Consider the following 71,149-nt stretch of genomic DNA (forward strand, 5'->3'; position numbering starts at 1 on the left):
CGTCTACACAGCCTTGTAATGTAAGCTTTATGGGCCTCTCTGCTCACAAGTCCATCGGGCAGATGTGGGTGACTGGGAAAAGAGGTTGACTGCTGACTATGAGTGACATTTTGTACACCAGAGTGTTGAGACACCCCCCCCCCCTCTGCATGAGGTGTTCTTATGCCTACACAAGTGAGCATTCGAGGAGAGACGATAGCCTTCTCTTTCTGTTCTGAGAGATCCAGCTCCCTGCTGTCAGGAAACCCTGTTGCTAAGGTTGAAGTCTGACATTACCAGAAAGCCCTGAGCTTAATGCAAAATGGCAAACTCCCTTTGTCACTGGGGCTTCCTCTTCTCTATCCCGAGGAACATCTCAGCCTGAGATTCCTAGAGAGTGCCCCCCTATGCCATTGAGGCAGCTCAGTGCCCTAAGCCTTCAGCCAATGACCTTTGACCTCCCTGGTTATTCTCACCCCCTTCCCCAAAACTACATAACCCTTGGTTGATCCCGAATAAAGTGTATGCATACAGGATCACCCTGAATAGAGGTGTGCACACAAGCTAAGGTTGTCTCAGAGAACTGTTTCATTGAAGATCATCGGAGAAAGGCTTCACCTAAAAGAGCTGTGACACTAAGATCCTCGGAGAAGTGTCCCCCTCTACCCCATTCGCAGATGAACTGGGTTCCCCCACCCGTTCCCAACTCTGCGTCATTCCAGCCTGGTGTGCAGCCACATCTGGACACTCTGAGAGGAAAGAAGCAGAAGACGCAGAACCGTACCCCCGTTCTTGATTGTCATCCATTTTCAGATCCTGATGCTGGATCTTCTTGAGTCCCTGATCATCCAGAAACGTGATTCTCTGTAGATTTTGGTTTCCTGCCAGGTTTTGATGTAGATCAAGCTGCAGTGAAGTTCACTCACTTCTGCCCCAGGGTGAGCTGTCTTGCATCGCTGTCCCACACGGTCGCCCTGAGTGGAATTGGCTATGGTAGTATAGCTGGTTACTTCCGCTGTATGGAGCAGACCCATCAGTTAAGCCATTTCAAGTGTTTTCTTCCTCAGCCAACTGGTCCAGGGGAATTTGGAGGTGGATATGACAAAATGCATTGTGAACAGCTATGAAATTCGCAAGGTCTAGATTTTAAATAATTTTTAAAAAGTCACACGTTGAAGTGTGATGGTGGTATGAGAAAGTAGAGCCTTGGTGGGGGCAATCGTGATGCCTTAGAAATGGTATTAGCACCCTCATGAAAGCTGAAAGGCTGTGTGCCTTTCATCATACGAAGACACAGCCAGGAAAAACTGTCTATGAACCAAGAAGAAGGCCCTCGTCACAGAGCCACTCTGCTGGGACTTTGATCTTGGACTGTAATCTTCAGGACTGTGAGAGATAAGTTAGTTTCTCACAAGCTACTGAATCTATGGGGTTTTGTTGTAGAAGACCAATAGCCTAGGATGTGGACTATGCCGCAAGCCATAAATAATATTAAATGAAGAGAATCACTTAGTATATGTCTCATAGGAAGAATACAAAGAATCAATGGAAAAGACCTAATATGTCATCCTCAAATCCCTGGAAAGATAGATAGATAGATAGATAGATAGATAGATAGATAGATAGATAGATAGATATAGATAGATAGATAGATAGATAGATAAATGTATTGGTCACTGTGATAAAATGCCATGACCAGAAGGAACTTAAATAAGAAAGGCTTCATATTGGTTTGTATCTCCAGAGGAAGAAAGCCCTCTCGTTGGCATAGCGGCAGAAACAGGAAGCTAGCTGATCACATGTTCAGCCTGGAACAGAGCAAGTTTAGGTCCAAGCACAGTGGGAGTGGTGATCTCAGAATGAAGTCTTGCCCAGATATGCCTATTGTTTGTGTTTCCAAGTCAAACAGCTTTCCAAGATAAAGGTCTCTCTACAGAGCAAGTTCCCCCGACAGCCAAGCTCAGGCAGTGAAAGAGATGGAAAACAGAAAGCTAACTTTCTCACATAAAAGTAGCCTCTGTGTCTAGATTTGGTAACCACAAGCACTGTGACCAGCAAACCACCTAGGACTTGCTATGTTAAAAAATGTCCTTGCTGGGCTGGAGAGATGGCTCAGAGGTTAAGAGCACTGACTGCTCTTCCGAGGTCCTGAGTTCAATTCCCAGCAACTACATGGTGGCTCACAACCATCCATATTGAGATCTGATGCCCTCTTCTGGTCTGCAGGCATACATGCAGGCAGAAAGCTGTATGATGTATACATAATAAATAAATATTCAAAAAAAGAGAAAATTTTAAAAATGTCCTTGCTGTCTTTGTCTAAGAATCAAGGGTCTAAGATTATAAAATGTTGGTTCCTGGTATAATCAATGGAGAATGGGGGTAAATGACTGAATTGATATGCAAGTAAGAGACTGGGCTTTGGTCTGCAAGAGCTGAGCTGTCTAGAGAGCTAACACAGCTTTTAGAATTTTGTCTGGCAGGTTTTCTGACTTCGGTCGGAAAACCTATGAGCTGTGTAGAGAGCTGCCTAGAGAACTATCTTGAGCCGACCACAGAGCTGTCAGCTTGCACCCTGTCACTGACTTTGAGTCATCCTTTCACTTCTCCCAGACATCCCAACCAAGTTGTACTAAATATCTTTATAGATATAGCATGATTTATATATAATGGATTATACATAAATATAAATAAAGAAAGTAAAACTGTTGCATGGAAACCTTTTGAGAAGGCAGGAGCCAGGAAAGATGGTTCAGCAGTTGAGAGGGTACTTTTGTTGCCAAGGATCTAGGTTTGATTACCAACATCTACACCCACGTCAGGCAGCTCTCTGCTGCCTGTAACTTCAGCTTCAGGGAGACCTGAGTTCTCTGGTCTACATCGGCACGTGCACTCTGTAACACACACACACACACACACACACACACACACACACACACACAAATAAAAATAAATCTTCAAAAATTTATTATGGGAACATCTTTTGTAATGCATAGGAGTGCAGAAAATTTCTATAAGTGATTATCAGGCTGGAAATTAATGAACTAAGTGCCTGTCTCACAAGTTAGACCACAACAGTCAGGTAATGGCAAAGAGATTCAGAAAGCGAAGGTTAGAGAAGAGTAACTGTTAAAGAAATAGGCATTAACTATTTTTTAATACAAGCAGGCGATGATACAAACAGAAGGGAGTCTTTTCTTCTATGATATATTAAAGTTGAAAATGTTTTAGTGAGCCTGGGGAGAATTAAGTCAAAGAAGAAGACATGAATCACTCATGTCAGGAATGAAAATATTTCTGACATCTTTGCAGACATAGAACATCTAAAAATGGATCATGAGTCTGTTTCAAGAGTTGTGCAAATAATTTGATAGGAAATGAGAAAGGTCTTAGAAAAGTCCAATGAAAGGTTAGGTTTGAGAAGAAACAGAAGAGGGTTGGGGATTTAGCTCAGTGGTAGAGCGCTTGCCTAGCAAGCACAAGGCCCTGGGTTCGATCCCCAGCTCCGGGAAAAAAGAAAGAAAGAAAGAAAGAAAGAAAGAAAGAAAGAAAGAAAGAAAGAAAGAAAGAAAGAAAGAAAACAAGAGAAAAAACAGAAGGTCTGGGAACTCCAAGACAGTCAGAGCTGCATAGTGAGACCCTGTCTAGAAAAGAAAAGAAAACAAGCAAATATCTGTTCTCTTAGCAAATTTCAAGTACATAATATAGTGTGGTCTGCTTTAGTTTAGATCCAGGTTAGTCCACACCGTCTTGGTGAAGTGTTTGTGATCGTGTGGAGAGGTCTGAATGAGAATGCCCCCCCATAGTAGGTCATTTCGACATTGGCTCCCTGTTGGTGGCTGTTTGAGGAAGGTTGTTGGGAGGTGCGGCCTTGCTGGAGTAAGTACTGGGGTGATATCGGAGAGTTCATAGCCCAATTCCACTTTTAGTAGGCTTTATGTTTGTTTTCGAAGATGCGATCCACCAGCCTCCTACTCCTGCTTAAGTGAAGACTGAAGTTAGATTTTTCAGTTTAAATTACTGTGCTTAAGAGATCTATAAACAAAAACGCCTCTAACCTGTAAGTCCCACTTACCAAAGGACGGATAACTTTCCGGAGCGTGGGGGCGGTTGCTCCTGTTAGATAACAAGCCATGTGTTTTCACTGTGCTTGATCACGCTTGCCCCCTACTGGAAGAAGGTAGGAAGTGCACAACCTTATGGGGTTTGTCTTTATAAGCACCAGACTAACATTATAGGTGGCCACTCTCTGGGAATTCGGGTATAAATCTTGCCAGTGTCCATTGTCCTGGCCAGTATTTTTTTTTAATTCTTTTTTTTTCGGAGCTGGGGACCGAACCCAGGGCCTTGCGCTTCCTAGGCAAGCGCTCTACCACTGAGCTAAATCCCCAACCCCGCTGGCCAGTATTTAATAAAGCCTGCTTCGAATTTGGCTCAAAAAATTGTGCCAGTGTTCTTATTCTTGCCTGGTGAGATTTAACACTACCATATCTGCTGATTGCTGCTATACCTCTTCGCCATGATGAGCTCTAGTCCCTCTGGGACTGTAAGCTAAAATAAACCCTCTCTTCTATACATTTCTTCCGATCATGGTGTTTATTGCAGCAATGGGAAAGTAAGTGATTTAGTTCATTTAACTTGTTCTTGTAAATAGAGAGTAGCGGTGTGTGCTTCTGGTATTCCAATTTTGAAATAAAGCATACACTTGTAATTTATGCATTGTAAGTGTAAAGCTTCCTATCAGTCAGTGCTGCTGCCCCCGTAGTGTAGGTGTATTCTGAATATTCTAGGATAACCAGTTGCTACGGCATCTCCCTTCTGCCTCAAATGCCACTCCGTGAGCTGAGACGTTCACATCTGAGAGCGACTTGAGATGCTGTCCGGTCCTACAAGACAGGACAGCTTAAGTGCTGTTGCAAAGGCATTTCCAGATTAACTTCTGAGTGTCGGCCCAAACTTCAAATAGACTCATTCAGTTTTGTTCAACCTACTCCCTTGTGTTTTATTCATTCCCCTATAATACAATTCCTTTACTCATCTTTCAAAGGATCAAGACGGCCATAGAAATGAAGTTCATGTTGTCAGGATTGGGAGCAAATGCCCTTATACTGGTACTGGTGTGTGTGTGTGTGTGTGTGTGTGTGTGTGTGTGTGTGTGTGTGTGTGTGTGTGTGTGTTGGGGGAGGGTTGCAAATTTTCCAGCTGGCTTTGAACTCACTGTGTATCGAAGAATGATCTGGAACTTCTGATCCTCCTACCTTCGCCCCCAGTGCTAGAAATGGGTGTGTGCCCGTCATGGCTTCTTGTGAAGCTAAGGATAGGACTCAAGGCTTTCAGCCTGCTAGGCAACCATTCTAGTGAGTGAGTTACATCCCAACTTTGCTTCTTCATATCCTTGTCAGAGATTATTTTTCTGATTCATAAAGGCTCATGGAGGCCCTTCATTTTGTGTTCCTCTCTCACATATTTTAGGTCATTTATAGGGTTAGTTTGGATTTGAAATATGAAATATTTTTATTTCTACCCTCACTGTTTAGGGATGATCAGATTTAAGACTATGTTCAAATTTCAAGAGGGAAAAATTCTTAGGGATTCCTCTGTAAGGAGGTCTTTTGCCTTGCAGTTCCCTGGTGCAGGATATCTGATCACATTATGAACCCCAAGATCGTGAACCCCAAAAAAACCCTTGTTTTGGTGTGGCTTAGCCCTAGCATACACCTTCAACCCAAGAGCTAAATAAAATCTACTCTAGGTCACAGGGCGGAGCAAGCAACCAGGTGACAAGGAGTGAACAGAAATAAACAGAAAGGGGGGTCTCGAGTGGAAGGGTATTTAAGACACTGTGGAAAAGGAGGGGCCTTTTCCTTCTGGGGTGTCTGTGGAGTAGGAAGGTCAGCTGGGTGATTTCTCTGCCTCTCTGAGCTGGCAGGCTTTCACCACGGCGAGTGGCTCCTGAGACATCATTGGCAAAATCAGATGGTTGGGATTTTTTAAAACAAAAAACCCCCTACAGTTTCACATGGTGCCAAGAGCAGAAGTACAAAGTGTCTTCAGAGCAGGATCCTTCCCTCTTCTGGAACCTCAGCCCCCCGTTGCTCTGAGGGAGGAGAGATGAGTAAGGAGCAAAGAGAGGAACTGTGGGCATCTAGTCTGCTGGGATGAGAAGTTGTGTGGGACAGAGAAAGGCGTCTTCATGGCTGGTGTGCAGGGCTGTCGGTGCCAACGGTGTCCCGGAATTCCGAGGCTTGATGCATTTGGGACCAGCTCATTCCTGGGGTGTATTCCTCGTTCGGATGTAGTTTTGTGAAGTTTTGTGTGAGAATACTAATTAAGGTCGAAGTCCACCGTGACTGAATAGCCTCTGAGTCCAGCACAAAACGGAGGACTCCCTTCATTAGTGGGGGGTGGGGAGGTGGGGGGCTTCTTCTCTGACCTTGTCTATTGAATTCTAAGCTCTCACACTTGCCTCTTGCCTGAAGGCTATCACTTAGCCTTAGTTTGATTATGAGATCAATTTCCTTTCTCTTGATAAAACCTGTTCGGCTAGCACCCGAGGCTCCTTAAAGCTTTTCCAAGCTAAGGAGTCATTTCGATGCCCTGAAAGTCCTCAGCCAATCACTTCTGCCCATCCTGGATGTGTCTGCCCTCAGTCCCTCAAAACTTTATAAGCCTTGAAACATCCTACGTAAAGCTGACCTGCCTCCCGATAGCTGGTCCCCGCGTGTTGTTCACCGCATGCACTCACAGGGCTTCCTAACGCCGCGTGTCATCTCTGCTCCCACCGCCCGCGGTCTGTATCGGCCAACCACCCACGAGAGGGGAAGACCCACACCGATGTCGAATTACCATCCTGAAAAACAGCTGGCCCATATTTATCCTCCCCATCCAAGAAATACCAGGGTGAAGGAGCGATATCCGGAGAAGACAGGATACCTCCTTAAAGTGGGGTGTGTGTGAGCGCACAGCACAAAAATAGGGGGAACTGTCTAGATTCTGAAGACCAATGTCAAGCTCTGACCCTCCCTTCCCCCCTGGGATCATCGGCTGATATCGTTCCACGAGGGCAAGTGGATCGGGGCAGCAGCGGTGGAGTTCAGAAGCCCCGTGAGTACGGATGGAAATGACTCTGCAGGATCAGCTTTGGGGAGACAGATCGACTTTATCTGGGGTGAATCAAGGGTTATAGAGTTTTGGGGGAAGGGGGTAGGAATATCCAGGGTGGGGAAAGGTCATTGGCTGGGAGCTAAGACACTGAAGTGCCTTGTTAGCGTGGGGAGGCATGCTGAGAATATCAGGTACTTGCTGAATGGGTTTCTTATGGGGGGATTTGTGGACCTGTACTTTCCTAAGGGGTACTCGATGCTCCTCAGGTAGGCAGTGTGGGGTCAGGGATCTCCCAAGTAGAGAAGAGGAAGTCCTGCTGACTAAGGGAGTCCACCATCTTGCACCAAGCTCAGGGCTTTTCCTGTAATGGCAGCCTTTGACCTCAGCAGAGGGGTTTTCTGGCAGCAAGCTAGAGATAAATTTCCTCAAGGAAGGTATATGCAGGAGGGTCTAGATGAGGCCCAAGACCTGTCAGTGGGGTGTGGCGCGTGAGATGAGGAGCTGTCCATTCTGTTGCTGTGCACACTGAAATGACCTCAGCTCAGAGCCAGGTGCTCTGTCAAGATGATACACTACAGCGTGTTTGCGTCAAATACCCCAATCATGGCTGGCTGGTATTGGTCTGACTAAAAATGAAAGGGTCCAGTCAGCAAAGCGTTGAGCATTGCATGTGTGTATGGTAAAGCCTCTTGTCCCCAAGACTGAAGACCTGAGTTAATCCCTGGGTCTGAGGTGATGTGAGGAGAGAACCAGCTCCTGCAAGTTTTCTTCTGACTTCCACATATGCACGGTGGCATACGCACACAATGAATACATGTAATACAAAGGGAACGCACTGAGAAGCTATGCTTGCCCTGCCCCTGTGAGTCAGAAAGCATGATAGGCCTAGGAAGACGTCGCACAGGTGAGAAGCAAGTTGGCACTGTCTGCCTAGAGGGCATGCTTCCCTTTCTCATTTTATGAAGGGAAGAAAGGAGCTGAGGTGGCTGAATGTTTAAATCCACACCAGAGAAAAACCCTCCCGAGCAGGGTTGAGGAAACATCTTCGGAGCAGAGGGAACTCAGAGCTTAGAGCTGGGTTTGTTCTCACTTCCTCCTGTGCTTGAGCCACTGTGCAAAGTGGCTGTGCTTCTTCGGCAACATCCATAGAAACCAGCCTTGGCCTGGTGCTTGGAGCACAGTGAACAGCTACGTACCGGCTGGTTTCATGTCAACCTGACACAAACTAGAGCCATCCCAGAGGAAGGAGCCTCTGCTGAGGAAAGGCCTCCATGAGATCCAGCTGTAAGGCATTTTCTCAGTTAGTGATCCATGGGATAGGGCCTAGCTCATGGTGGGTGGTGCCATCCCTGGGCTGATGGTCTTAGGTTCTATAAGAGAGCAAGCTGAGGGGGTTGGGGATTTAGCTCAGTGGTAGAGCGCTTGCCTAGCAAGCGCAAGGCCCTGAGTTCGGTCCTCAGCTCTAAAAAGAAAAAAAGAAAAGAGAGCAAACTGAGCAAGCCAGGGGAAGTGTCCTAGTCAGGGTTTCTATTCCTGCACAAAACATCAGAGCCAAGAAGCACGTTGTGGAGGAAAGGGTTTATTCAGCTTACACTTCCACACTGCTGTTCATCACCAAAGGAAGTCAGGACTGGAACTCAAGCAGGTCAGGAAGCAGGAGCTGACGCAGAGGCCATGGAGGGATGCTACTTACTGTCTTGCTTCCCCTGGCTTGCTCAGCTTGCTCTCTTATAGAACCCAAGACCACCAGTCCAGGGATGGGGATGGCACCACCCACAATGGACTGGGTCCTCCCCCTCTTGATCACTAATTGAGACAATGCCTTACAGCTGGATCTCATGGCGGTGTTTCCTCAAGGGAGGCTCCTTTCTCTGTGACAACTCCACCTTGTGTCAAGTTGACACACAAAACCATCCAGTACAGGAAGCAAGCCAGTAAGCAACCCCCTTCCCCGGTCTCTTCATCAGCCCTTGCATCCGACTTCCTTCCCTGTTTGAATTCCTGTCCTGACTTCTTCCAGTGATGGACTATGATCCGAAAGTGTAACCCAAATGAATCCTTTCCTCCCCAACTTGCTTTTTGGTCACGGTGTTTTGTTTCAGCAATAGTAACCCTAGCTGAGTCACCCAAGGAGGTTGTGTGGCTAGACTTGGTGAAGCATGTGATTAGGGACTTCTGAGAACTGACTACTGACATCATAAGCCAAGGGCACTGGAGCTATGTCTGTGGGCTGTTGGTACCAGATGACGGTCTGTACTGCCCTGGTTGCTGCACAGGACACAGTGATTGTCTGCAAGATAGAAAGACTAAGGGAGGTGACATCAAGGCGTCCCTCGCCCATGACTGTGAGAAGATGGAAACGAATGCTCAAAGAGTCGGGTTAGGCCCAGTTGAACCTGAGTGCCAGGCAGCAAAGCAACAGTCAGCTGTCCGCATGCCCTCTCGGAGGCAGTTAAGGCAGAATGAGTCCAGTCATAGCTGAGGTGCTCCTGACAACACTGGGCCTGGCTTCGCAAGACCTCTCTTATCCCCTGCTCTGCCTCAGAGAAGGAATGGGGGCCTCTATGCAAACTGGCTTAATGTGTCTGCCTCTCCTCAGTCCTTACTGACCTGCCTGGACTCTAGACACTTCCACATGCCTGGACAGCAAGCCTCCGCTGAGGGGTGGAAATTATCTTAATTTATTTTTAGAGTCAGATTACACAGAGCCACTGACAGAGGTCAGGAAGTGGTGACAGCTCAGAGATGCCCCCATTTTCCCTTTTGAGGCGCTCCCAGTGGTTCACACTGATATCCCAGGACTTCCCCTGCCCTCGTTAGGGGATGATGAAGTTGAGCCCTTTCCTCAAGCCCTCCTAAGGTGGGCTTGTGTTCGGTCACCAGCTGTTCACAAAAGAATGGAAATAAACACTGAAATTATTTCCTGACTTTTCTGCAAAAAGGAGTTTGTCAGAGTTCCTGCCCTGCTGCTGTGAAGACCAGGACTCGGGCAACGTATACAAGAAGCATTTAACTGGAGGTTTGCTTACCGCTTCTGAGGGGGAGTCTGACCATCATGGCAGACGTAACAGCGGGCAGGCAGGCAGGCATGGAAAATAGCAGTAGAGCTTATATCTTGTTAGCAAGATGGAGGCAGAAAGGGAGAGGGAGAGGGAGAGGGAGGAGGGGAGAGAGAGAGAGAGGGAGAGAGAGAGAGAGAGAGAGAGAGAGAGCGAGCATGAGGCTAGACCTGTTGTAGCTTTTGAAACCTCAAAGTCTACCCCAGTGACATACCTCTTCCAACAAGGCCACACCTCCTCATCCTTCCTAAATAGTTCATCAACCGGGTACCAAATATTCAAATATATGAGCCCACAGGGGGCCTTTCTCACCAAACCACCACAGAGCTCTTCTCACACTTAGAAACGGTTGAAGGGAGCGGGCAAACAGCCACAACACATGGGCAGAGTTGTGGTTTGATGTCTTTGTGATTGGGCAGTGAAAAAGAAAGGTGGGGGCAGGGTTTTTGTAAGGCGGGAGAGATGAGAAGGAAGAAGAACCAAGATGGGGGCAGAGGACGACCCAGATCCGTGTGGCTTTAAATGGCCACAGGTAGCTATGAATGTTTTTATAGGACAATTTGTCTAATCTAGGCAGGCAGTTTATATCATTTTTAATAGGCTCCGAGTTTATTGTATGGACGTTTTGCGAAGTGAGAATTTACTGGTATAAATCTGATTGATACATTACAAGCTTCTAGAGTTTTGATTTTACCAGGATCCTGGGAATTGTGACAATAACCACAGGGGGCGGATGCTGGGAATGTGAGCAGAGTTTGCAGTAGAGTTGCAAGAGGGCAGCCACTGCTGCGGCCAGAGAGTAGCCAGCACCAACATGGGGCTAGCCATGGAAGCAGAGAGACCACCAGAGACAGACAGTAACAGGAGGTAGCATGCCATGGTGAGTGGTGCCCCGAATCATAGTTTTAATATTTACCATACACACACAGAGTAATCTGAAAGAAGAGTGGACCCTAGTCTAAAGATAGGCAGTTTTGTATTTCCTCTTCTTCTTCTTCTTTTTCTTCTTCTTCTTCTTCTTCTTCTTCTTCTTCTTCTTCTTCTTCTTCTTCTTCTTCTTCTTCTTCTTCTTCTCCTCCTCCTCCTCCTCCTCCTCCTCCTCCTCCTCCTTCTCCTCCTCCTTCTCCTCCTCCTCCTCCTTCTCCTCTTCCTCCTCTTCCCCCTCTTCTTCCTCCTCCTCCTTCTCCTCCTCCTCCTTCTCCTCTTCCTCCTCTTCCCCCTCTTCTTCCTCCTCCTCCTTCTCCAACTTCCCCCCTCCGCTTCTTCCTCCTCCTTCTCCTCCTCCTTCTCCTCCTCCTCCTCCTTCTCCTCTTCCTCCTCTTCCCCCTCTTCTTCCTCCTCCTCCTTCTCCAACTTCCCCCCTCCGCTTCTTCCTCCTCCTTCTCCTCCTCCTTCTCCTCCTCCTCCTCCTTCTCCTCTTCCTCCTCTTCCCCCTCTTCTTCCTCCTCCTCCTTCTCCAACTTCCCCCCTCCGCTTCTTCCTCCTCCTTCTCCAACTCTCCCCCCTCCGCTTCTTCCTCCTCTTTTCTTCCCCTCCCCCTCCTTCTCCTCCTTCCTTCTTCCCCCTCTTCCCCTTCTTTTCCCTCCTCCACATCCTCCTCCTTCAAAATTCAGGTAAAGTCTTACTGTTGTGACGAATACAAGTTTTCAGCTTGTCAACAGAGACAGACAGATCATCTTTTTTTTTCTTTTTTCTTTTTTCTTTTTTTCGGAGCTGGGGACCGAACCCAGGGCCTTGCGCTTGCTAGGCAAGCGCTCTACCACTGAGCTAAATCCCCAACCCCCAGATCATCATTTTTACTGGAGATGCTTCCCCTCCCTCGTTTTATCTTTCCGTATCTTTGGTGGCAAAAATGAAATCTGGGTGCACCATTTGACTTGTGTTTGAGTCTAGGTTTGTGACATGGTAATAATAGCATGAACTCTCCACATGCTCTGCTTTAAAACAGCAGCCCATGGTCCCAGGAAGATGGACCAGACAGGAAAGTGTTCACCATTCAAACATGAAGACCTGAGTTTGGGGTCCCAGGACCCAAGTAAGAAGCTGGGCATAGCAGTAACTCCAGCACTGGGGGGCTTGCTGGTTGGTTTGTCCAACCAAATAAATGAGATCCAGCTTCAGTGAAAGGCAGTGTCTCAAAGGATTAGGTTGGGGGGTGGGGGCAGGGGCCAGAGAGATGGCTCAGTTGTTAACAGCGCTTGCTGCTCTTCCTCAGGACCAGAGTTCATTCACGGCACTCATATCCAATGAACTCACAGTTACCTGTATCTCCAACTCCAGCGGAGTCAATGCTGGTTTCTGGCTTCCATGGGTCCCCACACGTACTTGGCAAACACACACACATGCACATACATTTAAAGCAAAATGAACCTTTTAAAAAATTAAGCTGAGGCCAGCTGGATGGTTCAGCTGGTAAGGATGCGTGCTACCAAGCCTGATGACCTAAGTTTGATCCCCACTACCCACACCATAAATGAAGAGAACAAATTCCCAGACGGTATCTTCTGACATCCTCATGTTCACCCACACAAGTAGTTAAATACTAAAAAATAAGAGAGGTAAAATAGAGGAAGATAGTGTATGCATATATACAAATACATATATACCAGTTCACACACTAGTACACAATACAAGAGAGACAGAGAGACAGAGACAGACAGAGACAGACAGAGGAGAAAGGAAAAGACAAACACCATCCCATCAAACTCAGACATTGCATTGAGAGTTGCATTAGGCAACTTGAGAAGTGGAAACTATTTTAATCCATATATCTGAGAATTTAGGACACAATAAAAGCTTTTCCAGAAGTGTTTATATGTCTTATTATCAGAAACACAATGAGACATTTTTAACATTTGCAACAAAATTGTTCCGAGGTATAACAAGACATAAATAAAATTGTAAAGTAGATTGGTACCCATGGAAGGGGAACCTCTTTTCTGAGAAGGGGAAGGGGGGTGGGGGAAGGGGTGGGAGGGTGTGGCTGGGAGGATGGGGAGCTTCAATCAGGATGTACAGTGAATTTTAAAAATTGGGGAGTTGGAGAGATGTCTCAGCGGCTAAAAGCACCGACTACTCTTTTAGAGGTCCTGAGTTCAATTCCCAGCAACCACGTGATGACTCACAGCCATTTGTAATGGGATCTGATGCCCTCTTCTGGTGTGTCTGAAGACAGCTGCAGGGTACTCACATACAATAAATAAATCTTTTTAAAAAACAACATTTTTCTTTAAAATGAAACGTGTATCACTTTGGGACTGCCGGATGGCTCAGCAGGTAAGGGTTCTTATCAGCTGACTTCGAAATCCTGAAAAAAGTTCTAAGGCTGAGACCAGCCCAGCTTCCTGGAAGAGGCTCAGATCACCTGAGCCACCAGGAGAAGACGCTCTCCAACCCGCTGAGCTGTCTGCAGGCTGTAGGGTGTGCTCCAGTTTCCCAGCTTCTGGGAGCTGTCACCCATGCTGGGGTGGGCTTTGGTGACGCAACTGTCTTTGAATAATTTTTGCTCCTGTAAGCGACCCTTCACCCATATTCCTGTGAATGACCCCAAGAAAGCTCATTCACCAGGTTAGACTTCAGCAGTGCCCACAACTCTGTTCTGTCTTCAATTCCCTATCTGGGGTGAGTAGACGTTTGTTCATGCCTCTGCAGGAATAGAGTCATACAACAGATAAATTCTCAGGAAATCACTTAGAGGAACTTATTAGCATGCCGATTTCAAAATGCCTGATTAAGGCTGGGTGCTTAAGAGATTGCGGTTGGCAAGAAGGGAGGGGAATCTTCAACATTATAACCATCTTCATTGTTTAGCTCAAGAATGCTGGAGAAGTTCTTTTGTAGCTGCAAACCTGATTTGCCTCCAGTCCTTTGATCCCCAGCAGGAGGCCTGCAGAGGCTGCACCAGCAAACTCAGAGAAGTTATGAAGAGTGCCTGTCAGTTATATTTCGTGTACATCATGGCTGGCTTTCACTTCTCCTTGCTGAATCCATGATTCCTGTTGCAGTGCTTCATGAGAAAGAAATGAGCATGGTAAGGGCCTGCTTCCTGCTGAGTAAGCTTTTGAAAAGGAATCTATGAGGATGTGAATATGAACTTTATGGAAAATGGTGACCCACGATTTTTTTAATGCAGCTAAAGATCTCAGGGATGATTCTGGAAAGGAGCCTTCTGGACTTGGGAAGTGGAACTGATACACTCACTCTTCCCATCAACTAATATCAGCCACGAGGCCTAGAAAGGCAGATATAGACATTACATCATCAGCTTGTTGCTGGGGAAACCAAACAGCAGAGGTTTTTTTCTTGCCCTGACTCATCTGACTCCACAGGACAGCTGCCAGCTTAACTTCTTCATTGAGCGTGAAAAAAAAAACAAAAAACAAAAAACAAAAAACTAAAGTCAGTAAATAAACAAATAACAGTTCAAACTTAATGTGTCCAGAATTAAAGTTATTTTGTGTATGTACACGTGTGTGGGGCTGTACAAACATGTAAGCATATGGCTGTATAAACAGCCATGTGGCTGTACATGTATGCAGATGTATACAGACACCTCAGGTGTTGTTCCTCAGGAAGCTGTAATGCCTGTTATTGAGAAGGGGTTTCTTGTTAATGTGGAACTCACCAAGTAGGCTAGTAGCCTTTCTCTCAGACCTAGGGATCATCCTATCTCTACCCAAGGTTCTGGGATTATGAAGGTTCACCATCATTCCTAGCCATGTGTGTGTTTGTGTGTGTGTGTGTGTGTGTGTGTGTGTGTGTGTGTGTGTGTGTATTTGTCTTAACCCCACTTCTGGTTTTTTTTATGTGGGTCCTGTGATCAAATTCAAGCTTATATGGCAAGCACTTAATATTGACTGAGCTATCTCCCCAGACCCCCAAATAAATGTTTCTGTTTTAATCTTCATTCTGATGTCTCTGTCTCAGTTTCTTCCTTTGCTGTGTGAGACCAAGGCCGGAACAAATACCTCACAGGTCGGAATAAGATCAAAACAGAAAACATACCTTGCAGGATGAGAGTTCTGTTTATAATTGAAACAGTTTGCTTGGTGCTAAAATTTAGCACCAAGATTTTAAGAGATAAGAGATAAGTCCGCATGTCCTGTGTCAAGTCCCTGATAACTAAGGCCTCGATTTGCAACCAAGAGTAAGTTCCTGGTTAGATGCAGACTGCTTGTAACCCCCACTCACTGATGTGTATCTTTGTGACAGCTTGTAACCCAATTCATTTGATACATGTCCTTGCCTTTGTTCCTCCCCTGTTCATTGTATCTGTTTAACAATGAATAATTGGCAACCCTCTCATCCCCTGTGAACACCTTATCTCCCCTATAAAAAGAACTTCAAGAAGGTAGGGTCACTCACCTCCCCGCTCCCCACCTCCCCCCTTCCCCAACACACACATTTAGGGAGACAGCCGGCTGGCCAGCCTAGAATGCATTCAAATACAGCTTGCTTTAATGTCGACAATCCTGGATTTGGTTCTTTTTGGGGGGGATGTCCTAGGATTAACAGTTATTCTGCGCTCTGGGTCACCTCTTTAACATGTTGCTTGAGTCTAAGTCCTTGCTTTAGACTCTGTATTTGAAAAAAAAAAAAAAACAGTTGCGATGAAAAGAAAGTTTCCTCCTCCTCCTCCTCCTCCTCCTCCTCCTCCTCCTCCTCCTCCTCCTCCTCCTCCTCCTCCTTTCTTAGTTTTATTCTGAGACAGATCAGGTAGCCCAGGTTGCCTTTAAACTTATGAAACAGCCAAGGATAATCTTGAACTTCTGGTCCTTACGCCTTGACTTCTCAAGTGCTGGGATTACAAGTGTGCTCTACTATGCTGACTCTACACATGTGAGGTCTCAAGAAAAAGACCACTGAAAGGGTTGTGCCATGATTTGGGGAAAAGGTTTTTATTGTAGATGAGAGAGAGAGGGAGGGAGGGGGAGAGAGAGAGAGAGAGAGAGAGAGAGAGAGAGAGAGAGAGAGAGAGAGAACAGATATCTGAAAGAGACCAGAGAGATGAGAAAAGGAAACAGACTGGAAGTGGTCAGTGTTGGGATTCAGACCCAGGACAAGTGGCTGAGGTCGTATTTAACATAACAAAGTAGTCTTGGCCTCTAGGATTTCCCAGCATCCCTCAGTCCCTACCTGTTGCAGAGTATAGCAGGTATACCCTGCCCTTTGCCCTGAACTTTCCAGCCAAAGGGCTGGGCTTCCACATCCCCAGAATCTCTTTCCTATATAATCTAGACCTCTCTCTCTCTCTCTCTCTCTCTCTCTCTCTCTCTCTCTCTCTCTCTCTCTCTCTCTGAATTTTCTCTCTCCATGCATGCACTTGCTCTTTCTCTCTGTCTCTTCCCCCTTTCCCTCTGTCTTTCTCTCTCCCCATGTTGACTTCCCGATAATCTTGCCTTTATATCCTGTAATCTGGCTTGAATTGAATTAGCTCACAGCAGAGAATAAGTTACATCTGGTGCCTTAACTCAGAGGGTGGGGGAGTTAGGTTCAAAGGCATTTGACCTGAGGCTTCCCCACTCCCCACTGTACGACCCCAGGCTTATGCTTAGGACACTGCACGGTTGAGCCTTCGGGTTTTGGCAAAGCCTAGGAGAGTGGGTGCCACCAGATCTAAAACCAAAAACTTTATCCAAATTGGTTTGAGTCCTAACATCCAGGACTGGGGAAATAGGGAATGACGGAGAAGAGAGAGAGAGAGAGAGAGAGAGAGAGAGAGAGAGAGAGAGAGAGAGATGAGATGAGATGGGGCTTGGGGTGGGTGGGGAGAATAGAAAACAAATGGGTATCTGGAAGGAGGGGAGTCCGTGAACTGCATCTGCCTGGGAGCTAGTATAGTGGAGGAGGGGAAGAGAGAAGGCCCCAGATGTTAGCCTGGGCTTTAAAGCATGTATGAATAGCAACTGAAGGAGCCTAGAGGCCAGGATGGGCTTTGACATGCAGGTATATGACAACGGAGAGCCATATGTCCCTTCTGCCAGAGGGAAGGGAAATGACTCCCTTGGGAGACAGGGACTGTCTCACAAGTTTCTGGAGGAATGCTGGCTTTTATCCAGTTGCTAGAAATCCTGTGGTTGGGCTTGAGCTGAGCCATGACTGTCATTTCTGGACATGTGCACATCTGGAGTGTTGTGTTTTGTAGAGGCACGGTATGGTAGGGGGTGCCTCTGCCAGCCCATGCTGAGGCTTTCCTTCCCCCTGAGGGACCAGCCACACAACGAGTATAGTATAGAATAGAGTTTATTTGGGGCATGGGGAGGGGAGTTGGGGGGTTAGTAGAAACAGAGAAAGGCAGAGAGAGAGAGAGGAAGAGAGAGAGAGAGAGAGAGAGAGAGAGAGAGAGAGAGAGAGAGAGAAAGAGAGAGAGAAAAATAGAGGAGTAGAGCCGGCCATGAACACATGGAGAGAAGGGAATGGGGAGAGAAGGGACAGGGGGTGGGGGGTAAGAGAGCAAGAGAAGAGCAAGAGAATGAGGAGGGGAACAAGCAGCCCCATTGATAGTGTGTCAGGCAGACCTGGCTATTGCCAGGTAACAATAACCGTGGGGTGGAGCCTAGAAGAAATGCTAAGACCGAGACCTAACAGAACCCAGCGCTCTGTGTGAAGTTGGGAAGCACTCAACCATGGAGCTGCAGCCCAGCATGATGTGTTAACAATCCCAAGGAAACTATGTGTGCAGAGTACACACAGCCCAATCAACGTTGTTGGAAGGTGACTTTGAGGTCAAGCACCAAGTTTGAGGTCAGGAATGTTTCCGGAATGTTCCGTCCATATCAGAGGAAGCAAATTCCATACCCACTGCTCTTCAGCTCTAGATACTCTTGCTTGGTGTCTTACTGCTGTTTTACAAGGATCCCATGCAGGAAGTCACCTACTGAGCCTGGCAGCTGAGAGAGGACCTGCCATTCTTTTTTTTTTTTTTTTTTTTTTTTGGAGCTGAGGACCAAACCCAGGGCAAGCGCTCTACCACTGAGCTAAATCCCCAACACCCCCCCCCCGCCCCCGACCTGCCATTCTTTTTTTTTTTTCTTTTTTTTTTTTTGGTTCTTTTTTTCCGGAGCTGGGGACCGAACCCAGGGCCTTGCGAACCCAGGGCCTTGCGCTTCCTAGGTAAGCGCTCTACCACTGAGCTAAATCCCCAGCGCCCCCGACCTGCCATTCTTAAAGCTCTGTGGTTCTTACTAGGGACAGAAAAAAAAAATGTCTCCTTCAAGATCTAGAGTTGATGCATGCAATGGTTTCTACAGCACTTGGGTCTTCCAAGAGGCCGAGAGTGGGTGTGTGGAGTTAGCTGTGGAATGGCTAGGTAATCTCGTACCTCAGGATGTGTGCTGAAAATGGCTGCTTACCAAGAGTTGGTGTCAGGTTCAGAGAAAACTCCAGTTCCCCAAATTTTAAAAGGCAATTCAGACCATCAGAAACCAGCTCAGCCTGGACCAGGATGGTTGCTGGCAGTCAGATCTAAAAGCCAGCATTCCTCAGAACTTCTCCAACTGGTTCTGATCTACCAAAAGGAATCTCCTTCCCTTACCTCTGGTCGAAGGGACATGTGGCTACCTGTGGTGTCTATTAGTGTATCAAAGCCTGTGTTGGCCTCCAGGTTTCCTCAAGCACCTGTTAAACATTTCAAAATCAATGCTAGCACCTTAGCCCTTTCTCCTCCCCTAACTAAACTCCCTCCAGTTCATGGACCACGCCCTTCTCTTTATAACCCCGTCATGTATGTATGTATGTATGTATGTATGTATGTATGTATGTGTGTATGTACGTACATTGGTGTTTTTGCCAGCATGTATGAGGGAGTCAGATGCCGTGGAACAGGAGTTACAGACACTTGTGAGCTGTCATGTGGGTGCTGGGAATTGAACCCAGGAACTCTGGAAGAGGAGCCAGTGCTCTTAACCGCTGAGCCATCTCTCTAGCCCCCACCCCTGCTCTTCTTGATACACAATCCCTGCTCTTTTCCTGCTTCTCTTGCGGTGTTTTTTCTATTGTCTCTCCCTTGCTATTCTTGCAGATGACTGGCAATAACCAGTCGCTATGTTCAGTCTGCTTCTTTCTCTTTCTGCTCTGGACTCTTCCAGATGTCCTGGCTGTTCTCTTTCTCTCACATATACGATAAAATTAGTTCCCGGTATTTCTGTTGGAAATAAGATGATTACAGATTTAAATGACTAGTCAACAGAAAGTGGTTTTTAATATGCAATTCTGCAGAAAGGGGTGTCAGCTTAGAGAAATGTTGAAAATGACTGATGTACCCGGTTTGGCCCATGAGAGTGATTTTTAAAGTGTCCACCCCAACTCCATTGTGAGAAATATTTGTCCTCCTCCCCTAGCCTGGGGCTTGTCTCCTCAAATTCCCCATCCTATTGACTCAGGACACAAAGCCTTATCTAATAAATTATTTAGGACTTGAGACTGTATCATTCTCTGTGTTGGTATCAGAAACCAGCTTTAAGGTCGCCAGTCGCCTTTGAATCCAATGATGGCGTCATTCCTAGGCAACAAGGACCCTGTGTCTGTTGCCATGGCAACCGTCATACAGTCATGTACCAGACTCCTTTAACTTTCCAATTCTCATTCTTCTGAGACCAGCAGGGGCAGCCACCAGCCAAGGGGAAAGGAGAGGTGACTCCTCCTTCCTGTGACTCTTATCGATGCTAAACATACCTCATTCAGAAAGTGTACTGTATTAATTTATTTCTTACATTTCCTGATCATGTCCCGCCTTTCATTGTTACCCTTTGGGGAAAAGTTTGTCAATCCTGGATGAGGCTAGGAGGAGAAGCAATGCTTGGTTCTTCTAGTAATGGAGCCTGGGGTAGAAGCTTTGCTTGAACACCTCAGTCAGTTGGGGAATATGATGTCACCCACCCACGCCTGTTAGATGTGTGGGCACAGCAGCTAGTAGAGAGAAGGGGAAAGCATTCTGCTGCTTGACTCTCTGAAGTATGAATGGAAAATGATGCTGTAGCCAACTCCCCCGGGAGCACCGGGGAGCCTGAGTGAGGACAACAGCAGACAACCCCTGCTTCCTGGCCTAGACTCGAACGCACATCGTCAGGCCTAGCTAGTAAGCGCCTTTACCCACTGAGCCATCTTGCGGGCCCCCGGGAGGAATTTTTACAAGGAAAACATCTTGAAATTTAGATTAGACTAAATCAAGTCTGAAGTTAGGCTCTTGTTCCTAAAGAAGGGTGGGATTAAATGGCCCCATTGGAATTTACAGGTTAGGCTATGTCCCGGCTGTTTGTGTTCAGGTTTGACCCTGTGATGGGATACAAACTTTTCCCGGGCACCCGTCCCGTCATGCTGTGCGTGTTGGCATAACGTTCTGGAGATGCGTCTCTGCTCAACAAGGTGACCCCTTCCTCTCACCAAATACTGGCTCAGTAGAAAACAAAAGACTGAAGCCTTACATCAGATTGGGCCAACGCAGTGGTACCATTCATGTCTGGAGCGATCTGCCTGCAGCTGGTCCCTGTCCCAGACCTCACCTTGTTCTGCGTCTGCTCCTTTCTGCGCCTGCTCGGCTTGCTTGAAGCCCTGTCTCATCTCAGCAGCTGGATGCTAGAATCAAAGATCAGGAGCTTCGTTATTTATGGAAGAAAAGGGATTTGAATGAAGCACAAGACGTGGTTGCCTTGAAATAATGTTTTAAACAAAATAAAAAAGCCAGGAAAAAAGGAAGGTAAATTAAGTAGAAATTAGACCAAAGCAGAACTTGGCTTAGTATCAGAAGGAAGTTTCTAGTAATCAGAGCTTTACATCATAGATATGATCTTACAAGTCTTGGTGACCTGGTACACACCTAATTCATGCAGTAAGGATGTCTAGTAAGTCACCTAACCAAAGGCAACACCGTACTAATTGTTTCTCTGGGTGGCCACAAGGTGGCAGCAGCAGAGACGTCCCAGGCAGGTGACCAACTAGAGACCTGGTTCCAAAATTTACTCAGATCTTTAGTAGTCATAATAGGTGCTGCGTCTACTAACACGAGTCTTTATAGGTTTAAAAATCTCCAAACTTACTGAAAAGTAAAACAAAAAATTCACCAAAAAGCATATTTTTTTTTTACTAGTAAAAAGGGAGGGGGCGGAGGAGGTGGTCCAGTTGGTAACGCTCTTTCAAGGCAAGCACAAGGTGTGAGTTTGGAACCGAAGTCCACAGCCAGCTCAGCTGAGTGCAGAGGTGTGTGCCTGCGATCCCAGCACTGGAGATGTGGGGACAGAAGGGTCTGTGACCCATGAGACCCCATCTAAGTAAGAAAAGACCCATGTCATAGGTGTCAGCTCTGCTGTATTCCTGACCACAGAAGCTGCGAGGTTACACTTTTTGTTTTGAGTTATGAAGTGTTTGGGTACTTTGCTACACAGCAACAGTCCATGAAGCACCCCAAAATCCCAGCCTCCCTGGCCGTGTTTACACTCCAGCTACTGTGCTCATTTCTAAGCTACTTGCCTTGGCCCTGTCTACCCAGAATCCTTTGCCCAAATAGCCCAGGATCGGACTCGGTTTTCAGCTTCGTGGCAAGCACCTCTGCCCTCTGAGCCATCTCACCAGTCCCATTTCTACACTTCTGATACTCATTTTCCCTTTCCTTGTAACTTTCTTTCCCTAGTAACTTTCTTATAACTCTTAACCATGTTACTTGGGACTACCCGTGGGTGCTTGGAATCCTAGCACTTGGGAGGCTGGGCTAGGAAGATCATGGCTTCAAGGTCAGCCTCAGCTACTTAAGACCCTGTCTTTAAAATTTTTTAACGTCTTATAGAATCTATTTATTTATGCATATTGTCTCTCCTTCTTTAACCAGAACGTCATTTCTTTTTTTATTTTTTTAAGATTTATTTACGTATGTATGTATGTATGTATGTATGTATGTATGTATGTATGTACAGTGTTCTGCCTGCATATATTCCTGTACGCCAGAAGAGGGCGCCAAGATCCCACTACAGATGGTTGTGAGCCACCATGTGGTTGCTGGGAATTGAACTCAGGACCTCTAGAATTGCAGTCAGTGCTCATGACAACTGAGCCATCTCTCCAGCCCCATGATGTCATTTCTGTACAGATGAGAATCTTCATGTTTCTTTTACTCAAGAAGGCAAACATCGCTGGGTTGGTTAGTATTTCTTTCCTTTCTTTCTTTCCTTCTTTCTTTCTTTTTTTGTTTGTCTACTTGACATAAGCTAGAGTTATCTTAAGAAGCCTCAGTTGAAGAAATGCATTCATACCATTGGCCTGGAGGCAAGTGTATGAGGCACTTTCTTGATTCATGACATCACTGGGCAGGTGGTCCTAAATTGTATTTAAAAAAAAAAAAAAGACAAGACAGCCATGAGGAGCAAGCCAACAAACAAGCATTTCTCCATGGTCTCTGCCTCAATATCTATCTTGACTTCCTGCCTTGATTTCCCTCAGTGAGAGACTGTGACCTCAGATATATAAGCCAAATAAACCCTCTCTTCTGCGAGTTGCTCTTGGTCGTGGCATTTATGTCAGCAGTAGAAAGAAAGCTAAGACAATCTCCTATGATGGATGGTTCCACACACATCCTAAGGTTTTCCCAAATTCTCCTGTGGAGTGAGCGTTTCCCTGATCCCCGAGCACAGAGGCTTCCTTCAGAGGCCACACAACCTGGGGGTGACCATTTTCGCCTGGGATACCGTTGAACATGAAGGAGAGCACCCCAGATTTGAGACTGAGGAAGTAAATGTGGGTTGACTGGCAACTTCCTGGTTCTGTAATCCTGGGCAAGCCACCCCTCCTTACTGTGGTTCCATTTCCTGTAGTGAAATTAATGTTTACCTCTCCTGCCCTGCAGGAATGTGGTGGAAAGCAAGACCTTCCTTAAAACCTTATACCTCAGTGGCCCAGGAGAAGACCGGCTTGCTGCTTTAGGATGCCCCAAGCCCATACCCACATTTACCCACTGGACTTGGTGGTAAATTATCTGCCACAGGGAGGATATGTTCCAGAGACCCTAAGAGTGTGTTAGAATGTTCCAGAAGGCTGAGCTGTATTCACAGAGGTGAAGGAGTGAGGCATGAAGGCTACAGTCAGGGGAACCCAGACTTTGAGAGGCTCAGTCACTTCTGGAAGCCCTAGCAGACGTTCTGTAGACTGTGGGATTTTAACTCCTGGACCAGCACATCACCCTGTCATCTTCTCTGTACCTCTTTTTTAACTGACTCCTTCTCCACTCCCCGCATCCTCCATCCCCTCTTCCCCGCCCCTGACAGAAACAACTAGGCATGAAGAGCTACACTTCAGCATCTCTAGCATAAATTTTAAGGACTCTCTTCAATAGCTTCCTGCCATGGGAAGGAGGGGGAGGTTACTACAGAAATCTTCTATGTTCTCTCATTCTCAACTGTCATCTATCTGCAGTCATCTATACCGATACAAAAGAAGCTTCCCTGCTCATAACACCTAGCCAGCGGCAGCATGGACCACTAACTTCAGAATGGACCCCAGTGGCGGCACAGGCCATACTTACCTCTTTTTTTAGATGTGTGCCTGTGTGTGTGTGTGCATTTGTATGCATGTGTGTGCCCCTGTGGGCCTCTGTGTATGTGTGTGTCTGTGTGTCTGTGTGTCTGTGTGTGTGTGTGTGTGTGTCTGTGTATGTGTGTGTGAGTGTGTGTGTGTGTGTGTGTGTGTGTGTGTGTGTGTGTGTCCATGTCCACGTGAATATGGAGGCCAGAGACAACTTTGGGCATGGTTCATCAGGTGTACCTCCCCTGTCCCTCCTTTTTTGAGACAGGGTCTCTAAATGGCCTGGAATTTTCCCAATAAGCTAGGCTGGCCAGCTGGGAAGTCCTCGGGGACCCACCTATCTCTGACTACCCAGTGCTGAGATTACAAGGGCACACCGTCATGCCTGGCTTTTTAAAAATGTAGGTCTGGGGGATGTCACTCAGGTCCACTAGTTTGTGTGGCCAGCCCTTTATTAAATGATCTGCTTATCAGCCGTTCCCTGACGTCCTCGAGACTGGTGAGTGGAATTATGTCCAGAACACAGTTACGCTACCAGGTCCTGTTCCTCAGCTCCTTAGGAAGCTTGTGGGCCAACCCAAGCATGACCCTGCATCCAGTTCCCAAGGGTCCTGTCTGGACAGGAGGTACCTCAGGTTCCTGTGCCAGCTCAGCCACTCCGTGGGGAGCCTTGCCTCTTCTTAGCTCTCCGATTTAGACCACCACTTCCCTCATTACAAGGGCAAGAGTTTAGGCCCTTTAATCTTCACTTGTAGAGTTTACTGGCTTTGTTTCAGGTTTATAAGTGTGTAATTGTAGGCTGGGCCCTGGGGGCACTTCTGAACTATAGTGTCTCAGCTTTGCCCATGTGTGCATACAGGGCTGGTCTGGGGCTTTGAATCTGCAGTTTGGCTGGTAAAAGCCCTAACCCTAACCTGAGAGTTGGTAAATAATTGTTTGGACTGAAATGCTACAATTTACTGATAAAAATAATAACAGTAACTATCCTTTATTGTTTGTTAGTGCCAGTCACTACATTAAATTGAGTCAGGGACAAGGACATAAGGGCAAGGAAGTTGGTCACATTCAGGCAGTGACGTAGCCAAGTTAAATGTAAGAGAATTAACTAGACTTTCTATCCTCTGAAATCACTGCGTTCTCTATTTCTCCTCCTCCACAGATCTTCCTTCTCAGTTCTTCACTGTAGAACTTCTCTTGGGCTATTAGAAGCAAGAGGATCCATTTTTCTGAGGAACCAGTGGACACTCTGATTCGGAGCTAATCAGGCTTGGACAGTGTTGCCCTTCCTCCATGATCTTCTGTCCAGTGATAGGGTTCCTCTGTGTAGCCTTGGCTGTCCTGCTATGATGACCAGGCTGGCCTCGAACTCACAGAGATCCACCTGCCTCCTGCCTCCTGCCTCCTGCCTCCTGCCTCCTGAGTGCTGAGATTAAAGGCCTGGACTGTGATCTGACTTTTGAACACCTCTCCTGACTTGCCCACCACCTGTCTGTCCTCCCACTCTCCTGACATGTATGCAAATGGACCACACACGTGTATACACATGCGTGCACATAGAAACAGTAGCCAAATGGTGAAGAAAAACACGTTCTAGGGACAGGAGAGCACACAGAGATACTCGAGGCTTGGAAACAGAAAAACTGAAGAGGATGACATCCAGAGGAAGGAATGTTGCTCTCCCGGCCTCCCTCCGAGGTGTGTCATGAGGGTGGGGGGTGGGGTGCGGGGGTGGGGTGTGGGTGTGGGGCGTGGGGATCAGGAAGGCCTCAGGGAAATATGGCCCTGGGTATCAAATTAGCAACTCAACTCTGCAAGGCCCTGGAGGATTAGAAACTGGGATGTTCCCAGCAGCACTTGCAGGGACACTGGCTTGTCCATTCAAATGATGCTAGCCCAGCCCAGCAGTGGATCTCATTTCCAAAGCCTTGGTAGGTCAGACCTGCATTACTCATCACATTAGTAAAGGGTATATGGCTTTCCGGCACGATACACAGACTCGGGCCAACTCAAATAAAATAAAAGAGAAAGGAGGATTGTTAGAAAGCTCCCAGGGTCTTTTCTAAAACCAGTGGGCTAGGCGAACAAGTGCAAGTCTGCAAGGAAACCACGAGTTGGTGGTCATATTGCCGTCAGTGTGATTTTGTTTCCCTGTGCCTGGAATCTTTGGCTCTAGGACAGGGCGTTCTTAAGGAGCCTATGACTTCGTTCAGCTTCCCAGAAGCAGAGAGAGTCTGCTGTAGGTGACTATAAGAGTGTTCTCAAGGGCAACCTGAAAGGGAGCAAGGAAAATAGGATAGAGCTGGAGACGGCCAGGCAAGCCTGGCCCCAGCACGTTCGTCCGTGTGCTTTGCAGAGAGTGGCTTGACACGAGTTACTGCCTGGTACAGTGACACAAAGATGTACCTCACATCCACTAGCCACTGACTGGGGGCTGCCTCCGTCGGGAACATATGTTGTCAAGCATTTAGAGACAAGGTAGTTTGGTAGAGTGGGCCACTCACGGCCTTTATCAGCCACTCTTGGCAGTGGCAGCTGAAATCCTGAGTTCTATCCCTAGGCCCACTCTAACACACAAAGTCTTCTGGAGTTTTCATTAGGAGTTCACCAATGTGTAGGTGAAAAGTTCTATTATATTTATCCCTCCAATCTAATGTTTATTGAAGCTTAAGAAGTGCTACCAGTGGGCTGGGGAGAGAGGTCAGTTAGTACCATGCTTGTCATGTAAGCATGGAGACCTAAGTTTGACCCCCAGAACCTACGTTGAAGAAAAAGAAAAGGAGGAAGAGGAAGAGGAGGAAGAAGAGGAGGAGGAAGAAGCGGAAGGAGGAAGAAGGGGAAGAGGAAGAGGAGGGGAGGAGGAGGAGGAGGAAGGGGGGAGGAGGAGGAGGAGGAAGAAGAGGAGGAGGAGGAGGAGGAGGAGGAGGAGGAGGAGGAGGAGGAGGAGGAAGAAGAAGAAGAAGAAGAAGAAGAAGAAGAAGAAGAAGAAGAAGAAGAAGAAGAAGAAGAAGAAGAAGAAGACGACGACGACGACGACGATAGTATGGTGTCATGGGATTGCAAATCTGGTGCTAGGCAGATGGACACAGGTGGATGCCCAAGGCTCGATGGCCAGCTAATTTACACTACCTGGTGAATTCCAGGCCAGAAAGAGAAGTTACCTTACAAAAACTGTGGATTTAACCTGAGGAACCAAGGTTGTCCTCAGGCTTTCTGCATGCACTCATACATGTGCATATATGTACCTATACACACCTACACACAAATAGGAGTCATGGAGGAACATATCTACAGTACTGCATGCGGTCTGTTATTCAGGAAGTCGAGGCAGGAGTAGCATGAGTTCGAGGCCAGCCTGGAATACCCAATGAATACTGTGTCTCAACAAAACCAACCTCGGGGTGCTGGAGAGATGGCCCAGCAGTTAGTACCACGTTCTGCTTTTGCAGAGGACCTGGGGGCTGCGCTACAGCAATGACAGGATGGCTCACGCTCCCCTGCCACTCCAGTCCTAGGGGTCTGACATCCTCTTATGGTTTCCAGGACCCATGGTGTCTTCTGCTCCTGTATCCATGTGATACAGGTAACATTTTGTAAGGTAACACAAATGTACAGGAATGCAAAGAGATCAATGCAACCTTTATTTTAAAAATCCTCCCAAATAAATAAGTTAATTAAAAAGTTACCATTTGGGGTTGGGGATTTGGCTCAGTGGTAGAGCACTTGCCTAGTGAGCGCAAGGCCCTGGGTGTGGTCCCAAGCTCCGGAAAAAAAGAAAAAAAAGAAAAAAGAAAAAAAAAGTTAAAACTGATTCTTATGTTACAGGACATGCAAAAGTAGATGGTGACCGACTGTTCCGTGGACCACAGTATGCTGGCTCCTCCTCTCACCTCCTATTGGACTCTGTTGAACAGAAGAAACACTGGCTTTTAACACTGAGATAAGACAACAGACACTGTTTACGGAGAAGAGATTAGCATTGTCTCCTAAGCTGATGAGCGTGCATTCAAAGATACACCTATGAAACATTAACCCCATACAGGTTTTCTTGCTTTTCTATTTCTAAAGATGGGTTTGTTTTCCTGTGTGTGTGCCTTTGTGAGTTTAATGTGTACTACTTGCACGCAGGTGCTGGTGGAGGTCAGAAGGTGTCGGTCCCTTGGCACTGGAGTTCTGAGAGGTCGTAGGCTGCCTGATGTGGCTGCTGGGAGCACGGGTCCTCCCGAAGAACAGTAACCACTCTTAGCTGAGCCAGCTCTTTAGCTGCATGGACATGGTTTTCTCCTCCTCTTCCTCCCCCTCCTCCTCTTCTTCCTCTTTCCTGGAATTCACTTTGTATACCAGGCTGGCCTCGCTTTTTTTTTTTTTAGACATGGTTTTCCTTACTCCTTAAATTCGCATGTAACATAGGAGAATGCAGAATGACCTTATATTCTAAAGTTCTCTGTAGTTGTCCCTTGGCTATCTAAATCTATAATATGCTAATTGAACACTTATTGTTAACCAACAATTGAAGGGAGGGGCTCTGCGAGGTAACTTGGCCACAGTAATGAGGCTCCCTTGAATTTGTTTAGCATACGATAGTTCATAATATTATAGTTCCATATAGTTCTCTTAGGGTCCTCACACAGGCCTGGAGGTAGGCACACAAGGCCTTATTATTATAATCGAAAGAAGGGGACTTCCCAAGATCACACAAGGGACAAAGGAGCAGTGGGAGGAGTACCCTGGCCACACCTGTCGATCACAGAGAAAGTCCATTGCGTACAGTCAAACAGTTCAAGTACTGAGCAGTGAGTGAATCTGATCCTCCAGGCGACGATTGCGCTGTCTCTCACAAGGACGTCTCTGGTTGCCACTTCAAGCTCCATGGGCTCAGCTCTGGGAATCCAGACTTTCCTCTTCCCTCCCCCTTCCTCCACATGTATGGAATCGGAGTGATCTCAACAATAGCCGATTGGCTTGTGTGACAATAGCTGTTGTAGGAGCTGGTGCCATGCTGAGCTCAGAACATTTCAGAGCTATGCCCTTGAGAAGCAATGCCCTTATCAACTTTCCCTGCCACCCACAGGCTTTGTACATGCTGTCCTCTTATCTAATGAAGCCTGATCCGATAACTGTGGCCCCGGTCAACCCAGGCTCCAGCCACCACTGCCTTGATGGCTTGCTTAGTGACACGCAGTCCATCCACGAGGAGTGACTTGGACTGAACTCTGTGGCAGATACTGTGCATCCCTCTTCTCGGCGGTTCTGCAGAAAAAAGGGAGGTGCCCCTTTCTTAGTATTGATCATTGAGACAGGTGAGCCCCAAGCTCAGGGACTTAGAGAGTCTGAGCTGCTGAAATAAAATACCGAAGACCGATGAATTGTCAACAAAAGAAATGTATTTTTCACTGGAGGCAGTTGATAGTGATGTACCGGCAGATCTAGGGTTGGGATCGGACCTGCGTCCCACTCTGATTTCACAGAGCAGTGGGGAGGGCAGCTCTCATCTCTTTTACAAGGGTTTTGCCATCATGATCTAATCACATCTCAAAGCCTCCATGACTAAATAAATATCATCTCTTTGGTGACATGATTTCAAAATTTGAGTTTTAAGCAGACACAGATCTTTGGACCACAACATCATTGTGATTATTTTTCTTTAAAAATGAATTTACCTGTTGGGGCTGGGGATTTAGCTCAGTGGTAGAGCACTTGCCTAGGAAGCGCAAGGCCCTGGGTTCGGTCCCCAGCTCTGGAAAAAAAGAACCAAAAAAAAAAAAAAAAAAGAATGAATTTACCTGTGAATGTAAATCTACAGCTGCAGGGGTGGGGTGGGGGTGGAGGTGGAGTGGGGGTGGGGTAGGACTGGGGTGGGGAGGGGAGAATCTCTAGGAAGTTCCAGAGGCTGGAGATAGGGGAGGCACCCAGGAGTCAATGCAGGTGACCTTAGTTGAGATGCCTGGAACCCAAAAAGGCTACTTCCTGTAGCCAGGCAGGAAGGGACACGGACACCAACCCACCCACAAAGCAAACTTTTGACCCAAAATTTATCCAGTCTAAAAGAAATGCAGAGATGGAGAAGAGACCGAAGGAAAGACCAACCAATAACCAGCCCAACTCCAAACCCATTCCATGGGCAAGCACCAATCCCTGATGCTATTAACGATACCTTGTTATCCTTGCAGACAGGAGCCTAGCGTAATTGTCCTCTGGAGCTCTACCCAGCAGTCGACTGAAACAGATACAGATATACATTAGAAATAGCACAGTCAAACATTAGAGGTCGGGGACTCTTACGGAAGAGCTATGGGAAGGACTGATGGCCCTGAAAGGGATGGGAACCCCACAGGAAGACTAATAGAGTCAACAAACCTGGTGCCCTGGGAGCTCTCAGAGTCTGAGCCACCAACCAAAGAACACACAGGAGCTGGAAAGAGGCCCCAGGCAGCCCAGTCTTCATGGCTGCCTTGTCTGGCCTCAGTAGGAGAGGATATGCCTAATCTGGCAGAGACTTGATGTGCCAGGGTTGGGGTGGGGGGGGCGAGGGCTACCCAGGGAGGGGTCCAACCTCTCTGAGAAGGGGAGGGAATGAAGGTAAGAGGGTTGGGGGAAAAGAGTTGGGGAGGGACTCTGAGGGAGGGAACAGGAGAGGGGAGCAGTGTTTGGGATGCAAATCAATCAATCAATCAATTAACCTGACTACAGATAGGGTAATAGAATACTTAGAAAAGCAAAAATCAAGATAATTGATAGCCCTATTCTTTTTTTCTTTTTCTTTTTTTCCAGAGCTGGGGACCGAACCCAGGGCCTTGCACTTGCTAGGCAAACGCTCTACCACAGAGCTAAATCCCCAACCCCTGATAGCCCTATTCTTAAAGATTCTGTTTTTTTATTATGCATATGAGTGCATTCGATTCTTTGTGCATATGAGCACAGTACTGGTGGGTGGGGACCAAGGAGGGTGTTGGATCCCCTGGAGCTGGAGTGATAGGGAGTTGTGAGCCCCACGCAGGTGTTAGAAGCCAAACGGAGCTCGTGGTCTTCATTAACAGCTGATGGCTCAGGTTCCAGAAACTCCATTAAGATTAGCTTTCAAGGGCTGGAGAGATGGCTCAGCAGTTAAGAGCACTGGCTGCTCTTCCAGAGGTCCTGAGTTCAAATCCCAGCAACCTCATGGTGGCTCACAACCATCCGTATTGAGATCTGATGCCTTCTTCTGGCCTGCAGGCATACATGCAGGCAGAAAACTGTATGATGTATACACAATAACTAAATATATTTTAAAAAAAGATTAGCTTTCAAGTGTCTCTTACTTGGTGACGAACTCTGTGTGTCATAGTGAACTGGATTGAGATATGTAGAACACACTGTTCAGTAGACTGCCTGGTACATTCAGACACATAATGAGATATTCTGTCATCTCCCTGGAAACAGAAAACATAATGGCCACACCCCATGGGTTTATGTATCATGTCTCCTTTTAAGTGCCTGAATCCAATTCCTACAACTCTGGTGAACTGGACCACAGAGGGGAGGTTCCCTCCCACATGCTAGCTAACAAAAACCGCTCGGCAGTGGGCCCAGCATCACGTGATGCGACTCTAGAAAACGCTTGCTTTGGCCTGATGACATGCCCATCTTTCTCGTGGATGGCAAGTGCTTCTTGGAAGAGAGGAGCAGTTGGGGAAGCCATCTCTACGAAGCGGTGCATGCTTCACAGCAAATTCTTTGCTGTGATTTTGAAGTTTTCTCTAGTTGGAAAACGTCTCAGACAGGTATCTATTGGACACTGAGCAGATCTCCCCACTCTCTTCTCTCCCTTTTCCTGCCCCTCCCTCTCCCATTTGTGTGCCCTTTGCTCCCTAGATAAATACACACTTCTGTTTTCAGTTTATATATGCATGATTTCATGGAACTACCTAAAATCCAGGAACCACAAACGAGAGAAAAGATACTTGTCATTCTGGGACTGGCTTAACTGGGTAATTCTCCATCCACCCACAACTATTTTCCTGCAAGCGATATAACTTCGCTCTTCTTTATGGCTACAAAGAATCCTGTTCTGTATATGACCCCATTTTCTGTGTCCATTCCTCTGTTGCTGGGCATACTGGTTAGTGGTGTCTGCAGAAGATTTTAAGTGAAATGTTCCCCGTGTTATATGAAGCGGGTCACATACCACACAGAGGAAATGGCTCTTAGCGTAGGGAGGAAACAGTGAAGGCGGACAGGAGGGCTATCCGTGGATGCATTTTCAAGACTCTCCACTGGGTAAATGTCCTTCTCACTGATTCACTTTCGTCTGCTATGGTGGTGGTTTCCCAGGCCTCTCAGTCAGCAGCCTCCCTGTCCCCAGGGCACCGAAGGAAAGCAAATGAATACTTTCCTGTAAACTGACAATAGGAAAAGACTCATACAGACAAGAAGCAACCTGCAAGGCCGGGTGGGAGTGTTTTGGAAAGTGAAGTGCTGAAATACTGACCCTTCCAGATAGTTAACTTTTACAGTCATACCTTAATATTTACCTTTTTTTTTTTTTTTTGTATGTGATACAAAGTAGTGACAACTAATTCTGTAAGGGCCTGATGATTAAGTGTGGGACATGAAATTGGGACACATTCAAGGTAAGTGTAAAGACAGGCCTCTCCTTCCTTCCTTTCCCCTCAGTTATGCTTCACTGCTGTGATTAAACACTTACAGAAACTCCTTAAGGTGGGAAGAATTTATTCTGGCTTAAGCTTTAACGGAACGGCCGTCCGTTTCTGCCGAGTTCACTGTGGTGGGTGGGTGTGGCTTGGATGCTTCACATCTTGGTGGATCAGGCAGAACAGTGCTCAGTTGAAAGTCGAGGCCAGCTCCCAGCAGCCCATGTCAACCACCCAGGCACCTTCTCTCTCTAACATCCCACAACCTCCCCAAACCCCACTCCCAGTTGGCAACCAAGTGCCTATTCAAACCACAATATTGTTCTTCAAGACAGACTAGCTTTGAGGTTAACATCCTCTTCCTCAGCCTCCCCGTGGTTGGATTATAAATGTGCCACCACACCCCAGGCTTAAAGCAGCCCAGGTTTTAGTGTAACTGGTACAGCAGCAGGCTTGGTTTCTAACCATTCATATCCATTTTCTTTTCTCTTTGTCGATTTTTCCAGACAAGTTTTCTCTGTGTAGCCCTAGCATTTCTAGAACTACCTCTGTACACCAGGCTGGCCTCGAACTCACAGAGATTCCCACCTGCCTTAGCCTCCCTGGGATTAAAGGCATGCACCACCATTTTCTTAACTGGGAGGCAGTGCCTCACCTTTTCGGTACTTGGTGATAGTGCCCTGTCCTTCCTTCCGTGAAACCACTTCTAGCTTGTATTCCATGCACCTTTGGGTGAACCAGGGGTGAACCATATGGCTCCGATTTGTCCAGTCACAGACAGAACTTTTCCAGCCATAGTAACTCCCTAAAGAGTGGTCCTCAACCTGTGGGGTGGGGGTCAATACCAGATATTTTCATTGTGTTTCGAAACAGTGACAAAAGTTATGAAGTAACAATGAAGTGATTTTATGGTTGGGGGGTCACCCCAACATGAGGAACCATTAAGGGGTCGCAGCATTAGGAAGGTTGAGAACCACTGTCCTAAGGAACGGGAAAGAAATTCACACCAGCTCGGTGAATCGAGGCTCTTGGGAGAACCTCGCTCTTGCTGGACCCAGAGCAGAATTATCGAGACTGTTCTTGGTGCCTCAGAAAGTCTGAGTATAAAGTGAGTGTAATGAAGCATTGGGATCTTTTCTTGTTCTTCAATCGACTCTTTGACCTGACCTGAAATGACCACAAGTTGCAATAGATTGAAAAATTCTACCTCTGACTTCATTTTGCCAGGACATCTCGATGTGTCTAAATTAAATACTAAGAAAACTGAAGTCTGGAAGTGGTGGTCACCACAAACTCAAGACTACATTGGACTACAGAGTGAGACCAGGCTAGACCCGGATACAGAGTGAGACTCTGTCCTAAAACAACAACAAACATTGCCCCTTTATTAAAACAGAGAGAGAGAGAGAGAGAGAGAGAGAGAGAGAGAGAGAGAGAGAGAGAGAAAGAGAAGAAACAACAGTTCTATATTTACATTTTTATTTTATGAACATGGTAAGTGTATGGGTATGGAGTTATAGTGTGTAGAAAATAGACCTTTTCTTAAAAAACATGTAATCTTGGGAAGACAAAACCAATATTTAAAAGGGGTGGGAGTCGGGTGCTAGAGAGATGGTTTAGCGGTTAAGCACTGGCTGTTTTTTCCCAGAGGACCTGGGTTTAAGTCCCAGCAACCTTGTGGTTACTCACAACTATTATAACTTTAGTTCCCAGGGATTCGGTGCCCTCTTCTGACCTCCATGGGCACCAGGCATACACGTGGTATACAGACACACATGTAGACAAAACACTCATACATAAAAAAAAAAAACTGAAGCCAAGTCTTAAAAGAAACAAAAGAATAGTTGAGCATAGTTTATTTCCAGCACTCAAGAGGCAGAAGTAGGTGGGTCTCTGTGGGTTGGAAGCCTGTTTGGTCTAAGTAGAAAATTCCAAGCTAGCCAGGGATACATAGTGAGGTCCAGTTGGTATTTCCTACCTAGGCATTTCATGACTTATTGACTTGCATATTATGGACTTGACATTCCTGCTCAGATGTCTGCTAGGTAACTGGAGCTCATAAAGTCTGGGAAGATTGTTTCTCTAAATCTTTCAGACCTTCTCTGACTTCCAAACTTCCCTTTGATAGCAACCCAATCCTTTCAGTTCTCAAGGTCAAGCCCTTAAATGTTATCTATTGCCCTCTGTCTCACACTGTGAGTCAAAGTTCTGAGCAAGTCTTGCTGTCTCTCTCTTTAAAATCTCTTCAGAGTGAAATTACCTCTTCTGAACTCTGCTGAAATCTGAGTTACGATAGCCTAACTGGTCTTCTTGCTCTCGTTCTTGCTGCCCAAAGTCTATTTATAGCAAATCAGCTAAAACAGTCCTCCCTGTGGATGTGACCAGAGAGACAAGACTCTTCAACAGTAGAATTTGTATGAGAGTCACAAGGTCCAGACTTAGGGGATGAGTAGAATAACTCATGGCCAGTTTTGATGATGAACTGCTATGAGTCATTAAATGTTTTAAAGGATATTTACTGACATGAGGAAACCAGCATGCTAAGCGAACCCTGGACATTAAGCCAGCAAGCACTGGATCCTTCTCCAGGGACATCACGTATAAGCGAAATGATGTAATTCAAACTGATGCATTCCCCCCTCTCTCCAGAATGTTCTCTGCTCCAAGCCATCCTTCCTAAGTTCCTTTTCAGCTGCTTGGACCTATTCTTGCTACTCTACCTCTCTTCCGTGGCTGGACTTCCTGAAGGCAGATGCTTCTCTCTCTGTTGGTGCTTGGGGTATATAGAATTACTTTTATACTGACTTACTGACTTCGAGAAGAATTCTTCCACCCCAACTACTCCTTTCTTTGCTTCTCCAACCAATTCTCTCAGGACATCCAGTTGTCTTTCTAACCCCTATCTCCCAAAGCCTCCCTTCTGCTCTGTACAAGATGAACACAGTCATTTGAAAAAAAAAATCCACTCATCATTGTGTGTGTATGATGTGCGTGTGGGTGTGAGCATGCCGAACATGAGTGTGGAGGTCAGAGGATGTGGGTTCTAGGCAACAGACTCTGGCGTGTACAGGTGGCCTCTGAGCCATCTTGCAAACTCCCGCAACCCCCCTTTTCTGAAACAGTATCTTGAGACTGGCCTCAAGCTCATGACCCCCTTTCCTTAGCCTCCTAAGTTAAAGTGCTGGAATTGTGTGTGCTCTACACCTGGCCTCTTAGGTACTGTTAAACCTTGACTGTATTAGGTAAGGAGCTGCATATTTTTGTCTTCATGGCAGTGCCACACCTATTAATACTTGCTATTAAACGAACTTCCCTCCACGTGTCCCTCATCCCCCACCTTCCCTCCTTCCCAGAATAACCACTTCCATTCAGGAAGTGTCTGGAACATAGTAAGAGCATCACAGCCATTTCGACGTGTACTCAGGGGCTGGAGAGATGGCTCCGTGGTTAAGAGCATCTGCTGTACCTGCAGAAGAACCAGGGTCCGTTTTCACCCCATGGAGGGTTAGGTAGCTCACAACCATCCCTACCTCTAGTTTCAGGAAATCTGATCTCTGAGGGTGCCAAGAATACATGAGTCTATACGTACAGGTAGGCAAAACATACATAAAAATAAATCTAAATGTATATTGAAAAGAAAAGGTATTTTAGCCTCTTTAGGGCAGAGATCCGATTTTATGGCCATGCTTTTATCGCCTGTGTGCTTGGTATATGACAGGTTAAAGTTTGATAGATAAGTCAAAGTTTTATTGTTCATGTGTAAGTAGAAGTGCAGAGAGGGCCATCACTTCTGGGGTTAGGCATTCAGATGGAATTGATACCGAAACAGCTCCTTATCAACCTCTCCTCACTTTTAAGACTGAAGAAAGTACTTTACACTTCCTTGTTTATCCTTAGGACCGAAGAGTGAGTTGCCCCTTCCGGAAGCGTCTGTGCAGAGCTGGAATTACTCGAGTGAAATTCATCATCAGAGGGTCACAGCATTCTCACTTTGATAGTTGGGTTAGCCTGGTTTTTGTGCCTGTTGATGTAATAGAGGCTACATCAAAAAGCATCTTGGGGAGGTAAGGTTTATTTCAACTTACACTTCTAGGTAACAGTCGGTCACTGAGTAAGGTCCAGGGCAGGAACTCCAGGCAGGAACCTGGAGGCAGGATCTGAAGCAGAAGCCACGAGGGTGTTGCTTACTGGCTTGTTTCTTATTACTTGCTCAGCCTGCTTTCTTATATGACCCAGGACTACATGCTCAGGAGTGGCACCATCCACAGTGAGCTGACCCCCCCACCCAAATCATTCATCCAGAAAATGCTCCACAGACTTGCCTAGAGAAATTCGGATGGGGCGTTTTCTTAATATTCCCAATTCTCAGATATATCTAAGTTTATGTGGTGATTTGAATGAGAACGGTCCCCAAAGGTTTATATATTATTTGAGTGCTTGGACTGCTGCTGTTGGTGGTGTTTGAGAAGAATTAGGAGGTGTGGGCCTATTGGAGAAGATGTGTTAACTGTGGGCTGGCTTTGAGGCCTCGAAAGCCCATGTTATTTTGTTAGCTGTCTGCCTCCTGGTTGTGGGTCAGATGTGAGCTCTCAGCTGTTTCCGTGCCGTGGACTCACCCTCAGAAACGAAATCCCACTGGATGCTTTCCTCTATAATTTGATTTGGTCCTGGGGCTTTGTCACAGCAGTAGAAAAGTAAATAAGGCAGTTTGTACCAAGTTGACAAAAACTAACGTGCAGTGTTTCACTTCAGCTAAATGAAGACTCCCTTTTTACTTCAACACTAACCTCTAAAAATATTTGTGGTCAGATGTATTAAAATACACACACAAGGTTATAGACGAAGTTATTGGGGAGAGGGACACAAAACAGTATAGGCAGAAGTAAAAAAAAAATCTTACAAATGAGTGATTTCCAATTTTGTTGTCTGGCAAAATTAATTTATTTATACGCGTCTCACTCTTTTTTAATCCAGGCCAGCCTAACTTTCAGCCATCTTGTCTCAGCTCTTCCAGTGCTGGCTTGCGGGAGTGACGTGGTGTGGTGTTCTGAAGGCGAATGCTCCACATAGGCTCACGGATTTGAATATCTGGTCACCGTTTGGTGGTGATGTTTGGGTGTGTTGAGAAGGTGTGCTAGAGGAAGAGCGTCACTGGGCTGGGCTTTCAGAGTGTAAGACTAACGCCATTTGTAGGTTGTTCTCTCTGCTTCATGCCTGTGGGTCAGGCTGTGAGCCTGCTGCTCCGGCTGCCACGCCTGGCACTTCCCCGTGATGTGATGGGATCTTGTGACTCTGGAGCCATCAGCCCAGACAAACCTTTCCTACACAGCCTTGTCGTGGCGTCTATCACAGTTATAGATGGGTAACTAATGCAACCACACCCGGGGCTGGCAGGACTCTGGAGAAGTAAATGCTGGGATTCAAACCCTGGCAAATTTCTCATTGATCTCTGCTTATTTAAGAAAGGAAGAGAGCCAGATCGAATATGACGGAAATGAATTACTGTAGAGTGGCAAGTGGCTGATAAGAAACAAAAGCTAAATAAAATAAATCCTAGATTTAAAGATGCATTATGGGTAGGTAAGATGATATCAGTGAGGTTCATTTGGGTAAGTTACTCATCCCCCCTACCCAAAAAACAAAACAAAACAAAAGAGGAACATTAGACATACAGAGTGGCGGCCTATGCCTTTCCTGTGTGTGTGAGCAATGTTTATTGGTATTCGTAGTCTGTGTGGGTGCTCACCACTGTCACTGAGGCAGCATTTCTCAATGGACCCTGAAGCTCATGGACATGACTGGTCTGGTTGGCCAGCTTGCTCTGGAGACCCTGGCTCTGCTTTCTAATGCTAGGATTACAAATGAACTCCACACTTGCCTGACATTTATTCTGGGTGTACAAACTCTGGTCTTCATTCCACAGCAACCCTGTAGTTTTCAAACCATCTCCTGGGTTGGGGATTTAGCTCAGTGGTAGAGCGCTTGCCTAGCAAGCGCAAGGCCCTGGGTTCGGTCCCCAGCTCTGAAGAAAAAAAAAAAAAGATCTGTAGTCAAACCATCTCCTTAGCCCAAACAGCTCGTTAAAAATAATCTTTTTATTTGAAAATTTCATACATGTAATATGTTTTTGACCTTACCTACCCTACTTCCCTCTACCTTCCCCCAGAGACCTTCAAATCCATTTTCCTCTCAACTTCATGTCCTCTTAAAATTATTAGAGTCTTGACCAATTATTATTTTAAGATTTATTTCTATTACTTTTAGATATCTATGCGTGTGTCTCTGGGTGAGTTGTGTACGTGTGAGTGCACGTACTCAACAAGGTCAGAAGTGGGAGATTTCCCTGGAGCTTAGAGAGTTGTGAGCCACTCAGTCCGAGTGCTGGGAGTCAAACTTGGGTCCTTAGAAAGAGCAGTATATGTTCCTAACCACTGACCCATCTTTCCAGCTCCTGAGTCTAGTTGCTGTTGGCCCTGTGTACATGGGTGTGAGGCCACCCACTGGGGTGAGTCATGACCACAAAGGAAAGCTACTCTCATTCTTCAGCAGCTCTCAACTGTCGGTAGCTCCTGAGTGATCCCCCAGGGGTCGCTTTGCCAGCCTTGCTGGAACTCTGACTGGCTTGCTCACACAAGTCCTCATAGCTTATTTTCAGTGTTTGAACTAATGATGTTTCCAGATATGTGTTTCCAATAGAGGCACATCATGCAGCTTTGGCCAAGATAGTTCCTGTAAAACTATGAAGAGGCAAGACAAATATGAAAAACACATTGCTGTCATTAATATCAGAGATTCATATTAAAAATAAATCCATTTCCACTAACTATGATAGCTGCAACACAAAGTACAGTACCTGATGCAGGTGAGTAAAAACGGCAACGAATAAATATGTGTTATTCAAAAAGGGAAAAATTTTACTTCTTGGCATTATCAAAGAAAACCATGAAAGGTTTGCTGGAAAGAATAAATATGTGTGGATCCAGCCATCTCACTCTCCAAAACTGTAAACATTTGCAAAATTTTCCTTCATCTATTAATATATCTGCAGAGCAGCCAGCCCACACAGACCTGGGGCACTCACATGTCAGAATATTCCATAAAGATCTGGGAACAGATATTTTTGGCAGAAAGAAATACTTAATGTGCCGAGAATGACTGCCTACGAAGTAATTCAGGGTTACAGACTGAGTCAGGGACTCCTTGCAATGACGAGTGTCAGTCTACAACATTCCTCACAACGTTCGAATCGTTGATTACAGACTTGTCCAACAAGAGGAGCTCTTTTTGTTTTCTGTTGCCAAATAGGTGGCAAAATATGAAGGGGAGGTAACAGCGAACTTCTAAAGCTGCTTCACAACACTATCTTAATGCCTGTTTTTTACAGTGAAGGAGAGCTAGGTGTGGTGGCCCTTGCCTGTAACCCCAGCACTGGAGAGGCTTCACTGACCTGGTAAATTCCAGGTCTATGTGAGATTTAACATCTTTAAAAAACGGAGGAGCATGGCTCCAGGGGAACGCCACCCAAAGCTGCTGTCTGCGTGCCAACTGTGGACGGACAGAAGACAGACAGATAGACAGTTTCTCTCAGCACTTTCCCCTGTGCAATGAACCTTCAGAGTTGATCCCGAACGGCAGCCCCACGAACAGGAAAGGTTGATCAAACCTTTTATACCTCAGTGGCTGTGGGCAGCCCTGAATGTCCTTTTAGAAGCCATCAGACAAAATCTAAACATGTCATCTGTGGGCTTATTCGTGGGTTTCTGAAATCTGCCGTTTTTGTAGATGGGAGGTTGCATCCAAGTCCATTTTGTGCCCTTTCCTCTACATACCTGCTCAGCTATCACTTCCTGCCAGAGGTCTTCTCTGATCATCATCTCCAGCCAGGCCTCACCCTCAAAATATTCTCATCATTGCTTGCCGCTGAGTTCACGACAATCCATCATTACCTTGTTTATCTGCTCAAGTTCACCTACTCAATTAGAAGGCAAATTTCCCCAAGAGCAGGATCAGGGCTTCCTGTGCTTTGAACTTTGAACGGGGGCTTCCTCAGATACTCTGGGATTAAAGTACACGCCTATGATTTGACTGACTCACTCACGCGCTCGCTCTCTGTCTTCTTCTTCTTCCTCTCTCTCTCCCTCCCTTCCTCCCTTTTTTTCTCTCTCTCTCTCTTCCTTCCCCTACCTCTCTCCCTGTGTGTGTGTGTGTGTGTGTGTGTGTGTGTGTGTGTGTGTGTGTGTGTGTGTGTGGTGTGCGTGTTGTGTACAGGTCTCACTGTGATAATTCAAACTCCTTCAGTCTGCCAAGGCTCCAGGGTACCAGTGACAACGGACCTACAGTATCACACCTGTTTTTATGCTGGGAATGGCACCCAGGGCTACAGGTGCGCTAAGTAAGCACCCGATTAACTGCGTACAGCCTCAGCTGTAAATTTCTTTAAAAACAGGTATTTCCATTTCCTTCGGCCACATCCACCCTCCACGTCCTTTCCCACTGACTGCGCGCCAGGTGCCTCGCTTACCCAAAACCTCCCACCAGACCGTTTAGAAGCCACCTGGTTCAGTACGGTTACGAAACGCTCGGATACCAGCGCTCGGGACCAGGCCTGGCTTGAGCCGGTGCGTGCCCAGCGTGTCGCCCTTCCTGTCAGCCGCTCCATCATCTGGTGCGAGCCAGGCGCTCCGCGGTCCAGCCAGTAACCTCCAAGCCGCGCGCGTCCGCTACCCCGCCGCCCGCCACAACTACTTCCGGGTGAGCGGGTCGCCGGCCGGTGGCCCCGCCCCTCTGCCCCGCCACCGCCGCAGCTGCAGCCGCCGCTCGGGCTGCGGCTCATCCCGGGTTGCGTTCGCCGTGTCGGCCGCGGCGCGAAGGGCGCCCTGAGTGTGACTACACGGTCGTCCGCAGCGCGAGGAGCCCTTCTTTTGCCTCCCTGCGGCCCGCGGGGTGGACGGTGCGGGGACAGAGTGTGGCCGCCGCTCCCCTCTCCCGGCTCCGGAGCGGCCGATCTGGCCCTTCCGGGCGGCGCCGCAGCCTCATCCCGCGCCACACGCAGGTAAGGGCAGGCGGCCGGCCCGGTTGTCTCGAGGCGCTGCCCAGAGGCGGTTCTGGGCTGGGGTTGCCTGGAGGGTCTCCGGCTAGCTTCTCCCGCCCCCCGCGGGGGAAAAAAGGGTTACGCCCCTTGGACCGGGCATCACTTGGGACAGCTGGGTGCTCCAGCTCCCGTTGCTCCCGGCGCCACACTCTCTCAGACTCTTTCCCCTGTCCCGGGAGGAGCCGCCCCGGGAACGGTGTCAGGCCGGTGGAGGGCGTAGCTTTTTAAGTGAGATTCCCCCATCTCCTGCTTCCTTCTTGATCTGAACTGAAGCGCGCGGGCTTAACAGGCTCAGGGCAGGACGGTCAGGGTTAATGCTTGACTAATGCCGGGCGTTATTTACACCCACATTGTGGAGTTTCATAGCTCCAGTCAGGCCTGGTTTCCCTTTGGTGTGGATATCCAGCAGGAAGCAGGGGACATAAGAGAACCCCGAGGAGAAAAGTTCAAGCGTTTGCTTTATGTATTTATTTTTCCACCTCGAGACATACAAGTACAACGCCGAAACATGGCTGAAGGGTATCCCAAACTTTCAGTATTTGTAGCCCCCTCTTGATTTTCCCATTTAGTGACTCAGCATTTTTGCTGCAGTTTTTATATAGTAGGTTGATTGACGAAAAACTATGGAAAGGATAACAGTAGGTGCTATTCGAGTTGTGTTATCACAGTGAGAAGAGGTGTAGTCAGGGTATCTGGGCAGATACATTCTTAATCAGTGTTTGACGTTTTCTCCCCAGTAGGTGTGAGAAGCTGTAATTACTGAAGAGTGCATAGTGTTGCAGGAAGAGTTAGTTGGCCAAGTTTACCGTGGCTTGAATGTCTTGCAGAGTTAGCCCTCATTAACCAGCATCACCCTCTGTTTAAGAACTACAGAGAGACGATGACCTGGTATTTAATACACTCATGCCGAGTGAGAATTTCGGAAAGTGTGATTCATGTAGGAAGTTAGGTCACACTCACTCTGACTCGTCGATCGGGATCTTCACATTGAAGTAGTGTAAGAGTCGCTTTCTGCCCGTTTAATTAGATAATTGTACTCTTTTTATAGCAAGTGATGGATAATTTTTGGTTCTGTTTGTTGCTGGGTGGTTGTCGCGCACTACGGTATGGAAATAAAACGTTAAAGTTCGCATGATGTTTGTTTTTGTAATCCTCTGTTAGTTACTAAATGGACTGCTGTGATTTTAAGGCCCCCTGCTTTTTTTTTTTTTTACCAGATGTGGGAAGACAAATGAAGGGATTTAGAAACCAAATAAATGCCAGTGGAAAGGAGAGCTACCATCACTAAGGTACGAAAGAGTACTGTGGAACGTCTGCATACATAAAATAGCCTTTTGAGAGGGAGGCTACAGCACTTTGCCGTCCTCTCCTTAAAGACCCTGAATGACCCTAACTTCTGTTCTGGAAGGAGTTGTGTTGAGGTTTTGGTTTATTTTTAGAATTGACTAATTTCAAACTAGAAGTAACTTTTTATCGCTGCAGTGTCATTTGGTCATTTTAGTCTTTCAAAATGAGATGCCAAGAAACTTTGAATCCCACCGTTCTTGATAGGGACAATCTTGTTTTCCGTTTTTTGTTTTTTGTTTTTTTGTTTTTTTTTTCCTTTGTAGAGTCCTGACTATTTTACCTTGATTGACAGTTAGAAGTCCTGTCAACTAATTGGGAAGTAATGCCAGATGTATTAATGTTGCTGAAGACAGACATGCCTTTGATTCTATGACTAAATTTTTGGCATCTTTCTCCCTTTGGATATCGATACTTAAATTCAGAGTGTTCCCTAATGTTGCTTTTTATTTCTGTCCAGCTGATAGGATGATGATTCTGTTCCTTGTTAACAGAGATTCCCTTTTGAAAATCCCTTGTGAAAATCTTCACTGGGGATGGTCTTGGTGCATAGTCTTGGTGTAAGAGGAATCTTCTTAGGTTAGGATTTAAGCGTCTTCATGATGGAGGGAAAAGAGAAAATGTATTTGGCAAGCTGTTTCTCTTTTGCAACACAAAAAACAATTTCTTCATTAATTTAGGATGGAAAAGTCTTGCAAAGATCTTCGTGACTTGCTTACCCTGCTCCTCTATGAAAAGGGACAGATTTGATGATGTGATGGTGGGGTGGGTGGGAGCTTTGGTGAGGATTAGCTTGTCCCAGCCAAGGACTCCTGTCTGTTACACCTACTGACAGTTCTGTTAGTAGCTGTTCTCTTTTAGGTAGTTGCTTTCCCTTTGGAGAGTCTGAGTGGTGGAAGTGATCCCTTACCTGGGAAAACATACTACCTTACCCTTTATGCTTGCAAATAGTCAGACAAGACTCCGGCCATCACTCAAACCCGGCTTCTAAAACTTGAGAAGGAAAGGAATTGAGCAGAGTTTTCCTTGTGAGTTAAATAGCTTTGTCCCTGTCCCCATTTCCCCCTCCTTAAAGCTAATAGCAGGCAGGACTATCATGGGAAATGAGTTGATTGACAGTGCACTTTAACCTTTCAAACTTTCTGGCCAACAGCAAATTAGTCTAGACTTAAAGCCATTACACCCTAGGCTAGAATTATAAATTGTGAAGCTGGGCTTATCATGATGGGGCTATATATCTTCATTTGTTCACTTACTCACTTATGCTGGTGGTTGGCGGAGTGGGGTGTGGGGGTGGGAGCTAAGAGAGTGTGCTGTTTCCTAGAAGGTCTCGGGGACTCAATACCTGTGTGTGCTCTTATTTTATTTTAGGGGTCGGGAAAGAAATAGGTAAATAGACAGTTGGAGAGAGGGAAGAGATACAGAGAGAGAGAGAGAGAGCTGATGGTATGGTCCCCGTGGCGTTTGTGAACCTTTTAAAGATTATAAAGCTTGTAAAGTAAACAGTCGTATGAGGAAACAAACCCCTTCCTTTCTGCCCAAACTTCTTACCTTCCTACAACCCTGTTCCCCAGAGATAGCAGAGTTAGTGATTGTCCATGCATTTTCCTCTTCCATATTTTCAGTCACATGTATAGTTGCATATGTTTACAAGTGTCTTCTCCTTGTGATATAGCTGAGATATGTTTCTGTATTAGCACCCGTCCCAATCTCATTTTATTTTAAAAAGACTGCATTTATTCATTTTCCATAGTTTCACTGATTCCATGTTAGTAAACATTAGGTCGTTATTAGTCTTTTGTAGACAGGGCTATAAGAAAAGCTTTTAAGCACGTGCCTGACTGTTACAAGTTTATCTGTGAAGTGCAGTTGTGAGCACATGGCTGTGAAGTTGGTGCTTAGGTTCTGAACATGAAAAATTTGTTTTATATTAGAGTTTATTTTATAATAGAAGATAATGTTTTCTCAGGCACAGGAGGAGGAAGAATTAAAAAAAAAATATGTTCTTTACTCATCTCTTCATTTTAAAAAGTAGAGTGACCTAGGCTTTACACCTGGCTGTTGTCAACATTCGGCAGGCTCAGCCAGGACACTGAGAGTTTGAGGCTACTGTGGCCTATACAGCGTGTAGTAGGGCCCTGTCTCAAATAAAATTGCAAATGTGTCTTATAAGTCAATTTAAGACATTTTTGTGTATTAGATGGTTAATTTAAATTGGTAAATGTCAAAATACCATAGTTGAAGACTGGTAATTGACAACATAAACCACTTATATTTGGTAAAATGGCTGTATCTTGTAGGTTATATTTTCTGTTAATGAAAAACTTATATAGCTGGGTGTGGTGGTGCACACCTTTAACCCAGCACTTGGGAGGCAGAGGCGGATCTCTGTGAATCCAGTGCAGGCCTGGTCCAGATAGCCACTTCTAGGTCTGCTGGGGTTGCAGACAAAAAAACCAAACCAAACCACCACCACCACCAGAAAAAATAGAAAACAACTTTTATATAGTTTTCAGTTTTGCCCTGCTAAAGTTAACTGATCTTAGTCCTAAGAGAAAGAAATGACCCAGAGTTTCTTCTTCATCTTCCACATCCTCCTTGAAGTAGAGTAGATGACAGCACCTGAGAGGCAGATGTTACTGCGCTGTTGGTAGATCCCTTTGTCAAAGCAGGAAGTAGGTGTGAAGAGTTGGTTGCAGAATGAGGGAGGGCAAGTCACAATTTCACCTGAAGTTCTGTAGGTTACTCATGGCCATCGGGAGGTTCAGGAGCCTTTGTCCTCTTGAAATGAGACAGAGAGTAAGCACTGAGCTGCCCAAGTGTGGTGAAGCTAGAGCTCATGAGTGGCAGTTTCCCTGGATGCTGTCCAGGGTCTATTTTGAGGCCCTGTCAAAACTTGCCTGACGGATCTACCACATAACTGTAATCTGGCCTGGCCCTGCTGCAAGTCAGGAAGGCCTGTGGTTTAGGGAAAGTGGCAACTGCAAAAGAGGGAGTTCTGAAGGGAGGCCTTCAGAAGATTGGTGCTAAGTTTTGGGCTGAAAATTTGCTGAGCACGTATACTGCTTATCCTAGCATCCAGGTGTTCTCTGCTTTAGCCTCCAGGTGTTTGCTTTCTGTTATTTATTTATTGATGGAAAGGGTTTGATTGCAGAGAACTAAAGAGGAATTTTTTTTAGGATTATGTGCATGAGGAGAAACATAGAAATGTCACAGCTTAATGTTTTATATTTTGGGTCTGGGAGCATTTGCCAAGAATACACACACACACACACACACACACACACACACACACACACACGCACGCACGCACGCGCGCGCGCGCGCACACTGTTATGGAAGCAGGGAGGACACATCCCCAGTTGAAATTGTCTTAACTCAGAGTCCTTCACACTTTCCATTGGGATCTTGGAATGACGACTGTTTTATAGGAGTGTGTGGAGTTCACACAGCTAAATTATCTTCTCACTCTATTTTTCCCATGAAAGAGTTGTGAAATCATATATATATATATATATATATATATATATATATATATATTTCCCCCCCCCCCCCCCCCCCAGCTGAGGACCGAACCCAGGGCCTTGAGCTTCCTAGGCAAGCGCTCTACCACTGAGCTAAATCCCCAACCCCAAAATCATATATTTTATTTAATTTTCTTCATTTTATTTTGTATGCATATGTGTGCGGGTCTGTAAGTTAGAGGACAGTTTGAAAGACTTGGGTCTCCCACTGTATGGCTCCAGGGGATCAAATTCTGGTTGTGAAGCTTAGGGCAAGCAAGTGAGCCTTGTGGCCCTGAAGTTGTCTTTAAACTCTTGCTGCTTAGCAGACGACATAGTTGTCTCTTTGTGTATATAGTGCTGCATGGAGGCTCTGGTGTTCTCTATGTTCAGTGAGCACTTAGGTTTAAAGTTCTCTAGGTGACCTCACTTTGACCAGAAAGCTGTGGAACAGCTTACTGTTACACCCCAACCAAGGTTCCCGTCCTGCTTCACTGCTGAGCTGTTCCACAGTCAAAGGTTTCTGCAGGAATCAGCTTGCAGCTCTCCCTTACAGGTGTGAGGCTATCGCTTCAGGGTACTTACTCTGGGGCATTAGCGGTTCACGATGATGTCTTTAGTGTAAGGAGAAGGAAGCAGCAGTCCCTGTTCATTCTGTCTGGCTTATTCCTATCAGCTCTTCCTACTCTCGGGCTCTCTTCCCTAGAACAATACAACAAAACAAAAAGGAAAACTTGGGGTGGACTGAGAGTGGTCAAGAATTGGGAGAAACCTTTAAGTGCTCTCATGGTGCTCTGTTTTCTGAGAAGTGAGCTGCTCTGTGCCCCTGCCGCACCATGGCAGGATTACAAACTAAGGTTTTCCATGTTCTCACTTTGGACCTCGTATATGTCTTAGGGTCTCCCCATATGAGCATCACATTTTAAATTAGTTTTGATGTAATGGATCTGTTTAGTGCTTTTGAAAACATGGAATTTTTAGGCTGTTTTCTTTAGGCAGTTGTTCTTTCTGTGGTCCCCACTTTCACATAGAAACATTTTAACAGCTGGGAATTAAAGTGTATGGTCTACAAACAATAAGATGTTACTATACTCATTTTTCTGTTAACAGTTTAACTATGTTTAATATAAATTGAATAAATTTAGCAAACACATGTTGTTACCTTTAAAAAAAATAAAGTACTCCAGCTAAGTGATTCAGAAGTTGTAGGGTTAAAGATAAATATTTCAGGTTCAAACCTCTCCCCTGACTCCAGGTCATGGATAATGCTTTATCTGTGGACAATTAAGGAAATGAGGTCATTGTCTCCTTGTCCTGCCAAGTTCACTCCTTGCAATCCACCTGGGCTTATGTTTTGATTGTGGTAAAACTTAAACAGTGTTGCCATATTGACCTTTCCCATCCTTTCCATTGTGGAAGGTAGATGCAATACAAGTCTCCCTACCCCCTGTTTGAGTGCTGGGGACTGGGTCCCAGGGCCCTGCACATGCTACGTAAACCCTCTGCCACGGATCTCCACCTAAGCCCTTAAACCGTGTGTAATTGCACAGCTCTGTGGCATTACAGTGCACTCAGAGTGGTGCAACCACCCAAGCATCCCCCTCCAGGTTTTCATCATCCTAAACTGAGAGCTGCCGGTCAGATGTAACTACTCACTTCCTTTAGCCCTTGGCAGCCACTTCCTATTTTGTCTCCATGATTTAAATACTCTACTCTAGATCTGCACATATTTCTGGAATCACATATCTGCTCTCTGTGTTTGGCTTATGTTATGTAGTATAAAGCTGTCAAAGCCATTCATGCTGTAGTGTGTACGTTTGACTTCTGCTGATCACCATTTAGCTCTCCTACCTTTTGGTTACTGTGAGTAATGCTGCCAAGGACTAATGGCTGCTTATGACTGTGCAAGCCCAGTTCATTATTTTGTGTCCATAACCAGGAAGGGAAGTGCTGAATCATGCTAATTTTATGTCTGGATATTTGAGAATCACCGTGCCGTTATCCCTCAAGAGTCCTCGCACATTCTGCCTGCCTACACTTGTTATTTTCTCTTTTCTTTACATTTTTTTCTGTTTTTCTCCTTATAAAGCCATCTTGATGAGTTTGTGAAGAATATCCCATCATGGTTTTGATTTGTATTTCCCTAATTACTAATGATGTTGAGTATCTTTCTGTGCATTTATTAGCTACTTCTGTCTTTGTAGAACATACTGGCCTTATCCTTGCCTCTCTAGTGCTGAGATTAGAGATGTGTGCCACCTACCCGGTTCATTTCTTAATTAAAGATTATTTTATTTTACGTGTATGGGTGTTTTGCTTCATGCACGTCTGTGCACCATGTCCATGCAGTACTCTTGGAGGGAGGCCACATGACATGACACCCCCGGAGCTGAGTTAAAGATGGTTGTTGTTAGCTTCATGTGCTGACAGTCAAACTTATGTTCTCTGGAAGAGCAGCCAGCACTCTTAAGTGCTAACTGTATTTCTAGCTTCATGTCCTTTAAAACATTAATTATATTACACACACGCATACACACACTCACACACGCACGCACACGTGTGAGGTTCTGTATTTTGGTGTGTGCACATGTGCCCACAGCATTCACGTGGAGGTTAGAGACCAGCTTTGTGAAGATTCTTTCCTCCCGTGTTTTCCTTGGGTTTGAGGTGTCAAACTCCGTCACCTTCAGGCTTGGTGACAAATACTTTCTCATCTGCTGAGCCATCTTACTGGCCCTTACTTTGTTTTTGTTACTGAGTTTTAGTTCTTTATATATCCTAAATATCAACCCTATTTACAAGTGTTTTCCTCGTTAGTTCGCCTTTTTACTGTTTATAGGTGGCTTTGATGCACAGAATTTAAATTTGGTGAAATCTAGTTTGCCTATTCTTTTATTGTCTTTAATTTTGTCAAATTTGACAAGAAATATTTGTCAATCCTGTCATGAAGATTTTCCTGTATGTTTTCTCTGAAAAGATTTATAGTTCATATACTTAGGTTTTGATGACTCATGTGTTAATTTTTGATGCTTTGGTGATAAGCCTAGCCTTTCACACCCAAGCTGTCTCTCAAGCTCTTGAGTTAACTTTTGTATGTTGTGTAATCTAAAGGGTCTAACTTTGTCCAGGTTTGAATTTACCAGTACCACTATCTATAGGAAAGCCGATCCAGTCTCCTTTGGATGGCACCTCTGTTGACCGTCATTTGACCATACCAGTGGGGTTTATAGATGGACATTTAACTGATGTCTGGGTCTGCTCTGTGCCTGCAGTACACCATCTTAATTACTGTGGTTTTGTAGTAAAATTTTAGATCAAGAAGGGTTGAGGGGAAAGGGTTTATTTGACCTGAAATTCGAGATCACAGTCTGTTGTGGGGAAGTCGAGGCCGAAACTTGCAGCCCACATTCTACCTAGGGTTTAGAGAGGGAAATGAGTGAATCCATGCTGCTGAGCTCACGTTCCATAGCCTGCTTTACTGATAGAGTTCAGGGCCCACCCTGAGCACTGGACTGAGTCTGGTACTCTCCTCACAGACATACCACAGGCCAACCCTGAGGCACTTTCTCAGTCACGACTGTCTTCCCTGGTGTGTCAGGTTGTCAGTTAAAATGACCTAACACACTGGGCTTTTGATAGGATTATACTGAATTTGTGGATTGTTTTGACTTGTTTTACAGTTTTAATAGCGCCGTTTTGCTTCTGTGAACGTGGATGTCGTCTTTCAGTTAACTTCTATTTTTCTAACTTCTTTTGGCAGTATTTGCAGTCTTTTGCTTCCCTAGTTAAGCTTATTCCCAAGTATTTTACCTTTTTAATGCTATCATCAATGGAATCGTTTTTTGAATTTCCCTTTTAGATTGTTGGTATATAGAAGCAAATCTCTCCCCCCCTCTTCCTCGCTCTCTTTTTCCTCCCTCTCTTCCCTCCCATTTCTAAGGTATGCCCCACCATGTATTTGCCTTAGTTTTTATATTTTCTAGCTTTGCTTAGGTTTTGTTGTTAAATGATTTAAAGGTTGGAAGTACTGTGTGTAATTATACAAATTTAAGAGCTTAAGACTGCATGTCTTGGGGTTGGGGATTTGGCTCAGTGGCAGAGCGCTTGCCTAGGAAGCGCAAGGCCCTGGGTTCGGTCCCCAGCTCCGAAAAAAAAAGAACCCCCCCCCCCCCAAAAAAAAAAGAATAAAGTGAGTATCAGTATCCTCACAACTAAGCTAAGATTATGTGTGACAGATATCTGGGATGGTCCCTCGGGATTCCTTTCCCTGGCACCTGCTGTCCTCCACCTGGTCACAGTCACATTTTATATATCAATGGCGCCCCAACTCCTGAAGTTCCCTTCACTTTTGTATGTATGCACTCCTACACAATGTGCAGTTTAATTTTGAAAACTGGAAACCTGTATCACCTGATGAATGTTTCAGAACAGGTTAATAGCTTTTGTGGTACTGGGACTGAACCCAGGGCTTTCTGCATGTCTGGCAAGGTCCTACCACTATGTGATATCCATAACTCAGCTTGACCACTTTAACAGTCCCTAAGTCTTAATACAGCCAACCCTGTTTTTTCTTCTCCACTTAGATCCTTGTCTGCTATAAGCTGGGAAGCTGTCAGATTGAATCTGTTCCATAAGCACCCGAGGAGGTCAGCTCTAGGGCCTCTTATCCCTTAGGGCTGTGGAGGGCCACACTGGTACTTTGCATCAGGCTGGCAGATGCCAGGGTAAAGAGAGGAAGTGTGGTACATTTCAGAATGTTTGATGGCAGGCCTGGCCCCTGTTTGCTCTTGCCCACATTACATTATCAAGAATGCAATGACATGACTGTGCTCTCTGCAAGGAAGGATGAGAACGTAACGTAACTCTGGGTCCAGGCGGAAAAGGGAAACAGCTTTGCATGGCAACTGGTTTTGGCCATGGTGTGTTTTTGAGTGGTATATTGTTTGGTTTTGGAAAACCGAGTGTCCGGAAGGAAAGTCCATCTTGCCCATTTAGGTGAAGGCTTTTGAGAGGAAAATTGCAATTCTTCCTTGAGCCCTTGGTGGGTGTGTTTTTGAAAGCTTGTTAGTGAGCTGAGCGACACATGACTTATCAGGTCATTTATTGTAGCCGAAATTTTTACCAGGAATCGGAAAATATCTGGGAAAAATGTGGTGAGGGAAGCAGACTACTTTGCATGTTTTTGCCTCTGAGTGCATCATGGTCTAGTTCTCAGGGATAGATAAAAGTTAAACACCCTGTTGGGAAGCAGATCAGCTTTTCCAGGCATTAGAGGAAGGGACCACAGGAAAACTCAAGATGGGGTCAAGGCAGACTAAACAACCTATGACAACCTGGGCTAGATTTAGGTTAAAGGGACATCCCAAAGACTGGTAGACTAGTAATGACAGTGGTCCTCTGCTAGGTTTTTTTTTTTTTTAATTATATGGCTTCAGGTTTTTTTTTTTTTTTTTTTCCTGGAATATCAGTCATCCACTGAAGACCTCTAATGCCCTTCATTTGTGTTAGATTTATTTCTTATATGCTCAGGTCTCTCAATTGTCCTCTCCGATTTGATGAAACATTTTAGTAGCTTACTGGAAAGGGTGGGGGGGGGGTAGGTGAGTGAAGTTTTGAGCCCTTACCTATTCGGAATGTCTTTCATAGTCAGAGTTGAGAAGAGTGTGGCTTGATTGGGTTATAGGTTGCTTGTAGGTTGTCTCTGAGTTTGCTTCATGAGTTTATCTTGCTTCCGGAACTTCTAGAAGTCTGAAGGTGTTGTGTTAACTTTTAGATAACTGCTTTCCTAGTCTCAGAGGCAGCTAGTGTCTCATTTCCCATGTGTAAATTCACTGTGATGACTTTCTATGTCACTCCTGGTGTGAGTCAGCACTGATGTTGGACCAGCCTTTCTGGCAGCTGTCCTCAGTCTCACTCACGGCCTCTCTCTCATTCTCTTGTCTTCCCTCTCCTCAGTTTCTCTCATGTTAGCATTGTAGACCCTATTCCCTGTGCTTGTTTAAATTTTAACTCTTTATTTTCTGTCTTTTTTTCTTCTGTGAGATTTCCTGAACTTCGTTTACCAATTGTCTAAGAGATTATTATTGTTATTATTAATTAATTTTTTTGAGACAGGGTTTCTCTGTAGTCCTGGCTGTCCCAGAACTCACTTTGTAGACCAGACTGGCCTTGAACTCACTGAGATCTAGCTGCCTCTGCCTCCTGAGTGGTGGAACTAAAGGTGTGTGCCACCCACCATCCTTTAGTTCTTTATTGAGGTAAAATCCACAGATCACAACATTTACCCATTAACCTAGTGCTCCCTGGTTCTTCATGCATCTACATAGCTGTCTAGCCAACACCACCATCTGACCCCAGAGCCTTTTCATTACCTCTAGAAGAAACCTTTGCCTTCACTCCTTCCCTCTAGGCTCTGGGAAGCAGTGTCTGCTCTCTGTCTTTGTGTGTCACCTCTAATGGACATGCTACAGAAATATCTACAATATGGGATCTTTGTTTCTGGTTTGGCTATGGATAAAGTCTTGGAGGTCTAACTGCAGATTATATAGAGACCTTAAAAGTGATGTTGATCTTTTTTTTTATTTTTTTTATTTTTTTTTTTATTTTGGGCCTGGCCCTCACGCCTGCCACTTAGAGATGCTCACAGCTCTGTAGAGGTCAGACTGCTTATTTCTTTCTGGAGTCACTCTTTACAGGTCTTTATGCTGACAGTCACTGGGGGCTGTCCTCAGTTAACCTTTCTCCACTTAGCTTTATGCATCGTAAATATTTAATTCCAATTACAGCTTCCCACTGTCACCCATGCCTCAGAACTTAGGATTTACTGTAGTTTAAGGAAGTAGATGAAGTAATTGTGGTTGCTCCTTATGCATACCTGGAACTAACTCAAGTCTCCCATCTTCCTCCTATGTATCTGTGTGCTGTCTTTGTACTCGTGTGTCTGATAGAGGTGTGCAGAGGAGTTGGTCACCATCGTGTGGGCACTAGCAGGTCATCATGCTTGGTAGCAAGTTCTTTTATCCACTGAGCCATCTGTCTGGTCCTCAGCCTTTTATTTTAAAGGCATTAAAACATCAGTGATTTATGTTCGAAATGATGATCATAGGTATATATACTAGACTTTGAATATGGAATTAAAAAAAAATCAAAGGAATTGAAGTGAGGCTCTCCACAGCCCCCCTGGTGCAGGTCAAGACCCAAGGTCTCCAGCCTGGTGCCACCCTCCCTCCAGCCGACCTTCTACCCAGCTTCTCCATTTCACTGTGGAACGTAGACCCAACTTTTCTATGATAAATGGCACACAAAGCCCTTTCTAGTGCGGTTACTATTCTCATCCGTTCATTCCACATTGACTGTGCATCTCCCTGTGCATAGCTAAGGGCCTGGGTGGTAGTTCTGCCACATCGTGCTTACCTAGATATGCAAGGCTGTCAGCTCCATGCCTAGCACCACAGCCAGTCAAAACTGTGAACAAGGTGCACACTTTTCAGCCAGCACTTCTTACAAACCAGATGCCCCCTTTATTCAGTTTATTGTTAGAATCTCAAAATTGGTTATTGTAAGTTTATTGTTGCTTCTGTATGTGTCTTTTGTGTGTGGTGTTTGTGTGTGTGTACCTGTGTGTGGAGGTTAGAGATTGAAACAGTCCGGTGTCCCAGCTTTTCTCCATCTCATGCATTAAGGCGGTGTCTGGCTGGGCCTGGTGTTTGCTGATCACTGTCTGGCCAGCCAGCTTGCCCCAGCTTGTCTCCTACATGGCTGCTGGAAACTCAGACTTGTCCTCACACTTTCACAGCAAAGGCTTGTTTCTGAGCTGTCTCCCCAGCCTCCCCAAATTCATGCTTTTTGGCTAGGAGGTAGCTCTGTTACAGCTCTCAGGTGTTGTTTTAATCAGCAGTGTTTAAACCTTAAAGGTGGAAGTAAGAATGTCTTGTGTATAGTTTTGCATGTGCACAGTTTAACATAGTTGCTGGCTTGGATTCTATGCCATCGTTTCTACTGAGTAGGCATATTACATTTGCCTTTTCTTGTTTCCCTTGAGTTTTCTGAAACATCTTATTACATGATGTTGATCTGTGTGACATTAAGCTTTTAGTCTCAGCTTGTGTCATTTCCTGTTTTGTTTTATTATAGATTAAAAAAATTGGGGCAGTCATATTTATTCATGTAATTTTGGTTTTTAAAATTTATTTATGGGTGTTTTGTTTTATGTGTGGGTGCTCTGTCTGCATGTACACCTACATGTTAGAAGAGGACAATAGGTCATGAGCCACCATGTGGTTACTGGGAATTGAACTCAGGACCTCTTCTGGAAGAAAGCCAGTGCTCTTAACCACTGAGCCATCTCTTCAGCCCCTAATTTTGTTTTATTATTAATCTTTTAAATTTAGTTTGAAACTATTAATTATATGTGTGTGTCTGTGTTGGAAAGTACACATGAGTGCCAGTGTGCTCGGAGGCCATAGATGTCAGAGCAAAAATGTGCCTCACTCAGGATGAGACCTAAAATGGTGTCATTCTTGTGGCCACAGCCCTGCTCAGCCTCCCAAGTACTGGGATTATAGCTGTGTGCCAGCACACCTCGCTTGTCTTGTGTTTGAAAATGTACAGTTTCTTACCTCCCCACTCTTGGCTCTACTACAGATGGACTTCAGAGCTTGTCCTTGACACCTTCTCCTTGATTCTGATTTCACAACCTTTTTTTTTTTTTAATCAGTGATAACATAATTTTCTTTACATGTGACAGTTTATAGAAATTTTCTTAATCTGTTAGCTTCTAAATGCTACTTGTGACATAGCATTTAATAAAGAAACGCTAGACCTGTACACTGAAAACATGATGTTGCATGGCAAAATAAGGACGACAAAGCAACTGAAAAGATCCCATTACTTTGGGACAGGAGCTTGATAATGCTAATGTAGTATGCAAACTGATTTATATAGTCCTTGTAATTGCTACTATAATTCAGAGAACATTTTTCTTTTTTGTTTATTTCTTCCAAAAAAAAAAATGACAATCTTCCTAAAATCAACCTGGAAGTGCACAGGACTCTCAGGTCAGAAACCTTAAAGGAACAGAGTAAGAGTTGGACGACGCACTTTTCCAATTTTAACAATTATACAAAGTCACACAGTTAAGGCGTGACACAGTGTAAAGAGAAGTGTGTAGATGGAATGGACCGAGTCACCCCTGCCCCGCCTTCTGCCCGTACGTGGATAGCCAGGTGATTATTTCTGTTTTAGTACTAGTGTGTGCATGGGCAGAGTGTGTGGGCTCTGTGGTGCAGCTGTGGTGGTAAGAGAACAATGCCCGAGGACTTGGTTTTTTCCTTGCACCTTTCCATGAGTTTTGGGAATTGAACTCAGGTTGTCCGGCTTGCTTGGCAGGCACTTAAGCCCATGGAGTCATCCTGGCTTTCCACCTCATGTTCTATAAGGGTGGCGTGCTAGTCCTAGAGACAGAGGAGTATTTTCAGCACATAGTGCCAGGACAAGTAGATGTGTTCACATTGTAAAGAAATAAAACTTCATGAATCATAGAATCAGCAGTAAATATTGTGGCCTTGGCATAGGCAGTTGTTTCTTGCATACAAAACTAAAAGAAGTGACAAAAGAAAAAAAATAGTGCTTCCTTAAAATAACTTTCTTCTTTTTACATGTATAAGTGTGTTGCCTGCATGTATAGCCGGGTACCATGGATATGCAGTATGCACAAAGATCAGAAGAGGGCATTTTTCTAGGACTGGAATTACAGAGGTTTGTGAGCCATCATGTGAGTGCTGGGTATCGAACCTGGGTCCTCTGGAGGAGCAGCCAGTGGTGTTTCTTGCTGAGTCATCTCTGCAGCCCACACTTCTCTCCTCCTCATCAGAGGTGGATGGAGCACTGCACAGATGGCTAGTCAGTTAAGAGTGTGCGCTGCTGTTGCAGAGGACCTCGGTTCGGCTCAGTGCTCTCACAGCAGGCGGCTTGCTACTTCTTGTAACTGCACTTTTAGGGGACCAGAGTCTCTGGCCTCCACGGGCACATGTACTCATGCATGTGGAACATATGCACTTATGTATACATTCATATAAAAATAAAAATAATCTTAAAAAACATGGATAGACAGATATTAGGGAAAAAGTGCCTTGCAAATTCTTGATAGATTTTTCTTTTCTTTGTTTGTTTTGAGATGGGGGTGTCACTATGTAATCCTGGCTGGTATGGAATTTGCAGTGTAGCCCAGACTGTCCTCAAACTCAGAGTTTGCTGCTTCTGCTTTCCGAGTGCTAGCATTAGAGGAGTGCCTTCAAGCTAGCAGGTAGAACAGGTAAAGCTGTATGGCATGTTTTGTAAAAAGCCTTTAATTTTAATTTAAAACCTCCATATTGTATAGTTATATTGTGTATTTCTTGGTTTTTGCTTTCAGCATTGTTCTTTGTTATCCGGTTTATGTGGTTCACTTTCACTTATTTGTAATTTATTATTGTTATTATGTGTGTGTAATAATGCACACGTGTGTGTGGTGCTGGAGGAGGATGCCTGGTGTCCTCTCATTCTCCACCTTATTCCTCTGAAGCACCATCTCTTGCTGAACCTGCTTTGGGGTGGCAGCCCCGGACATCTTCCTATTGTCACCACCTGCAGTGCTGAGGTTACAGGCACAAAGCTCCACCCAGTTATTTTTAACAGTGGTGCTAGGGATTTGAACTCAGGTCCTCATGCTTGCACACTAAAGACTCTAAGCCAATGAGCTGTCTTCCCAGACCTCTTCTTGTTTTTGTTTATTTTCATTTTAAGTCTTTGTCTTTAACACTATACTTTTTTCCATTGTTTCATCCTCTGAGATACTTCACCAGGCATAAAGAAAGAAGGTCATTTGAAGGACACTAGAAAGTAGTTTCCTCTCAGGTTGCAGAGAATGCATTTGTTGGTAAAAGTACATTAAGTTTGGGTTTTCTACAGTTGATAACTGATTATTATAAAAAGTGCCTCAGACATGTAGCCAATTACTGTTCATTTATAGAATAATATTTTGGCAAGGAAGGAAATGCAACCATTGGCATGCCATCTTATGAGGCGAGGAAGAGGACAGATTATCTGTGTGTTGGGTATGAAGGATAGTGTGTGTTCAGACCACAAGACTTTAAAAGGCATTTATAGTTGGTAGGCTAACCCTGTGGAGTGTGGGCATTAGACGTCATACAGTGTGAGTTAGCAAACCATTAGATGTTCACACTCTTTAGAGAGTGAGCTTGTGTTCAGTTTCCTCCTTTTCTTATTCTGGGATGTCCTGGGCTTTGACTCATACTGTTGTTTTCCTTCTTTATTCGTTTGGAGACAGGCTCTCTCTCACTCTGTACCCAGAACAATTGAAGTCTTGCATGTTACCAGGCTGGGCTACATCTTAAAATGTTTTGTACCTTTTTCAGTCTTGATGCACCTTTTATTTCTATGGATTTTGCATGTGACTTACTCATTTTATGTGTTAATCTCATTATGGTTTTGGTAGGATTGATGTCTTGAACCAATCTCTTTTGCTTCTCTTTCTCCCCTGACCTCTCTTCTAATTCAGGGAATTGATCATTCTTTCCTTTGCCAATCTTTTTTTTTTTTTAAGTTAATATGTAACTATTTGTATGAGATTACCTTTACTTTGTCTTCTTTTCAAATCAAATGTTTAAAAAAGGATAATTCCTAATTCCCGTGCCTTTTTGTTGACCTAGTTGTTTATATTTTTCAACCATTATTTCCCCAAATATATTCTTAAAAAGTTTTAAACTATTCAGAAAGTTTTAAACTATACAGAAAAAAATGTAAAAGTTTTAAACTGTACAGAAGTTTTAGACAGTACAGAAAAGTTGAAACAGTTGATCGCTGTCACTGAGTGCAGTGACCCTGGTGTCTGGACTCCACTGCCCGTCTTTGTCGTGGCGTACATCGGTAGCAGATGCTGGTACATTCAAACACCCCCTTCAGCTTGCACGTCGTTAACTGACTTCCAGATTTGAATAGAGAGTTTTTCTTTTGAGGCAAACTTTATTTAGAACAAATATATACAGTTTATACATGTGCTGTTGAAAAGCTTCTTTAGTTCTGTATTTGTGTAGACTGGCTGCCTTCTGCTAAGGAGTCTGAAAACTGCAAGGCTCCAAACATACCCAAACTCATGTATTCCTCCACATCCTCAGAAGTAGACTTTAGATATCATAAAACATCTTACAGATTTTCCTTTCATGATATAAATGTTCTTCACAATAAAATGATAATAGTCAAATGTATTTTAATTTTTTACAAATCATTCCGTGGGTCAACAAAAATCCTAACTTGACTACTGCTCTTACCTGTGTGAAATGAAGAGGATAACCAAGGCTCTCTTTGTTTAGCTAGAGCCTAAAACTGTGGCCAGCACAGTGATGTGTTTTTTTTTTTTTTTTTTTTTCTTCCTGGAGCTGGGGACCGAACCCAGGGCCTTGCACTTGCTAGGCAAGTGCTCTACGACTGAGCTAAATCCCCAACCCCCACAGTGAAGTGTTTATAACCTCAGGTGCTCAAAAGGATGGGCAGCCTGGTGAGGACCCATCTCCAGAGGCAGAAAGAAACGGGGCCTGAACAGGTCGCTCATTCAGATGGCTCTTGCTTTATCCAGCATGCAGCCCTGGGCTCAGCCTTAGGACCGTAAAACAGCACGATCTAGATTGTAAACAGAGATGAGGAATGGCCTTTGTCAGTTTTATTCTTTTTCTTTTTCTTTTCCCCGGAGCTGGGGACCGAACCCAGGGCCTTGCGCTTCCTAGGCAAGCGCTCTACCACTGAGCTAAATCCCCAACCCCCCTTTGTCAGTTTTATAAGTTACATAGGTAAAAGAGACAATCAAAGATGCTTTGAAGATTTCTGGAATGTTTAATAGTTTACTAAATGCCTGCATTAATTGTGACTCACTGAGTCTTCATGGAGAAAGATTGGAGACTTCTAGGACAACTACTCTGTACTTAGAAATACCTTTTCAGCTGTTCTTTTCAGACTGGAAATTTGTTTGCTTCTATTCAAATGTGATTTACCTATGTAGTGAAAAGATAGGTCATCCTCAGTTCAATTTTTTGGCATTATTTTTTGAGAAAGTGTCTCACTGTGTGGCTCTGACTGGCCTGGAACCCACAGAACTCATTTGTCTGTGTTTATCCAGTGATGGGATTAAGGGTGGGTGCCACCAGGCCTAGCATCTGCTTTTATTGACAGACATAAGCCAGTTTGGGACTAGAGAGATGTCTCAGCAGTTAAGAGCTCTTTCTGCTCTTTCTGAGGACCCAGGGTTCAGTTCCTAGCATGCACATGGTGGTCGACAACAGTCTGGACCTAGTTCTGGGAAATCCAGTGCTCTCTTCTGTCCTCCCTGGTGCCAGGCATACATGTGTTGGTACATGGAATACATTCAGACAGCTACTCAAATCTTCTAAAAACTAAATGTAACTCAAGGTAATAAGAAGTTATTCCAGAAAAGATAGAACTGGCTGGCATGGACTGTCATTGGGAAAAACACTTCTGGTGTGGTGGTTTTGCTTAATTGTCTAGAATCAAGTGAACTCAAGTACATGAAGGTTACTTGTATTTTTAACATACTCTGTTCTAAGGGGGCAAACTAACTTGAGGGATCTTGGTGTGCCTATTGCAATGAAATGTCTCCAGTTTCCTTTATTAAAGTTAGGAAAAAATACGTAGCCTTACCAAGGTTGGGGTAAATGAGTTGTTTCTCAGAGGAACTTATAGAAGGGCATATGCAGCTTGTTGTGCATTCTGCCTGCAGCTACTCACTCATGCAGCCTCAAACTTCAGACTGAACGACTTTCATGAGACATCTTTCTTGACTGGAAATAGATTTTAGAAGAAGTCGTATTACTCTTATACTGTTAGGTACAGTTACATTTTGATTGTAGTTTCTGAGCTAAGAATGTTCTCATAGGTTGTGAGTAGTTTAGGGACCTTAGTAATTGATATCCATTTAAATATTCTAAAAGGCTCTAAAATAATGTGGTGGTGGGAAAAGGAATTCTCTCACTGATTTCTTTGAGAAGAAACAGAATTGCAGTGCTAAATTTGAATGTTGAAGCCTTACAACTCCATGATGAAAACATCCTAACTTACTGTTTTTGTTTATTTCAGTGCTGAACACGAGTAAACTCATTTTCAGAGTTAAAAAATTATTAAAAAAACAAGATGGGGACTCCTGGTTCTGGAAGGAAAAGAACACCAGTGAAAGATCGATTTTCTGCAGAAGATGAAGCTTTGAGTAACATCGCCAGAGAGGTGCGTGCTGAGGTGCAGAGGGGGTGCTCATGGATGCTGGGGAGGCAGCCATTCACTGGTCAGCTGGCTGTGGAGTATTTTCGAGGAACAAGACATGATGCCTGGCCTTTTACATCATAAATCTGTCCTACTAACATCTACTTAGATTTGTGTCCCTTCTGATCTGATTTTCTGAGAATTCATCTGAAAATAATTTTCACTATAGTTATGTGTTTTGTGTATGCTTAGAATTTTGGAGGTCTGAGAACTGAGCTATGCAGCTCTCAGAGCTGCTGGTAAATGCTGACAGAAACTGCCCTTAAGGATGTTTGCTCAGATTTCCTATCCAAGATTGCTTTTTGAAACATCGTAGTAAATATTTGTCTCTCTCTCTCTCTCTCTCTCTCTCTCTCTCTCTCTCTCTCTGTCTATCTATCTCTCTCTCTGTCTATCTATCTCTCTCTCCATCCATCCATCCGTCTATCCATCTGTCATTTTTAAGACTGCGTCTCATGAAGGCCAGGCTGGCCTTGAACTTCCTGTGTAGCCAAGGATGCCTTTGCCCTTCCGACCCTCCTATCTGTACCTCCCATCAGTGGGATTACAAGAGTCACCACTGTGGTTTATGTGATGCTGGACCTGAATTCCAGGGCATCGTGCAGGCTTGGCAACCACGCTGGATCCTGGGCTCTGCTGGGACTTTCGTATTTAATCCTTTAGATACTAGCAGCTTCTTGGGAGGTTTTGTTTTAGTTTGTTGATACCTTAGGGGAAGGGAGGGGCCGTAGGAGGGAAGAACGGGTTTTTTATGAATCTCTGCAGCATCTCCTGTTTAGGTGAGCTTCAACCTTCCCAAGGTTCTTCCACCTATGTTTCAGATTCTAAGTGTAGCTGCAGGTTTGCACTTAGCTTTTGAATGATACATTATAACATTTTAATTGTGATTTTTAGCTATAGGAAATATCCGCATAGGCCAATCCATAGAAGTTGATGGATTATGATACCAGAGCTAGGAGCAGTAGACAGTGACTGCCCAGGTATCAATACTGATGATTGAACAACTCTGTGATTATACTAAAAACACTACATTATACACTCTACAGATGTGAACAGTTGCAGATGTAACTATGAAACAATTTTTCAATTAGGCAAGATGGCAGTGATATCCCCTTGCTATTTTAATTTGATCTTTTTCGTTGTTGTTATTTAAAAGTTTCTTCCTCATGCAGTCTAGCCTGGCCTCAAAAATCCCTATGAAGATGTTGAAATTTTGATACTCTTGACTTTATTATCCCCACTCCCATCGTAAACATGGAGTTGTGTCACCACACCTTTTAAGGATTTTTTTTTTTTTTTTTTTTTGGTTCTTTTTTTCGGAGCTGAGGACCCAGGGCCTTGCGCTTCCTAGGCAAGCGCTCTACCACTGAGCTAAATCCCCAACCCCTAAGGATTATTTTTTAATCGTTTAATCGTGTGTCCATGTGTACAAACATAGAGGCCAGGGGTCGATATGCAGTGTCTTCTTCAAATGCTTTTTGCCCCTTTGTGTGTGTGTGTGTGTGTGTGTGTGTGTGTGTGTGTGTGTGTGTGTGTTTGTGTGTGAGACAGTGTGCTGGTGGAGGTCAGGTGACAGCTTTCAGAAGTCTTTTTTTTTTTTTTCCATGGTGTCCAGGCTCAAACTGACATCATCAGGCTTGCGCATCAGGGCTTTTGCCCTCTGCACCCTGTTGCTCTTGTGCCTGATCTTTTGAGACAGGCTCTCTCACTGGAACTGGAGCTGGCATTTTGGCTAGATGGGCGGCCAGCTAGCCCCAAGGATCCTCTTGTTTCTACACTTACTCAGCGCTGGGAGTATTGGTATGCACGGCTTTTTAACATGAGTTCTGTGTGACTGAACTCTGGTCTTCATGCTTGTTTAGCAAGCATTTGAGTATAGAATTAGAATAGTATTTGACGCAACATTAGCTAAAACTGAGGAGGACAGTATTGAAATAAACAGGTTATCTAAAAAGCGGTTATAAAATTACTTTATAGTAGAAGCCAAATAGTTTTAGCTAAAAAAGATATTTTAAAAAGAATGAAAATATAGTCCTTTATAGTGACCTTAAGTATTTACATAAGTCACACTTTTAGATAAAAATTAAAATTACCAAAGTGTTTGTTTCACAATTGAAGGGGGCTGCGGGGAGGGTTCCATGAGGCTTGCCTCACAAGCCTGACAGTTGCAGGTCCTGGAGATTATGTGGAGCCAGATGTGGTGGCTTACATCTGCAACCCTCTCAGACTTCTGGTGAGATGGAAGGGAGGAGGCAGGAGAGTTGCCTGGAAGCTTGAGGATCCCTAGCCAGAGGTACATAGTAGGGCAGAGTGAGAGACCCTGTTTCAACAAGGCTAAAAGTAGAACTACTTTTGTGGTGATTGGAATATACTTGGCCCAGGGCCTGGCATTATTAGGAGGTGTAGCCTTGTTGAAGTAGGTGTGGTCTTGTTGGTGGAAATGTGTCACTGTAGAAGTGGACTTTGAGACCCTCCATCTAACCACGTGGGAGTCAGTCTTCTCCTAGTGGCCTCCAGATGAACATGTAGAACTCTAAGCTCCTCCTGCACTGTGCCTGCCCGGATGCTGGTATGCTCCCTCCTTGATGATAATGGACAGAACCTCTGAACCTGTAAACCTGTAAGCCAGCCCCAGTTAAATGTTGTCCTTATAAAACTTGCCTTGGTCATGGTGTCTCTGCATAGTAGTAAAACTCTAAAAAAGACAACTCTCAAAATTGTCCACTGAACCCTACATATGTTCTGGAAAACACACACAAACACACACACACACACACACACACACACACACACACACACACACACAATCTACTTTTTTAAAAAGAATATTGGAGCATTTACCCCTCTTAAAAACCCAATTATATATACTAAGGAGTAGTCTGAGAAGAAACTGAAACCTTTAGAAAGGATTGTAGATAGTCTTTTTTTCTATAAATATGTTTATTATCATTTTTGAGAATCTCATATATGCATTTAATATAATTGTTCATATCCATCCTGCATTATGCCCAACTACCCCTCACCCAATCTCCCTCCCAACCTCATGTCCTTTTTCTTTTTTTTTAAATAACCCCATTAAGTCCAGTTAGGGCTGCTGTATTTACATGGTGTGGGTGCACCTGCTGGAACACAGCAGCCTGCCAAGGGTCACATCCTGGGAAACTGGAGCTGTCAGTGGCCAATAGCTCCTTAGCTAGGGGTGGGGCCTCATGAGAGCCTCCCCTGTCCATGCCAAAATGTTGACTGGCTTGATCTTGTCTAAGTCTTGCGTAGGCAGCCATAGCTGCTGTGAATTTCTGAGTGGCAAGGACCCTGTCATATATAGAAGACACGGTTTTAAAGCAGTCTTTCTAATCTCTGGCTCTTAACAATCTATTTTCTTTTAGGTGACCTAAATTCTTTTTAGTGGCTGAGTAATAGTCTGTCGTGTGTATATTCTTTCTGTTCCTCTGTTGACTAGACTTTATTGGATTGCCATTTATTGCCTAAGGAGGTAATAGCCAGTAGGTATCTAGCAGAACCAGAAACGTGGAGTTTTTGATTACAGATTAACAGCTTGAGGAAAAGGTATGGGGAGGCAGATTGGACTTAGGTAAAAAGACACATTCTAGCAGTACTTTATGGAATGGCAGCCGTAAGAGCTGATGAGAGCTGATGGAAATATTGCTGCTCTGAGTAATTGAGTTATTTTTAGGTCATGGTAAATAGAAGATTAGAAAAACTTTTGGCAAGTACAAAAGCTTTCTTAAAATATGGATTACTGGGGCTGGGGAGATGGCTCAGTGGTTAGGAACACTGGCTGCTCTTCCAGAGGTCCTGAGTTCAATTCCCAGCAACCACATGATGGCTCACAACCATCTGTAGTGAGATCTGACGTCCTCTTCTGGTGTGTCTGAAGACAGTGACAGTGTACATAAAATACATAAAATAAATCTTTAAAAAAATATGGATTACCATAGTGAGCAGGAATTATGAGTATTAATTCCAGCTTTCACTTAAGGGTATAGTTACTTTTTAAATAAACATGAACTTTGGTTTTTTCGTTTGTTTGTTTGTTTGTTTGTTTGAGACAGGGTCTCTCTCTATATCTCTGACTGTCCTAGAACTCACTCTCTAGACCAGGATGGCCTCAAACGCACAGATCCACCTGCCTCTACCTTTGCCTGCCCACTGCTGGGATTAAAAGCATCTGGTACCACTTAGCTTGTGTTTTATTTAATTAATTTAAGTATAATTTTCTTTCTCTCTTTCTTTCTTCCTTCCTTTCTTTCTCTCTCTCTCTCTCTCTCTCTCTCTCTCTCTCTCTCTCTCTTCCTTTCTTTCTTTTATTTTTGAGATATGATCTCCTTATGTGTTGTGTTGGCTGGGAGCTCACTGTGTAGACATGGTTAGCCATGTCTGGAAGCTCACTGTGTAGACATGGTTAGCCATGTCTGGAAGCTCACTGTGTAGACATGGTTAGCCATGGCTGGGAGCTCACTGTGTAGACATGGTTAGCCATGGCTGGGAGCTCACTGTGTAGACATGGTTAGCCATGTCTGGAAGCTCACTGTGTAGACATGGTTAGCCATGGCTGGAAGCTCACTGTGTAGACATGGTTAGCCATGTCTGGAAGCTCACTGTGTAGACATGGTTAGCCATGTCTGGGAGCTCACTGTGTAGACATGGTTAGCCATGGCTGGAAGCTCACTGTGTAGACATGGTTAGCCATGGCTGGGAGCTCACTGTGTAGACATGGTTAGCCATGGCTGGCAGAGCAAACTTCTACTCTTCAGTACACGTTTACTTAGCGTCTATTGTGTATGGACACTGCTGCATTTAGAGGGTAGAGAGTACATGGTTCCACCATGGAGTTTAGATTCAAAAGGCAAAGTAGACACTGACAACCCACATAATGGATTCTTCCTCAGATTTCAGATACTTAGCAATTCCCTTTTGTCTTGAAAACTGGTTATCTGTGTCTGCTATAGTCCCTGGAATTCTTAGAATGGAGGAAATATGTAATGTGTGTATTTATAACTGTTTAGTGCTTTGAGAGAACAGTAAACAGTTTCATTAAAGAGTGTGCCACAAGGGACATGTTGAGGGCCTTGGGAAGGCGTCCTTGGAGGAAGTGGCCTTTCACCTGAGGTTTGAAGGATGAGGGCTATTCCTCAAGGGAGAGGGAGTTGTCAGAGAGCTTTTGTAAGCCTTTGAGGTTGAAGGAGTGTATAGAATTCGAGGACTAACAGCAGCCGCAGCTAAGGTTTACTCAGTTTTTACTATATGTCTCAGTACTTTAGTGAACAGCCTCAGGCCCTGTATGGGTCACTGTTTCATCAGTGCTGGATATAAGCCACAGAGACATCAGTAACCTGGCCAAGTCCATATTGCTTGGAAGGGTGAGAGCTGGAATTTCCCACAGTTCCTGAGCTCTTAAAGATGTGGATGGCATCATCTAGGGCTCTAGTTACTTCAGGTGTCAGCTCAGACAGAGGAGAGGAAAGAGGAATTAATTGATTCAAGCTAGGAGTTTACAGTTCGGGACTAGTTGTGTTCCCTAGGATGTTTGGCAATATATGCAGACATTTGTGTCTGTCACTGTGAAGGGTGGCATGGGGAAGGTGCCCTGGCAGGTGTGGGTAGAGGCTGAAGATGTTGCTAAACTTCTCAGTGCACAGAAAGCATGATTAGCCAGGGATGAGGCTGATGGTAGACTCTTCTGGGTCTGTCTGTGTGAGGACACTGGGGAAATATTGAAGGTTTTGTGTAGGGGGTGGACTGATAAAAGGACGGCTTGTATAGGCTGGAGATCACATCAGAGAAGAGGCATCAGTGCTTTCAGGTGAGTCAGGAACCACGGGTGGTGGGGACGGTAGGAATGGGGAGGTGTGAGTAGTTGGTGCGCTTGAGTGGCTATGGGTAGGTGACAGAGATAGGACACAGGCGAATACACCTGGATAGATGGTAGGGAGAACCAGATTGGGGGGCATGATTGGGTGTTGGCATGTGTCAGGTGGTTGTGAGATAGCCACATGGAGACTTCACAGGGTGGTTTGAGATCACAGACTTCGAGTTCAAAAGCGAGGAGTGGCCGTAGCAGATTCTCCTTCTTTGTATTGGAGACATTGAACATTGGCGCGATTGGACTCCTAGTGTGATCGTCATCATCTAGGGTGAGGGAAAGATGACTTCCCTTTGACTAAGTTATAAAGAGTTCCAGGTCAAGTTAGAGTTTTATCTTTGACACTTTTTTTTTTTGCTTTATATATTTGATTTAGATTATTCTGTGCAAATTGGGTTTGTCAGAAAAAAATAATTCCAGGAATCAAAGTTACTCTTCTTTGTAATTTAAATGTGTTCTGAATGTTGATTCACAAAATTCATAAATGATTGTGAAATAGCAGTTACTTTTCTCAGTTATGAGAAGTGTTTTTCCATTTCTACCCAGTTAAAAAAAATCAAAATGTCCTTCTCCTTTCTGCTTACTGACTTTACTAGCACATTGTCTGAAAGAGCTGGTCTAAGTTGTAACTCTACCCAGAATTCCTTCAGGTGTCTTAGTGCATGCGTTGAGCCAGTTCCTGTTTCTCCCTTATCCTCAGCTGAGGAGAAAAGGGAGAGAGAGAAGGAGGTGAAGCACCCCTCTCCAGGCTACCCTATTTACTGCCTGCCTGTCACTTCCTACCTGCTTGTCACTGATTTCAGGAAAACCAGTATTTCACTGTTGCTTGGCTTGTTGCTGTCTGGAGTCAAGAGAGCGTGATTGTGCTGAAGGTTTCATTCTGTCTGGGTGTGACTGAGATGTCCACTGTCACCTTGTCTGGGTGTGACTGAGATGTTCATTGTCACCTTGTCTGGGTGTGACCGAGATGTCCACTGTCACCTTGTCTGGGTGTGACCTCATTGTCACCTTGTCTGGGTGTGACCGAGATGTCCACTGTCACCTTGTCTGGGTGTGACTGAGATGTCCACTGTCACCTTGTCTGGGTGTGACTGAGATGTCCACTGTCACCTTGTCTGGGTGTGACCGAGATGTCCACTGTCACCTTGTCTGGGTGTGACCTCATTGTCACCTTGTCTGGGTGTGACCGAGATGTCCACTGTCACCTTGTCTGGGTGTGACCTCATTGTCACCTTGTCTGGGTGTGACTGAGATGTCCACTGTCACCTTGTCTGGGTGTGACTGAGATGTCCACTGTCACCTTGTCTGGGTGTGACCGAGATGTCCACTGTCACCTTGTCTGGGTGTGACTGAGATGTCCACTGTCACCTTTTCTGGGTGTGACCGAGATGTCCACTGTCACCTTGTCTGGGTGTGACTGAGATGTCCACTGTCACCTTTTCTGGGTGTGACCGAGATGTCCACTGTCTTCTTTGGCATTTAGATCATTCAGTACCAGTACTGTAAATGGGAAGACATTGCCCGTGTGTCTCCCACTCCCACCCCCAATACGTTTACATAGCTCTGTAGACCTCCTCTGTTAGGTTGTATCATTGCAGAGACTACATTTTGCTTTTCTTGGGCTATTTATTAGTTTGGAACCAGACTTCAGTAATTAAACCTCCTAACCTTTGATTTCCTTTCTTATTTGGTAAGATTGTTTTTGCTGTCAAAGGTCTCTGAGTAAAAAGAAGATAGAGTTGTTTGACATTATGACATGATGAGTTAAACTTTACAGATTTTATTGTTTTAGTTTTATCTAATACATATCAATGCCTATGTTCAGAAAAGTATCAAAGCTTTTAAAAAAAATTGTTAAGCACAATGCATTTCAACGTCTAATTGAGAAAAAGGATACCTCACATTTGGTTTGAAGGGAAGTTGCTAGGAACATGGAATAATAGCTCTTATTTGTTAATTTGGAAACCATGGCAACACAATAAATATTATGTCTCTTAATTTGTTCTTCAGTGTTCTTTTGGCCTGAGTGCCATGGAAGAATAAACAAAATTAACAGTAAATGCTGACCACGCGCTACCTGAATTAGTCATTTTTCTTGAGGGTTTCACTGTTTTTTTTTTAAAGACACAATCTGACTGTATAGCCCTGTCTGACCTCAAGTTTGTGATCCTCCTACCTCAAGCTCCCAAGTGCTGGTGTCATAGGCCTCTGCCTTCACAAAGATCGCTAGTAAGAAAAGATTATTCCAGCTCAGTGGCCCCAAATGCATAGTGGTCCCTGCACCTCACTTCTCTGATTTTTGTATTTTGAATCCCAAGGGTGTGAAACAGGTAGTGGGATGTGGAGAACTGAGCTGCTGGGCTGGTAGCTCATGGCCTCTAGTGTGTACCGTGGGAGGTGGTGATGCTGGAGGAGTCGGCCCATCAGGAGGGGGGTTTTCTGCTGAGGAGTTGGAATTGACTTTGAGCATTGTGGGGCCACAATCAGATCAGGCCTCGGGCAGTTTCCCTAGTCACCATGGGAAGTGTCTGGGGGCTGGAGGAGGAAAGAGCATGGTGAGAAAGTTCTGTTTGCATCCCTGGAGATGATGAGAGCCAGAAGGAAGCTGTGGCAGAGGGAAGCGGGAGGTTCAGGGAGAATGGCAGAGTGTGGAGACTTTGGGAGCTGGGTAGGTGGGTGCGGGGACTGAGCTGTGGAGGGGGCTAGGGAAAGAGACGGATGGAGCCTTATGTGTGGGCTTTTGTCACTTCATCTTCCAAGTGGACAGACAGTGATAGAAGCTATAAACAAGGAGGAAGATTAGAGGAAAGATTCTGTTTGCTGAGGGATTTATCGAGTCTGAAGGATCAGATGGGTGGCAGAGGAGCCCGCTGAGGACATAGATTTGCTGACTTTTATCAGCTGAAGTTAGTATCATCCAGGAGAGACGATAGAATGCAGAGGCAGGAGGTTAAGCCTGGAAACTCCAGTTCTGTTAACATTTTAAGGATCCACAAAAGAAATGTGTGTCCACATAGGATTCGGGAGGGGCATATTAGAGAGCACAGAGAAAACCAAAAGGCGTCAGTGCTGCAGGACACCAAGAGCTTTCAGGAGGAATGAGGGGTTAGCGATTTCAGCTGCCCAGAGAGAAGTGAGATAAGAACTTAGGAATTCCACTGGGCTTGGTAGTTAGAGGTCATTAGTGACCTCTGACTGAGTAGTTTCAGTTCAGTGATTTGGGCAAAAGCCAGACTGTAGTCATTTGAACTGAGTGGGAAGTGAGGAGGGAGCTATGTGAGAGCCGGGCTGTCAAGGGAGACTGTAGATCTGAGCGATCTGAGCGGGTGGGGATTCCTTCCTCAAGAGATGGGACAGACCTTGTGCCCATTTTGATGAGCCAGTAGACGGAGACGCAAAGACAGGAAAGAGCGACAATTAGGACAGGCCTGGGTGGGTGAGTCTCACATGGCAGTTTACAGGGGTGTGTTTGAGGGTGGTGGGCTCGGGGCAGCTTTGACCTCAAACAGGAAAGGAAGGGCAGCTCTTCAGTGGGACTTCAGACAAAGGAAAAAGGACAGCATAGAACCTGGGAGTCTGACCTGGGCAAGAAGATGTGGAGGGAATGCCTCCTTCAGGCCACAGCATGTGTTTTCTACTTTAAGCACATCTTCAGCCACATTTGGAAGATTCCTTCTATGGTGGGAAAGCATCGGCACCAGAGGAGAAATAACTCATGTGGGAGAGAGAAGAAACTTGATATTGCAGAACTTTCTCCATTGACAGTGAATACTGTTTCCATTGTGTTTCTTTAAATGCTCTCCTTCCTGCCTATTTAAAAGTCTGTACTAGTAGGACACAGTTTTAAGTGGTACCTGTTTTGTTTTCTAAAGCCTCTGTGATTCAGAGTCAGTATGTCCTAAAACAAAACAAAGCACCTATTCCTGGCTCACTAGGTACTCTTCATAACTTGATGATCCCACCCCAATTTACAGAAGGTTTTATGTCTTATAGTTGGTTAACTCTGTTGCCTTTGAATTGTTACATACTAGAATCAGACTATTGGGAAGTAAACGTGCCTTTGTTTCATACCAGAATAATAGTCTCAAGTGAGATGTGCTATTCGGATTTTATCAAAGTAAATAGTGAACACTGCCCGGCTGATCAAGCAGCCCCTCCTTCCTTGTCTGTCCAGTGAACAGAGTTATGAAAGCATTGGCAGGTCTCAGGTGAGCCCCTGATGGGAATGCTTCAGGAGCCTACAGCAGATTTAACCTGGTCACTGCCTGCTGAACTGAAGCAGTTACAGAATCTGAATTTGGATTGCAGAAAGCTAATGAGTGCTTTTGGGTGTTAGACACCATGAGGTCTAGCAAAGCTGACTGTGCTTGTTCCTGGGGGTTCAATAGGCTGACCCAATAGCATATAGCAGGAAGTCTCCAAGAAGGGAGCAACTGAACTTAGGAAGCTTTCTTCTGCTCTAGGTGAAAATGGTAAGAGCTGTTGGGAAGGGAGGAATCTGCTGGAAGGGATCTAGGATAGATGTATGAGGTTAGGAGTCCTGCGGCTTGAGTGGGATGGCATGGGCTCCCTTGCAGGAGACGGGGGACTAGCAAAGCCAGGCTGCCCACTGGGCAAGGGTGGAGTTGCTTTCACTCACTCTGGTCTGCTGCTAGCTCATCCGTGAGGTATTAGAGATATGGAGGCTTTGATGAGAAGTGAGTGTGTGGTGCTGGACTCGAATCCTCATTGGC

The 71,149-nt window shown here is 45.1% G+C and overlaps 1 protein-coding gene, 2 long non-coding RNA genes and 1 other non-coding gene across 51 annotated transcripts in view; 3 read left to right on the forward strand and 1 right to left on the reverse strand.

Moving 5' to 3' along the window:
• The first annotated feature begins 2,429 nt into the window (after nucleotides 1–2,429).
• Nucleotides 2,430–2,490, forward strand: LOC120094432 (U7 small nuclear RNA). The gene has a single exon (XR_005488747.1). It is a non-coding gene; the product is annotated as a U7 small nuclear RNA (small nuclear RNA).
• Nucleotides 2,491–13,392: 10,902 nt separating this feature from the next.
• LOC120094383 (uncharacterized) lies at nucleotides 13,393–14,574 on the forward strand. The gene is made up of 2 exons (XR_005488720.1): nucleotides 13,393–14,172; nucleotides 14,275–14,574. It is a non-coding gene; the product is annotated as an uncharacterized LOC120094383 (long non-coding RNA).
• A 12,690-nt stretch (nucleotides 14,575–27,264) lies between these two features.
• LOC102552504 (uncharacterized) lies at nucleotides 27,265–36,293 on the reverse strand. 2 transcript variants are annotated; one of them, XR_010054493.1, is made up of 6 exons: nucleotides 31,807–36,293; nucleotides 30,941–31,051; nucleotides 29,797–29,859; nucleotides 29,303–29,379; nucleotides 28,380–28,892; nucleotides 27,265–27,545 (listed from the first exon to the last, which is right to left on the reverse strand). It is a non-coding gene; the product is annotated as an uncharacterized LOC102552504 (long non-coding RNA). The 2 variants fall into 2 exon arrangements; XR_594142.4 differs by lacking the exon at nucleotides 29,303–29,379.
• A 4,759-nt stretch (nucleotides 36,294–41,052) lies between these two features.
• The window catches only part of Lrrfip2 (LRR binding FLII interacting protein 2), a 101,363-nt gene continuing 71,266 nt past the window's right edge, over nucleotides 41,053–71,149 (forward strand). For 34 of the 47 annotated variants that reach the window (XM_008766616.4, XM_008766625.4, XM_017595600.3 and 31 more), the window contains exons 1-3: nucleotides 41,187–41,324; nucleotides 42,581–42,652; nucleotides 60,353–60,496. In XM_008766616.4, coding sequence (XP_008764838.1) covers nucleotides 60,407–60,496 — 90 coding nt within the window. In that variant the 5' untranslated portion in view covers nucleotides 41,187–41,324; nucleotides 42,581–42,652; nucleotides 60,353–60,406. The other 13 variants (XM_008766619.3, XM_063265276.1, XM_063265279.1 and 10 more) reach the window with 5 other exon arrangements.

The sequence above is a fragment of the Rattus norvegicus genome, chromosome 8, assembly GCF_036323735.1.
Source record: "Rattus norvegicus strain BN/NHsdMcwi chromosome 8, GRCr8, whole genome shotgun sequence".
Classification (NCBI taxonomy): domain Eukaryota; kingdom Metazoa; phylum Chordata; class Mammalia; order Rodentia; family Muridae; genus Rattus; species Rattus norvegicus.